The sequence below is a fragment of the Lissotriton vulgaris genome, chromosome 1_1 (assembly GCF_964263255.1).
Source record: "Lissotriton vulgaris chromosome 1_1, aLisVul1.2, whole genome shotgun sequence".
NCBI lineage: Eukaryota > Metazoa > Chordata > Amphibia > Caudata > Salamandridae > Lissotriton > Lissotriton vulgaris.
In genome coordinates, this window is record NC_141685.1 from 895084740 (window position 1) to 895156828 (window position 72089).

Genomic DNA, 72089 nt, shown 5'->3' on the forward strand with positions numbered 1-72089 from the left:
AAAGCTAAAGACCAGAAGTCTTCAACAGGGCCCCAAACTAATGCAGAGGGTGGGTCCCAAACTTCTGAGAAGAAGAAGAAAGAAGGTCAAAGAAAACCCTGGTGTAGTATTTGTAAAAACACCTCTCACTGGACAAGTGAGTGTAAAAAGGGTGGAGCCCCCAGCACTGCAGCCCCTAAGGCACCTGCACCCACTAGTACAGCTAGCAGTGCTGGTCCACAAACCAAGGGGGTAGTGGGTATCACCTTGGGAACTGAAGGAGGATCTGACCTAGTTAGAACCCTTACACAGGCTGTTCTGATTTGTGAAGGGGACATAGATTTGACCCCTGACATAAGTCCCAGTAACCTGGGCAAATACAGACAGACACCTTTGATTAATAACAAAGTGGCTCACGCTTACAGGGACACATGTGCCAGTGTCACTATGGTGACACCTAACTTTGTGGACCCCGGACAATACCTGCCAGGTGATAATTACCTGGGGACCAATGCCAGCAATGTCACTACTACACATAGTGTGGCAGTTGTTAACTTTTCCTGGGGAGGGATAACTGGCCTAAAAAGAGTTGTGGTTAGTGCTGATCTCCCAGTTGAATGTTTGTTGGGCAATGACCTGGAGAGCTCTCTATGGTCAGAAGTTGAGTACAGGACTCATGCAGAGATGTTAGGGATATCATCACATGTCCTTGCTGTGACCAGGTCACAGGCCAAAAAGTGCCTCTCTGAACCTCAGGTCTTGGATCCTGGAACAATGGACAAGTACCTTCCAAGAAGAAGAACAGGAGGGTTAAGGCTGTGCCTTCCCAACTGCCTGCACGTGAGGATCAAGCTTCACAGGAAGCTGGTATTGAGACCCCTGAAGGAACTGTCTCTGAAGAACTTGAACCTGACCAGGTTGCGTTTCTGGGGACAGGGGGACATTCTAGGGCGGACTTGGGGCAGGCTCAGTTAACCTGTCCTTCTCTTGAACCCCTCAGACAGCAGGCTGCTGCTGAGGCTGCTGGGAATGCTCAAGGTGCCCATAAAGTTTATTGGGATGAAGGACTCCTTTACACAGAGGGTAGAGACCCCAAGCCTGGTGCAACCAGGAGGTTGGTTATACCTCTGCAATTTAGGGGTTTCCTTCTCACCTTGGCCCATGATATTCCTTTAGCAGGACACTTAAGCCGGAATAAGACCTGGACAGGCTTGTCCCTCACTTTCACTGGCCTCACATGTCTGAAGACACCAAGGAGTTTTGTCGCTCCTGTGAAACCTGCCAAGCCAGTGGTAAAGCAGGTAGCACCACAAAGGCCCCCCTGATACCACTACCTGTGGTGGGGGTTCCCTTTGAAAGAGTGGGGATTGATATTGTAGGTCCAATGGATCCCCCTACAGCATCTGGGCACAGATTCATACTGGTGGTGGTGGACCATGCCACCAGGTACCCAGAGGCAATTCCACTTAGGGCCACAACAGCTCCTGTTGTGGCCAGGGCCTTACTTGGAGTTTTCTCCAGAGTGGGGTTTCCTAAGGAGGTAATATCTGACAGAGGTGCCAACTTCATGTCAGGATATTTGACAGCTATGTGGGAGGAATGTGGTGTCAACTACAAGTTCACCACTCCTTACCATCCACAGTGTAATGGGCTTGTTGAAAGGTTTAACAAGACCCTAAAGGGTATGATTAAAGAATTACCAGAAAAGTTCAGGCGCAGATGGGACATCCTTCTACCCTGCCTTTTGTTTGCTTACAGAGAGGTCCCTCAAAAGGGGGTTGGCTTCAGCCCCTTTGAATTGTTGTTTGGGCACCCTGTAAGAGGACCCCTATGTCTAGTGAAGGAAGGATGGGAGTTACCTCTCAAAAAGCCTAAACAGGACATAGTGGACTATGTACTTGGTCTCTGCTCCAGGATGGCTGAATACATGGAAAAGGCATCCAAAAACCTTGAGGCTAGCCAGGAATTACAGAAAGCTTGGCATGACCAAAAGGCTGTCTTGGTTGAGTTTCAGCCAGGACAGAAGGTATGGGTGTTGGAGCCAGTGGCCCCAGCAGCACTCCAAGAACAATGGTCTGGACCCCATACAATTCTGGAAAAGAAGGGAGAGGTTACCTACTTGGTGGACCTAGGAACTCCCAGGAGCCCCGACAGGGTGCTCCATGTCAACAGACTAAAGGCATATGTCAACAGGGAAGACATGGGCTTGCTCGTGGCTACAGATGAGGGACAGGAGGAAGAGAGTGACCCTCTCCCAGACCTGCTCACTCAGAACCCTGAGGAGGGCTTAGTTGATGGTGTGGCCTTAGATGGCAGCCTCACTGAACATCAGCAACATGACTGTAGACAGGTTTTGCAGGCATACAGGCATATGTTCTCATTGACACCCAGTCAGACTAACTGGTGTACCCATGTGGTGGACACTGGTGCAGTCTTCCTGTAAAGAGCAAGATTTACAGGCAACCTGATCATGTCAGGGACTGTATAAAGACTGAGGTGCAAAAGATGCTGGAATTAGGTGTCATTGAGCCTTCAGAGAGCCCCTGGGCTAGCCCAGTGGTTCTGGCCCCCAAACCTCACACCAAAGATGGCAAGAGAGAGATGAGGTTCTGTGTGGATTACAGAGGACTCAATGCTGTCACCAGGACAGATGCACACCCTATTCCAAGGGCAGATGAGCTCATTGACAAGTTGGCTTCTGCCAAATATTTGAGCACATTTGACTTGACAGCTGGCTACTGGCAAATCAGGTTAGCTGAGGAGTCTAAAGCCAAGACAGCATTTTCTACCCCTAGTGGGCATTATCAATTTGTGGTGATGCCCTTTGGTTTGAAAAATGCACCTGCCACCTTCCAAAGGTTGGTGAATCAAGTCCTTACTTGGTTGGATGACTTTTGCACAGCATATCTGGATGATATTGCTGTCTTTAGCTCCACCTGGGAGAATCACCTGGTCCACCTGAAGGAAGTGCTTGAGGCTCTGCAGAAGGCAGGCCTCACTATCAAGGCAACAACGTGCCAGATAGGGCAGAGTAAGGTTGTATACCTGGGCCACCTTGTAGGTGGAGGCCAAGTTCAACCACTGGAGAGTAAGATCTAGACCATAAAGGACTAGTTCCCTCCAACTACCCAGACTCAGGTCAGAGCTTCCTTGGGCCTGACTGGGTACTACAGGAATTGTGTTAAGAACTATGGGTCCATTGTGACTCCTCTTAATGATCTGACATCCAAGAAGATGCCCAGAAAGGTTCAGTGGACAGAAAACTGTCAAAAGGCATTTGATTACCTGAAGAAGGCCATGTGCTCTGCACCTATCCTGAAGAGTCCTGACTACTCAAGAGAGTTCATTGTCCAAACAGATGCTTCTGAGTTGGGAGTGGGAGCAGTGCTTTCACAGCTTAATGTAGATGGCCAGGACCAGCCCATTGCTTTTATTAGCAGAAGGCTGACCCCCAGAGAAAAACGTTGGTCAGCTATTGAGAGGGAGGCCTTTGCTGTGGTGTGGGCCCTGAAGAAGTTGAGACCATACTTGTTTGGCACTCACTTCAAGATTCAGACCGACCATAAGCCCCTCTTATGGCTTAATCAGATGAAGGGTGAAAACCCCAAACTACTCAGGTGGTCCATTTCCCTACAGGGGATGGACTTTACAGTGGAGCACCGCCCAGGGACTGACCATGGCAACGCAGATGGTCTCTCCAGGTACTTCCACTTAGAACATGAAGACACAACTGGTCAAGGTTAGTCTAATGTCCCTGCGTTTGGAGGGGGGTTGTGTAGGAGAGTAGGGTCTGCTATCCTATGGTCACCCCAAATTTTTGCTTTTTGCTTCACTGGTTTATGACTTAATGTGGCTGTGGGCCTGCTAATCAGACCCACAGCCTGCTGTTCTCTCTCTAAATTACAGCCAATGCACCATAGGTGCATTACGAATTGGAACTGATTCACCTTATTGGCCCCTGTAACAGTGTACCCTAGGTACCCAGGGCATAGGTGTTTCCAAGGCCTACCAGGGGCTGCAGCATGTATTGTGCCACCCCTGGCCTGGCCTCCACAAATGACACAACTGGCTGATCACTCAGCTGGGGTAAGTTGGTGTAATCACATCTTACTTAGATATAGTATCCCTATATCTAACCTTAACTGGACACATATGTTCCTATCAGCCACTCCTATGGAAGGCCTCTTCAATCCTGGAGGCAGAGTGCTTGGAAATATGCGAGATGGTGCTCTAGCATGAGCTGAGCCTGTCTGCAGCTGTCGGGAACCACTCCCTTAGCTGTTCCGGGATATTGCCATACCATATACTCTTAAGTGCATTATAATCCTCGCGGTTATTTGCTAACTTTGGTTTGGCTTTATCAAAACATGTCGAGTACGGTGTCATACGATTTGGAATACTATCCCCTCGACAGTTCTGTCGACGGGGATAGCATTCCACCCTTCTAGAGGGACACGACATGTGTGTAGCCGTAACCCCGGTTAAAGTTAACCAGAGCCTCAGCATCACAAAATGGATGCTGCCACCACAGACAGAAGTCTGACCTCCTGCTGCTGGGAGTCTTTCCAGCGAGGGAGGCTTGGACATAGGGTTTCCTGCCTTGGGAGGTGCGAGCACCACCCCAGACAGGATTTTGTGTATTGGGTAGGACAGGGCTGAATAGATTGAGACATGCCCGGGGCCCACAAGGTGTCCCCGTGCATAAGCCAGTCCAAACCGGTCCTGAGACTTTCCAGACCCAGGCCTGGCGAGGAGCTGGACAAAGGAAAGGGGGTGTAACCGCCCCCCTTCCTGGTTCCACCCAGAGGAGGGACCTAGTAGGTGATCCACCCCTCAGATTGGGAAGAAGAGTGGGAGCAGTGCCATTGCACAGCAGATCATCCTGAAATAAACTTTAAACGAAGAAGACGACCGGACTTCGACATTCTGCTGCACAGAAGACTGAAGAGAATCTCCCTTGTGGCCTAGGAGTGGCCACCCTGTGAACACAGGTACCAACCAGCGAATCGACGTCTGCTTTGCCGCCGCCTCCCGCCGGAGCCCGAGCCCAGAGCCTGACAAGACCCAGACTCCCAGACTTCTCACAGCCCGATCCACATTCCCTGCAAAGAAGGGACCGGTGGAGGCACCGAGAGACGTGGGACCAGACGTCTTGGAAGACACCCGAAGAGCTGACTGCGCAGCATCATAGGCATCCTCGACGTTGTGCTTTGGGGACTGAGAAACCCCACCACCGAGCAGCCCTTGCACCGAAGATCAGCCCCCCAGCATCTCCACGATATGCGTGGGGCCCTTTTGCAGTGTGCCACTCGACGCGCCACCCCGGCCACTAGCCACGTGGTCAGTGGCCATCTTGGCAACGAAACCGAAGAACTACACTGCGGGTCTGGTTGCTCCAGACTTGCCCTCGCTCCTGTAAAAAGGAGCACCCGCTCTGACCCTACTGGTCCGAGTAAGAAGCCTTTTTCAACTCCTGCGTGGCTTGCATTAGCCAAAGCCTGTTTGCTCCGATCAAGTTGCTGACACAGCCAACAGCGAGAAGCCTACGTGTGACAGCTCGTGACTGACTCCTGGACGTCCTCGATCCCCAGTGTCCACGTGGCTGCAGAGTGAAGCTACACCTCAACGCCTGTTTGCACCCGACATCGCCTGGTTCCAATCTGGTTCCACGGTAGTCACTGGATAGTGACTTTGAACATTGTCCCCTCTGCTTTCAGGTCTTCACATCTTCAGATCCACCCTTGGATTCACCGGAACTCTTCATATCGAGCCGCCTGCAGCATCTTCAGCTCCAGTGTGAAGATATCATCCCAGGCTATCTCAAACAAAGAACCATACTAGCTATGTACTCAAAATCAAGAATGACAAGCATAAACTATAACACAACAATAAAAATTGATATCAAAAAGGATATTTTTAATTTAAAAAGAGAAAGTAATTTCACATTTATATCTTATATACATAATAAATTGGTATAAAACGTATATTTTTTAAGCATAAAACATATTTGATTAAAAAAGCATTCAATAGGCAATATTGTTGTCTTATGTATTAATACTGCGGCTGTAGTCTGCCAACGCGTTTCGACACGACGTGGTGTCTTCCTCAGGACAAATTTTTTGCAGCCCAATACTCTAGAAAGAACAAGACATTTTCAGTTTTTGTTTTTATATAGAGCAGAAGTGTTATAGTGCATGATCACATTTTGTTTATTTAACACCTAAAGAGAAGAACTTGCTATTAAAATACTGATTTTTATTCATTTTTTTATAAGCAATATCTCTCTCTCTAAACATAGCATAGTATTGGATTTATATAGAAAAAGGATATTCCATTGGAGGTACTTAGGGACAAAGGGGGGATCCTAAAAGATTTGAATACATATTCATTTTGTTTAACACCAGATATACATAGAACGGTATCTTTCTTCTATATAGTTATTTTCTTATATTTTGATACGATGTCCACACTTAGTGGACTTTTTTGATGAAAGCATATGGATCACATTTTGGTCAAAATCTCATAATAAGTCACATCATTTTCTTATAACCCATTCGAAACCTATATTCTAAACCGTAGGGTATATCTTTTCCCCAAATTATTCAGGAAAGGGAAGTTCTAAGTGATGGATCAAGAAAAAATAGAAAAAGAATTCCGAAGACAGAAAGAGAGTATATTCATATTCTATCAGTGGCCAATATAGGACGTAAAGTAAAACTGACTAAAGTTTTAAACTTTTAAACTGTTTATTTATTTTTGTTCTGGTATCCTTAACATTTCATTTTCAACTATCTTCATTTATCGTGTAACAAGCTTACAGTTGTCTAGTTTTATATCTTTAGTGTTCCGTTTTTTTACCTTGTATAAACTTTATTTATTAATTAAAAAACTTCGAAATCTCCGTGTAATTGTAGCGAAGAGTGAGGCACCTTCGAATATTTATTTCATGGTATGTGAAATCTGAAAAGACAAGACAACACATCTAGGTCTTTCATTCTATTTGAATTTTATTTTAATAAATCTAAGCTCTTAGTTTGTATAAACGCGATCTTTTGTTCATATAGTATCGCATTACCTTTTAATCAAGATTTCACTGCTCCCATCTCACTCTTTGAGATTTAAAAATATATGGAACATCTATTTCTTTTTTAGGAAGACCTGTCTTCTCTGTTGAGAAATATAGTTACATATTAGGTTACCGATTGGTGTAACACTTTAAAAATCGGATTTCAAAAGGTTTTGTCAAATTTGAATTGCTACTAAGTTTCTTACCGCCTCGAGGTCTGCTTTTAGTATGAAGCGGGACAGTTAATGAAGCCGGTACACACTGGTTGATGATGATAGATGGATCGCTCAGGGCGTTGCGAACCAAAAGAATATTCCTGTTATGACCCTATAGAGATGAAAAAACTCTAATGAATATTCTTATTATTTTTAGACGATTATCGTCAGCGCTCTTCTCATTTTGTCGCAACACGTCTTCCTACCTTAACAAACACTTTTTTTCGGGAGAAAATCCAGAGTCTCGTGTATTTCAGGGACCTCTCGCGTTAATAAACAACCCGTCTTGTTGGGTGTTGCTCAACGTTGATTTGACGTCCACCAAGACGTAGTGTTCTTCTTAAAGGGATCTCTGAGAATATAACGGCAGGAAATTAATCTTATGTTGTCCAACTATTTTAAAAGGGCAACTATTTAAAACGCGAGGGCCCGGGGCAGAGTAACGCTTACCAGCAAAATGTTCTGTTCTCGTATTCTCACCAGGTACCGGTCATTCATTTCAAGGAAGGGATTTGTAAACCACCTTCCTATTGGTATTTATACTCTGGGTTTCTGATGGCCGGCATTCTAGGCCACGCCCCTATTTAAAGTTATACTCCTACCTGAGCCGATTGTTGTCAGAATACTGCTTAAATTCCGATGTAATCCTACGCTAATTATTCAGAGTCTCATTTCTTTTCATATAGGCTAATTGTTATCGGAAAGCTACTTATAGTCCGATATAATCCTACTATAATTATTCTGGGTCTCCTCTCTTTTTATATTCAAACGGAAATATAATTTTTCCTCAAATAGTTGTTATGTATTTGCATTAAGAGATTATTTTCTCGGAAGTATCTTTGGTGTCTAATTAAATTACAAGGGTTATGCTTTGGTTACAAGCACTCCCATGTTTTATTCCAGACAAGAAGCACAATCACCTTGTAAATACCAGAATTCACATTGATTCTTTGTATTTATAGATCAACTGTTTCATATTATGGCATTCTCCCAGGGGCACTCCTGGTTCAGGCCATGATTAAAGGTATTAAGAGTGAATATCCAGTATATTTCCCGTTTTTTTCTTATTTTGTCACCACCCATATTGTTGGGTATGTGAATCTTATCTAGGATTCGCCATTTTATTTCATCTGAAGAATGTCTGAAATCTACAAAATGGGTGACAAATGGAGCTGTAAGCTTTTTTGTTTTTATTGCTGATCTGTGTTCAGTCATACGGGTTTTCACAGATCTTGCTGTCTCCCCCACATATCCTAATTCACAAGGACATGTAATCAAATAGATGATATTTGGAGTATTACATGTCCACAATTCCTTAGCTTGTATGTTGACGTTGTTGAAGGTCATTGTTTCTCCAGTCAGAATACTATTGCATGACTTACATGAGCCACACCGGGAGGTTCCTTTTACTGCATTAGTTGTGTTGAATGATCTCTGCACAAAGGGTGGATTCTCTATTTTTTTGGGGAATCGAGAGCGGACAATTTGATCCTTCAAATTTTTGTTTCGCCTATGCGCATACATTGGTTTTGCTATTTTTTGGGTGTTATTTAGATTCAACAAATGCCAATTCGAGTTGATTATTTGCCTCACTGTAGAGTCTAAAGTTGAATGTTTAGTTATACAGACTAACTTTGGGTCTGTTCTAGGTTTTTCCGAATTTAGGAGTGCATCCCGGTCGTAAGACCTGGCTCTCTTATAAGCCTCTCTAACCAGGCGACGCGGGTACCCTCTTTGAAGGAATTTTGTCTTCATATTTTCAGATTGGGTGTCAAAATCTTTTAAGTTGGTGCAATTGCGCCTGACCCTTAGGATTTGGGAGAAAGGGATGCTGTCTTTCTGACATTTGGGATGGTAACTGTTAAAATGTAGGAGAGTATTTCTAGCGGTGGGCTTAGTATATAGATCCACCACTAGGGATCCCTCATTGTTCCTGATATAAATGTCAAGAAACTCTACTTCTTTTCTGTTGGTATGGGCAGTAAATTTAAGGTTTTCATCTGCTTCATTTAGCCATAGAAGAAATTCTTCCAAAGTCTGTTCCCCATTGGTCCACACAAAAAAGATGTCGTCTATGTATCGAAACCAATGGGAAACAGACTCAAAAAAGGGGCCATTTCGTTAAAAATATGTTTGGCTTCAAAAGCAGTCATGTATATATTTGCTATTGAGGGAGCCATAGAGGCTCCCATACTGACTCCCTTTGTCTGTAGGAATAGATATTCCCCAAATTCGAAAAAATTCTCTTTCAATACCAAGGAAAGGCATTCTTTTATGAAATTGCTAGAGCATGGAATTTGATGTTTTTCAATAAACCACATAGTTGTTTCTATGGCTCCTGCTTGCGGAATGTTACTGTATAGCGACTCAACATCAAGAGTCACTAAGATGTCTCTTTGCTGATTAAATGGGAGGTTTTCAACTTTCTTTATAAGATCACCCATATCCTTGATGTAGGATGGTGAAAGACAGATGTATGGACAAAGTATATTGTCTAAATATTTAGAGATGGCTTCCAAAGGGGTACCTATCGTTGATACAATTGGGCGATAGGGAGGATCTTCTTGTTTTTTTATGAATTTTTGGTAACCCATATATACATGATACCTTTCTTTCAGATTTATTTAAGAATTCGTATTCTTTCTTATTTATGGTTCCAACATCTAATGCCCTAGTTGTTATTCTATTAATGGTTTTCACTATCCTCTCTGTGGGGTTTAGTTTGATTTTTTTATAAAAAGTCTCATCATTTAGCATCTCTAACATTTTAATTTCATACAAAGCAGTGTCTATCAAAACTATCCCTCCTCCTTTGTCACTGCTCTTAACCGTGATTGTGTTGTCATTTTTAAATTTATTTATTGATTCATGTTCTTCTTTTGTGATGTTATATTTAGGTTTGGGAACAAATCTTAACTTCTGGTCTGGTTTGTTTAACACTGCTTTTTCAAAGACTGCTATTTCAGGACCTACCTGTTCTAAGGTTGGGGTAAATGTTGAGGGAAGGGACACTATATTTGAAGATATATTATCTAATTCCAAGGGGTCACTTTCTGAAAAAAAAAATGTTAGTCTTATTTTTCGGAAGAAAGCATGGATATCTCGATATAGTTCGAAGATGTTAACTTGAGCATGGGGGACAAATGACAGCCCTTTTGATAAAATGAACAAGTCAGAGGGAGCTAATTGTGTGAGGAAAGGTTGAATATTGGGATTACATCCCGTTCCTCCAATACTGTTTGCTCCTTGTTTCCAGAAAATGTTGGGGTTCCTGGGCATATTGATGGCTTTGATAATTGCCCCTTGTTGAATTCTGGAATCTTACTTTCCTCCGACCTCCTCTCCCCCCTCGGTATCCTAAAAAAGGTTGACGATTACCTCTTTGGTTATTCCTCGGTTCAAAAGGTCTTTCATCATGGAAACCCATACCGTTTTCTTCTTCTGATTCAGGGTCTGATGAGTCAGAGAATGTATTAATTCTACGTTGGGTATCATATTTAGGTGTCCCTTGTTGGTAGTCTGATTTAAAGAAACCTTCCACAATGTATGGGTAGGTGCATTCTAGAGTATAGAACCTTTTGTCTTTGACAAACTTTTCTTCTTTCCTTTTTTTGAGGTAGTCTGAGAAAGAGGTCATATCTTTTTTTATTATTTCAAATTGTTTCTCTGCCTCCTCCATTGTGGTAGATTTTTTAATTTTATCTTCTAAATCTTCTATTTCCTTTCTTATTTCTATTGCTAACTCCTTAGATGTAGAGATTATTAGGATCATTAAATCCCTGGAGCAGCGAGTGGCAATCATACTCCATTTTGTGAGGAAGGTTTTGATATCAACAAATAGACCTGGAATATTTCTGACTCTAAGTCCTAAGGGAATTATTCAATTTTTAAGATAATTCAACATAAATTCCCCGTGGGCTTCTATTCTTATTAATTTCTTCTGTAAGTTCAATAATTTATTGGTATCGCTGTTATTCAGTGGATTGCTCGTTTGGTCATTTCCAAACGCTGCACTAGTGCCTATTAATGTCGCAAAATCATCGTCCGAAAACCCAAAAGTTTGAAATTGGGCCATAATTATTAATTGTTACTTTACGAAATATGCAGCCACTTTTGTAGTTAGTCGAAAACCAGAGGAAAGAAAAAGTATAGAACAGGATATGTACGGAATCTCAAAATATAGGTTATCGTTTTTTTGTATATGTGTCTACCTCCTTGGAAGAACAAGAATCCTAGTTAAACTATAGCCCCACACGGATTAACCGTGGGTAGAAATTTTTGTAGTGTATCAAGGGCCCCCTGGTAAGGATAAAGATCCTGGGTCAGGGAAAAGGTACAGTGTGAAGATATCATCCCAGGCTATCTCAAACAAAGAACCATACTAGCTATGTACTCAAAATCAAGAATGACAAGCATGAACTATAACACAACAATAAAAATTGATATCAAAAAGGATATTTTTAATTTAAAAAGAGAAAGTAATTTCACATTTATATCTTATATACATAATAAATTGGTATAAAACGTATATTTTTTAAGCATAAAACATATTTGATTAAAAAAGCATTCAATAGGCAATATTGTTGTCTTGTGTATTAATACTGCGGCTGTAGTCTGCCAACGCGTTTCGACACAACGTGGTGTCTTCCTCAGGACAAATTTTTTGCAGCCCAATACTCTAGAAAGAACAAGACATTTTCAGTTTTTGTTTTTATATAGAGCAGAAGTGTTATAGTGCATGATCACATTTTGTTTATTTAACACCTAAAGAGAAGAACTTGCTATTGAAATACTGATTTTTATTCATTTCTTTATAAGCAATATCTCTCTCTCTAAACATAGCATAGTATTGGATTTATATAGAAAAAGGATATTCCATTGGAGGTACTTAGGGACAAAGGGGGGATCCTAAAAGATTTGAATACATATTCATTTTGTTTAACACCAGATATACATAGAACGGTATCTTTCTTCTATATAGTTATTTTCTTATATTTTGATACGATGTCCACACTTAGTGGACTTTTTTGATGAAATCATATGGTGTCCACGTGGCTGCAGAGAGAAGCCACGCCTGTTTGCACCAGACATCGCCTGGTTCTAATCTGGTTCCACTGTAGTCACTGGCTAGTGACTTTGAGCATTGTCACCTCTGCTTTCAGGTCTTCACATCTTCAGATCCACCCTTGGATCCACCGGAACTCTTCACATCGAGCCGCCTGCAGCATCTTCAGTTCCAAGCACCATCGACCAGCGTGACGAAACCCGACACTACTTCGACCCTATGCACCCGCTTCCTGTGGGTGAGGTAACTCAGCTCCGCCGGTGTTCCTACACTGGTACACATCTCTAGGGCCTGTGTCTCAAGTTTCAGCTTTCTAGGTCACTCGGAAGGTTCCGAACTAACTAACTTTGTACTTTTTACGCACCATAGACTTTGCATTGGTGAGTGCGTGCACTTTAAACACTGCACCCGAGTCCCGCGGGCCTTTCCCGACTTAGTCACTGCTAGTCCCGAACAGCTCCAGCGATTCCCAAGGCCCTAGGCCTGTTTCCTTTTAGATTGGTATCTCTTATACCACTTTCTTAGTATATGGTTTAGGTGGCCCCTAGGGCTCATCCATATTGTGCAACTTTTGTGTATTTTAAACTGTCTTGTGTTTAACGCTTGTGCTTCTGTGCTCATAAAGAGTCCAGGGGATATTTGTAGTTAATAAATCTATATATATTTTCAATATATATCTGTGTGGTGTCCTTTCATTTGGTATTCAAGGGGGTTGTGTATGGTAATACAGCTGGCTTCACATGCCTTTCAGAGTTTAGCCTAAGACTGCTTTGTCCACGTTGCCACTAGGATAACTGGTCTATAAGGTTGACTTACAACCAATCATCATAAGGGTTGTTTGGACTGATACAAGGTGGTTCCAGAATTGGAAACATCATATATCAGGCCAACTTCTCACACTGAGCACCAGAAACCACTGGCTCAAATTAAGCACTGGGCCAAGCTGTTTATGGCCAGAGCAATTAATGAATGCTGAGGACGTTGGAAGTCCAAAACCAAGGTCCAAGTCTCCATCACTACAGTCTTTGAAGTCTTACAGAAAAAACACAAATCTCGATACCATGCCCCCCGAAGTAAGTCGCCTCAACTTGCATTGGATCAAGAACATCTGAATGAAGATCCCTCTGAGGATCCCACCTCTGTGACTCCATTCAACCCCGTGCCAGCTCTGGACACTGTAACCACCCATGGTGTCGACTCCAAAGTCCCAGATTGGTCAACCATACCCAGAGGTTCCAACACTGGGAACGGATCTCTTTGTATTTCTGAATGCTATGTTCAGCATGTTCTCTTGTAACATGATCCCTGCTGGTGTGCTAGTTGGCTCAATGCGTTCTATGGACTATTTTCTGGGAGGACGTCCTTACAATCACCTCCCTGTACTATATTTCTTCTACCATAAGTATCTTGGGTGAATCAAAACTCAATTCTAGTGCTGGTGGTATTGATGTTGCCTCCATTGTCAGTTCCACGCCCGTTACCTTTGACTCCAGAACTCCATTTTTCCTCAGCGCCACAATTTACTCCTCCTGTGCCACAGATGCTCCTCATATCGCACTGTGATGAGAAAGGCAACAGTCATGCTTGACTTACAATTACCATCTACTGAGGTAAAGTCTAATATTCTCACTGAAGTCTTGCATGCCACATCTCACACGGGGAAGCCTACTTCTGTTCTTGATACACTAACAGAACCCATACTTGCCATATAGGAGAAGCTGACCACTTCTACAGCAGCCTCAAGAACAATTGCTAGGTGATAACGGTCAGCCCCAGGAAATCCTGATTTCATGACTTTATCTCTTCCATCTCCAGGGAGTTTAATGGTACAGGCTTCTTGTTCCTCGAAACTGACTCAATGTTCTTTTCCTTCCACTCCATCAGATCGGGAGTCAAAGAAACTGGAGCCCTTTGCCAAAAGTATGTTCTCAGTTGGGACCATAGCTCTTAAATCAAACATAGCCACTTGCCTGTTAGGCAGATATATGCATGCCATGCTGGACTCTGCACAGGCAGTCATCCCTACTTTGTCTGAAAAACGTAAAACCCATTTTACCGGGATAATTGCAGACAATCAGATGACAGCCAAACCAGTTAGTCAATCCGGCCTGGACGCGGCACACTCTGTTGCAAAAGCCACGGGGGCATCCGTCTCCCTTCAACATCATGCATGTTTGCAAAACTCTGGGTTTTCTCAAGATGTCCAAATAATGCTAATGGATCTTCCATTTGACAGATCCCGACTCTTTTTCACAAAAGAATTTAAAGACAGCAATTCTACAGCCATATTTCTGGGTCTTCAAAAGCAGCAGAGGGATTACAGACAACACAGGAAAGTTTGGTGGCTTCAGTCAAGGCTTTTCCTTTTGAGGCCACCAGCAATATGGTTAACAACAGCAACAACAACAGGTAAACCCTGTCTATAAGCAATAGAGAGAGTGTGACAAAAGAAGACAGCATCCCCTACCTCTTCATCCCACCTTTTCCTCTTCTCCTAACACAGCAGGGAAGCAGCCAAGTTCTGCCTTATCCTAACACACTGCCCTTTGCAGGATGCTTGTCCTACTTTCCACAAGTGTGGAGGATTATCACTTCAGACCTATTGGTCTTTCAAACCGTGGAGAGGGGGATACGCTACTCGTCTTACAATCACTAGCTTCCATCCCTTCCCGCCAGATGTACTGTCTCAAGACTTTCTGCAGGCCCTTTAATCGGAAGGTCAATCGTTACTCCTAAAGGTTGCAGTGGAGTTGGTTCCAGAACAGGAAAAGGTTCAAGTATGCTACTCCCAGTGCTTCTTGATCCCCAAAAAGACAGGCGGTCTTCGCTTGATCAAGTAGAAAAATTCAACAATTAAATCAATATGCAACAATTAAGCATGGAGAGCAACAATAACACAAACAATGTCATGGCTTATGCTGTATTTACAATGTATTCATTCCAAGTTGCCTAGCAGTGGGGTGGGGAGTCCACAATTTTGGGGTGGCGGCCTCCCTCCCCACTTACCTGCCGTCTTGGGGCATCAATCGCCAGAATACCCCCTGCTCTTCAGCCATCGCGGGGAAGCACTCGGAGGAATTTCGCCTCCCCCGCGTTCTCCAATGTGGCCAAGATAGCGACCGCCACGGGTGGCATAGGGCCAGCTACGCCACTGTTCATTCCTCTGGTAGAAAGAAGCATCAGGACATAAAACCTACCTTTTTCTAGTGAATACTGTATCTACCGGTAGATCCTCACCGGTTTAAACAATTGTTATTTGTTTTAAATGTCATTCTTCCCAGTTCGTTTCCTTTCCTGTTGTCTACACGCCGTTATTTATATATTTTCGCGCACACATCTGCAGTTGTGGCTTTTGTTCTCGATCCACCACCAAAGGAGCAAGAATAACATCTCACACCCATTGACCCCTCCCCCACAATCAATCAGCCTAATGTGTCAGAAAAGTTAGCTCAGTGATTTCTGAGCCCAGGACAACCGGTGCATACTTGCTGAACAGAGCAATTAAAATGTAAACTGCTCTGACATCCATTGGAACTATGTTCGCGCTATAGAAAAGCTGAATAAATAAAAATAAATACATTTTTAGGCCAGGAGATATTGGGTAGAGAGCACCCACGTCTTTGTACTGAGTTCTTGATACAGGCATCCGATCACCTGAGCCAGCCTGCAGGAGTTCCTCGCGACGCACCCGCCATCTTGGCTTCTCGTGCGGGGCTGTACAGGGGCAGCTTCAGTGCGTCCGACAGCTACTTACAGTCACCTCACGATGTGCCTAATCACCATTTTTCAAGATAAATATTGTCGACGTTGGCGTTTTTGTTCTCGGCTTGTTAAGAAGTTTGTGAGAGCCTCTTAAGAATGGAGGGAATGGATGCTCGTTTAAGCCAGCCAAGATTAGGAGTTTAAAGAGGGATTGTGTTCATTATGCAACACTGCATACCGCCACTTCATTAACTGTGAGACAGTAGCTTTTTTTTAATTTCTGCTTGGAATAATAATACCGTGCTCCAGGTTAGCGTGCGTCTTGTATTAAATTTATGACCAGGCTAAGGATGCTCTCTCTGCATCTTGACTGAAGCAAATCTCCCCGCATCATGGCCAGGGCCACTGAAATTATGCGGCAGGGGAGTGCCAAATTATGTGGCAGGGTTGAGTAAATTATGTGGCATAAAAAGGAAAATGATGCGACGTAATGTGGCACATTTTGTGATAATATTTCCTAATTATTTTGTCATTAGGTCTCACCTGAGACAGCGCATGCTGTCTCTTCGAGACATTTAGTAAGTGGCTTTTAAAAGTGCCACCAGAGGCTTTTGCTGGCCTATGTGCACGTGCACAGCTGCCATCTTTGTTTTTATTGCTGTAATCAGTCTCCTCTGCTTGCACTACCCCCTCCCTCCTGGTCAGCTTCATTTGTGTCTTCTAGCTGTGAATCATGCTCCTCTGCTCGCACATCCCCTCCCTTTTACCCTTCTCCCCCTCTTCTTCGTCAGTTTCATTTGTGTCTTCTATCACTGTGAATGCTCCTTCTTCCACCAGGCACACACACCATCAGTGGTCAGTGCACGCTTTCACCAGGCACACACACCACCAGCCGTCAGTGCACGCTTCCAACAGGCACACACACCACCAGCCGTCAGTGCACGCTTTCACCGGACACGCACGCCACCAGCCGTCAGTGCACGCTTTTACCAGGCACACACACTCCACCAGCCGTTGGTGCACTCTTTCACCGGGCACATACACCACCAGCCGTCAGTGCACGCTTTCACCAGGCACTCACACCACCAGCTGTCAGTGCACGCTTCCACCAGACACACACACCACCAGCTGTCAGGGCACGCTTCCACCAGGCATACACACCACCAGCCATCAGTGCACACTTTCACCAGGCACACACACTACCAGCCGTCACACACAAACAGCCATCGGTGCACGCTTTCACCAGGCACTCACACCACCAGCTGTCAGTGCACGCTTCCACCAGGCACACACACCTCCAGCTGTCAGTGCACACTTCCACCAGGCACACACACCACCAGCCATCAGTGCACACTTTCACTGGGCAAGCACACCACCAGCTGTCAGTGCACGCTTTTACCAGGCACACACACTCCACCAGCCGTCAGTGCACGCTTTCATCGGGCACACACACCACCAGCCGTCAGTGCAGGGTTTCACCAGGCACTCACAACACCAGCTGTCAGTGTACGCTTCCACCAGGCACACACACCATCAGCCGTCAGTGCACGCTTCCACCAGGCACACACACCTCCAGCCATCAGTGCACGCTTCCACCAGGCACACACACTACCAGCCGCCAGTGCACGCTTTCACCGGGCACACACACCACCAGCCGTCTGTGCACGCTTTTAGCAGGCACACACACTCCACCAGCCGTCAGTGCACGCTTTCACCGGGCACACACACCACCAGCCGTCAGTGCACGCTTTCACCGGGCACACACACCGCCAGTCATTGATGCACGCTTTCACCGGGCACACACACCACCAGCCGTCAGTGCACGCTTCCACCAGGCAAACACACCACCAGCCGGCAGTGCACACTTTCACCAGGCATACACACTACCAGCCATTACACACTACCAGCCGTTGGTGCATGCTTCCACCAGGCACACACACACCACCAGCCGCCGGTGCACGCTTTCACCGGACACACACACCACCAGCCGTCAGTGCAAGCTTCACCAGGCACACACACCACCAGCTGTCAATGCACGCTTCCACCAGGCACACACACCACCTGCCGTCAGTGCACGCTTCCACCAGGCACACACCACCAGCCGTCAGCGCACGCTTCCACCAGGCACACACACCACCAGTCATCAGTGCACGCTTTCACCGGGCACACACACCACCAGCCGTCATTGCACGCTTTCACCAGGCACACACACCACCAGCTGTCAGTACACACTTTCACCAGGCGCACACACCACCAGCCTTCAGTGCAGCAAGCAGGCTCTTCTCAGAGTTTCTTGGTAAATATGTGTTCAATGACTGGGAGGGAGTGGGTCGAGTTTCCTTAAACCATGCTGAGTATGCAGGTGCAGTGCATGAACTCCTGTGTGAGTGAGTCATGCTGCCTGGGGTTCACTCACTCCACACTTGTAAATTGCGCCTGCACCAGGCTTTTTTCTCATTTGCAAAGTTTGGCGCATGCGCACAGCTAGGCAGCCCCCACACCTCCAGGAATGACAGCTTCCTACAACCAGAATGGAAACAACATTCAAAGCAATGAAAACAAGTTCATTTGATGCAAAGAACTGTTAACAAAAACCATGTCCAGCTATTGTAGATCTGGCAGCTTAAACAAAACAGCAACAAATATCAAACAAGCATTGGCATAGCCAATAGGTCTCGCTTTTTGGACCCTATAAGTATTTAGGTATGCAGCAGAACATCTTTGGTGCAACAACACCAACTGTTGCATGGCTAAACACTTATAAGGTCCCAAATGCGAGACCTATTGGCTATGCCAATGCTTGTTTTTACATTTGTTAAGACTGTATGGGCACTGGTTGCACCTCATTAGTTCTAGTTTAACACCAAAATATAGCAATAAACAACAGAAAGGTGACTAGTCAAGCTTTGTAAAAGCCCTTGCAATGCGCAACAACATGTGTCACTGCGCTTTAGTTAACTTTTGAACTGTTTGGCTAGAAACATTTTTTTTGTTGTTAAAATCTGCAGATTATGCAGTAGCTAATGGATCATGTGACAAATCTATATTCATGCCAAAAATGCAGTGGCAGCAGAATCACATAATTCGAGTGGCACTGATCATGTCTAAGGCACCCTTCTTATTTCTTGGCTAAGGCAAATATCTCTGCATCTTGGCTATGGCAAACATCTATGGGCCCTATTACAATAGCGGTAGGACCGCCACCGGCATTCTGTCAGTGGCGGTCCAATCGCCATCGCAGTACAGAATACCGCCCGTCACATTAGGATGGCGGATGGACGGTCAGGGGGTGGAAAGACCATCTGACACAAATCTGACAGGCTCAAGGAGCCCGTTGGACCGTCTGTAATGCCTACAATAGTGATGATGCCTACCCGGCAACGCCGTAGGCATTATGATGTTCCTTTCTGCCGGCCCTTTCATGGAGGTAAACCCGCCATGAAAAGGATTATGGAAAGGGACATTGGGGGTCCCTAGCTTGCCCCACTTTCCCCCTTGCCCCCAGACACAGGACCTGGGGGGACCTATGGTGCCCGCTACATATCCCTGCACCATGTTGTAGTCACTGCCTGGTGCCTGCCAAGTAGTGCAGGCATATGTAAAGTGTCTCTTTTTTGCATTGCGGCGGGTGCTGCAGCCAGCAGCACCCGCCGCAATGCAAAATATAGGCATTGCGGCCGCTATAGTGGCGGTCGTATCAAAATGCCTACTGCGGGGCAGCCGACAGCCTGTTGGGTGGTACCAATCCTTGATATGGTGGCTGGCGGACTTAAGTCCGCCGGCCATCGTAATCGAGCCCTCAGTGTCTAGGCTACGGCAACCATCGTGTCTTGCCCAGAACAGATCTTCACTCAGCTTGCCTAGAGAAAACCTCTTTGCGTCAGAGCTGGGATCTTCCCATACCATGACTAGGAGACCGATTTTCCGGGTCTTCTATAGGGCAAATCCGCAGGTGTCTTGGCTTGGGAAGACCTGCTGCGTCTTGAATGGGGAAAACATTTCTGAAACTTGGTTGCAGCATTGTTTGCTAAACTAGACATATCACTTCATGCCTATGGTAAGGAACACCTCCCATGTCTTCATTAGGGGAACATCTGTAATCTTGACCATGAAAAGTGTTCCACATTTTGGAGACTTTAGGACTTTAGTTAGGTCAAACCTCTCTAGAAACAGAGCATGCACCCCTTTTATATTGCATGTACTGCCCTAGATAACACACGTATAAACCCCAAACATACCCCTCCTGTTATTCTTCCAGCTCATGTAGTGTACTCTTGGTCATATGTACACATCTCACATATGTACCACCTGTCGTATACTCCGCACTGGGGATCATGCAGAGGCACCACACACATGTGTTCTGATTCACCCAGCACTTCCGGCGCCTTACTGTGACACCCATACACACACCCTACATGCGCCTCGTGTTATGCATGTGAGCATCGCCATCTATTTCTCAGGGCTGGGTCTATTGAATTTTTCTCCCATGCACAGCCAGCACTGTGCACAGGCCATTAAAACCCCCCACCTCGGAGCTAGGCTTGTGCAGCAGCACGTTCAGATTTGGTGCAATCTGAAAGTGTGCTTGCTTTGATGCACACCAGTGCCTGGTCTTCAGGGTGGGGGAAGGGCAGCGTGTTGTGTCATGCGCAGTATAAACTGCACGCACAATGAACTGGAAGCATAATTTCAGCGGCGCCAGCCAGCGGACTGCACTTTCCAGTGTAGCTGAAGCTGTAAGGTTAAGTGAGTTGTGAATGCGTTAATTTACACACAACTGTTATCCTACAGGAAACAGAGTGACAGAGTATTGCTCCTTGGCCGTGGGACACCATTGATGAATTCTTGCACAGTGGCACCAGCAGAAAACTGCCCAGTAACTGCTTCCCTCAGTAGCACAGACAAGGCCTTGCAGCGTAACGAGCTGAGGGTGGTCCGAAAGTGAAAACTTTTTTTCCTGCCAGTCAGTGTATTAGTGCCTAGATTATACACTATTGATGGCATGTCAATAAGCATTAGAGTGAAACCTGGTTTCACTGAGATTTGTCTGATACCAAGAAGGCTTCATTTTAAATGAATCAGGATAGACGGGAAACTTGCAAACAGCACACTGCATGTTACTGAGTGATTAATAAAGCATTCTGATGAGAGGTTTTGCTGACACTGGCAGGGCGCATGCGGCTTCCGGAGCTTTAAAGACACAGGAACCACAGGCTTGTCGGAAAAGTGTTTGTATACTAATTCTCGTTCCTACCTGTCCAAGTACTGTCCTGTCCCTATCACATCCATCCTCTCCCTTCTGCAATTGGCACCGTTGGAGCCACAAGCGCCTTGAAGAATACCTCCCATCCCTGCCACTGGTACTGTGCCCCACTGCTACCTCTGACAGTGCCCCTCTCTCCACAGTGGCCTTCACCCACTATCACAGTGCTCCTCTCTCTACAGTGCCTTTCTCACCTGTATCTCAGTGCCCCTCTGCTTACAGTTCCCTTCCCCTCTGTATCACAATGCCCCTCCCTGACACAGCACTCGCTCACTCTTGTTACAGTGCCCCTTGGCTCCCACCCTCGCTTTCACAGCACCCCTCCCCACCATTGCTTTGTATTAAAGCCTGCACTGGGCCCTGAGCATCCATACTTTAGCCTCATCAGAGCTTCGAACGTTCAGCGCCCAGTGCTGAACGTTCGAAGAACGAATGCTGGCCCGATGGCCAACGGTCGTGCGCAGCACTGGGGAGTTAGTGCTTGTTACGACCGTTGGCCGTCGGCAGCAGTTAAGGGGTTTAGAGTTTGCACTTGAGACCGCAAAGCCCTTCTCAGTCTTTGCCACTCAAACCAGGTGGCTTTCCCAAATTCCCCCCAACCAGAGACATGATACACGGGGAATGTCTCGGCTTCGACCTGGAGAAAAATAGCATTGATGCAAAACGAACTATCAGAGGGGCAAGGCTGTGTTGGGTGCTTTGTACCCCTCACCACCACAAGCCTGCTGAGATCTTTCACCCCACTCCGTCTCTCCACCTCCAAAGACCCATGTCCTGTAAACCCCTACTGCATACTTACAGCCTTATGTCCCTGTTGGAAAGAGATCAGCGTTTTGTCTAGTTGTAATTTTAACTGTAGCGCAGAGGGGTTGTGTAGAACATGTACCATGCAGATGACACAACTTTATGTGGATAGCTCAGTGGGTTTCTGTTTTTTGTCATAGACGTCCTTTTGAGACTCGCTTATCATAAATTGCAATCATAATATAGCATAGGCGGCAAACTCAGTTGAATTCTGTGCTTTATTAGTTAAAAGGTATACGTGGACACCTCTCTGAATGTAGTTGAATATCTGACTTCATTTGAAAATAGGTGGCAGTGGGATTTCGCAACGTATAGCCTGATTATGTAATATAATTATTTGTTTGAAGCATGAGAGCGTGGTTCTCCATCAATGCGTAATCCCAATGGTATGGCTGACACTTTATTATGTTTTATCAGGAATACCTATTGCGATGGCACAAAAAATCTTTTGATGGCATAAAACCTAACATAGTTAACGAATCGCTATTGTGAGTCTTGGACAATACTGCTATGCATTCATGAGACAGGCCAAAAATGATACACTCCTGCCACCCCTCAACTTTACATAATTAATTACTGTATAGTTAATAAAGCAGCGGTGTACTCTTTTCTTGCTCTCCCTCAGTATCTGCTTTTCCTTCTCCCCTTCACACCTCACTACATCCGTGTTTTCTCTTAATTGCCACCTCCCCTCATTAAATGCTTTTCATTGTTCACCTTTCCATCTTCCCCTTCCACTCTACTCTTACACACTCCCTGCTGTCTGCTCTTCTTCCCTTGCCTTTCTCCTCTTTCACTCTTCCTTCTCATCATGTTTCACTCCAATATTTCAATCCCAATCTTTCTTTTCCACATTTCTCTTCACATTCTTTATCTTCCTTATCAATCTTTGCCTTCGGACCTCTTCTCCTCCCTCACTCTCCCTTTTAATTTTTTCCTTCTTGCACATATGTTTATATCCACTCCAGGAATCTGTGTTCTTTCTCGGGGTCATAAATTGAAATCTTGGTGTGGCCACTCAGTCTTTCATCTTTAGATAAAACTAGTGCAATTGAGCTGGATAACAACATTTTTAATTAAAGCCCCCCTATGATGAATATGTGCTTCACCAACATACATGGTGTGCTTCTCTCTCTATCCGTTAATTTCTTTTCTTATTTCCTCCTTCTTTCATCCATTACTTATTTGTTTCCTTACTCCAGTGCTCCTCTTCCTGCCTGCATGTGTTGCTGCCTTCTTTAATGTATTCCTTCCATCATCCTTTCCTTTCTTTTAAACAGCACAGTACCAGCACATTTTCTTTCGTTTGCAAAGCTGCCTCAAGTCCTCAATGACTTTTTGTAAAGCTGCATTTTGAGATTTAAACACATTCTCTAATTTCTGTTCACTGTTAAGTTGTCATAGGCTTCCTATATGTTATATTTTGTAATGTTATATTGATTTGTAAAGCGCACTCATCACCAGGGGGGTATCCAGGGGCATGGGCAGGTGTGTAGGTGTGAGGTGCCTGAGGTGCTTTTGTGAAGAGTCGGGCCTTCCACTTCTTGCAGAACTCAAGAATTGAAGAGGTGGCTCTGATGTGTTGATGCTTGTGGATGTGGGTGAAGCCAATAAAGGAAGTGGATGAAGCCACGGAAGTGGGTGGAGCTGGGGAAGTGGGTGTGGCCTCTTTAAAACCTGTGAGCACCTGCACTTCATATTATACAAATTAACCGCTGCAAATGCCAACCCAGGGATTTTACTGTCCAGTTGGAAACCTGCCAGAAATTTTCTGAATGATAGCCAGTAAGGGTCGAGCTGCTGAGTTCATTTTTAAACCATTAAAGAAATGGGGTGACCCAAAAGGTACTGGACCTGGGTGACGTATTAGTATAAACAAACAGTGGTCCGAGACCTATTATTTCAAATACGTAAAAAATCACAATTTAATAAATTAAAAGGCGTATGTTATTTTAACAGCCCTGATCAATCAATGAAGAAAGAGTAGAAAATAGGCAACAGCAACAAACTCAAAATATATATACAATATTTTTAATCTATTGTCAGGATTTTTGAAACGGAAGTACAATATACAATATTTTTAATCTATTGTCAGGATTTTGAAACGAAAGCACAATTCACAGTATTATGTACTTTTTCTTTATATGCATTGTCCCGTATTTAGAACGTGCAGTAGAGCAAAAAAGGGGGTGTCAAAAGAGAGTGAACGTGATAAAGTGAACGGAAAGGAATCACACAGATTTAAGAAATTATATTCCAAACAATTCAAAAGAAACACCAGCCAATGGCGGCCGGAACCATATATCCTGGCCACTTCAATTTTTAAGCATTCAATTGTAACACTGACATTTTAAAACATATAGCAAATGCAATTCCAGAATGGCAATTTTGGAATGCTTCTCCACCAGCTGTATATTTCAGCAACGCATGCTAACCTTACTTGACTTTTTTTTAATTGTGTCGCTGGTTAGTAAGGCTTCCTTGGTATGTGAGACAAATACATGTCCAAGCGGGGACACTGCCACATGAAAGAGAGCCCTTAATATCGTTTGGATTTGACTTGAGCTTTACTTCACTTGCTTTAAATAAAATAAAGCGCTGGGTTGAAAGTAGCCCCTCTGAACCAATCAATAAACTGTCAAAGCAAACTGCCTTTTCAGAAAGAGAAACCTATTGAGGGCAAGACGGGAAGACATGTGTAACGGTGTAGATAGATGAGTGAAGGATAGAAAGATTCCTTTTTTGGATATATCTGCCTGACTCCTGGTTCTCCTTATGCGAAGTCCACTGTATGACCACTGGGTGGCACTGCTGCACAATCAGTGGCTGTGCAAGGTGTGAAGAGTGGGAGAGACCAGATCAAACCTTTTCATGTGCCTGTTGGTCTGGTTGAGATACTGCCAGGCCTTTTAAGGCAAAGTACAAGGGTCACAAACTGCCTCGGGCTGCTGTCTGCAGTTCTGAACTTTTCACCTACAAATCATTGATTCCAGGTGTGTTTGTCTAATTAGTTCAATGTGGCCTAACGGTTAAAGAAGCCAACCTCGAATCTGGGGACCTAGTTTGTAATCTTGGAACAGATGCTCAAAAACCTGTGTTTCTGGACGAATCACTTATTCTCTCTGTGCCTAAAAAAATGAATGTGTCCGTCTGCGATGCAACTGGTGCTCATGTATAGGGCTCTGATACCTTTGTTCGAGTTCACACTATATGACCCCCCAAAAAACGATCACAATATCCAGAATGCATTAGGCTTGGACAAAGGTCCAGCACTGGAAACATTCTCTATAATTCCATAATAAACTGGAGGGAGATGTTCCCTCTACAAAGAACTATTGAACAGAAGTCTTGCATGTAGCAGTATATAAAGGGTGGTGAAGGCAGGTGTGATTAATGGGGTTTTTACTAAGACTGATGCAACACAAAGCAGTGTGCTGGAATGGACACGTTTCATGCTGCACCAAATGAAGGGGTAGATTTACTAAGATTTTGTGCCGTGTTGATGCAAATCAGCGCAAAATCGTATTTTCCCCATTTTACTTTTTAGCGCTGGAAATAACAGAAAAGTAATGCGAAGCAGCGCATAGTGCTGCTACGCATTACTTTGAGTCAAGGGGGCGTCCCAAGGGTGGTGCATGGGCGTTCTGATGAAACCACCAAATGTTTCTTACGCTAAACCCAATTTACTAAATGAAGTAGATTGAGTTTACCGTGAGAATACTGTGCCCTTTTTAAGTGGGCACAATTAAGGAGAAATGCTTTCATTTCTTCTTCTTTTTTCAATTTTGCACGTGTGCTGCACTTTACAGCACACATAAAAAGTGTGAAAATGGATAAAGTGAGTCTGTGCACAGTATTTTGTACTGGAAGGGTTCCTTCCAGTACAAAACCCATGCTAGACTCATGCAGATACCCTTGCACCATGGCGCAAATGTGACTCCATGGCGCACGGCAGCTGATTTCAGTGCCGGCGCTTCTGAGATGGGAGGACAGAGCCTTATTTTAGTAAATAGGGCGCTCTCCTCCTTTCCCCTTTTGAGGACGTGCAGCTTTTGCGGCTGCTGCAGTGCGCTACGTGAAAAATAGTAAATCTGCCCCTTCGAGTGTGTTGCGTGGTTCTGACAACCCTGCACACACTCAAATAATGCTGCACTAGGTGATGTTCACATGACGTACATGCACAACAGTGCTTCACAATAAAAAAAACTAAGTGCTGAAAACTGACTGGTGATAGAAAGAACACAGGGAACAGGGCATGGACCCCAAATTGCAGAATTTTGGAACCAGGCCAAGAAGGAGTTGCGAGAGACCCAGGAAGCGACTACAGTGATGGCAGAAAGAGGACAATTAAGTTGACTGAGGAGGAGGTGGAAATCCTCACCGGTGAAATAACCAAACATTAAAACAAACGTTGTTGCATGTGCAAAGAAAGCTGCATCTGCAAAAGTAAACTTGGAAAAAAAACAGTGTCGTGGCACCACAAAAAATCTTTAAATTATTATTTTTTTTAAAGTGATGACATGAAGTGCCACATGAAAGAAGAGCGTGGACAGAACCAGAAGGTAGCACAGGCTACAGGAGGTGACCCAGACCACTATGAAAACTTGACTGCAAAGGAAAAACAGAGGGCATCTGCTATTATGCTGGCATTATGCTGTAATTGGTCAGTCACCTCATTGACACACTTCACAAGGAAGATGACCTTACTCAAGGTAAGCACATCCAAGAACCCCAACCAGCTGTCATGGTCACATATATTTGCATATAATCTGCAGGTCTTGTCCCTTTCCATGCCCTCTCACCTGTAGGGCCTAGTCAACGGTAAGCAGATCCTAAAAAAATATGTGTGACTAACATCCGTCATTTCCACATGTATGTCTAATCTGCAGCTCTTGCCCCTGTCCATATCCTCTCGCATGCGGAACCTAATCACTGCAAATGTACCATGCAGCAACTGCACTGCACGCACATACCAGAGACAGGGAGGGGAGAAAGGACAGATTCCAGCCCCCTTCAACATTTCCTGTAGCCTTTTGCACAATCGGTGTGGAGTGTTGGACACGGTGACAGAAACGTGTCACTAAAATACAATGAATATAGAAGACAGTGCTTGGAATGTAAACATTACAAGGATACATCGTTGTAGAATGTGGGAGAACAGAAAGAATTCTCTGGAATACCAGCATGACCGAGTTATGCATAGCAACACAATGAGTACAAAGCCCATGCGTGTGCCATGTGACACTCCCTAGAAGTGCAGAGTGAGGTAGTGTGAGCCCAGCTGTGTGTCCCATCTAAACCCTGGCGTTTCATCAGTACAGTTACATTTGTATGTGCCTATGATATCTTACATAGTAAATCATTTACTCTCTTCATTTGCATCATGCAGATTTTGTTTTAATTTGCTATGTATGATCACTCTTTTCCCAAAGCTATGCTATTTTAGCAGAGACAGCAAATTCAGGTTTGTTTGACTCGTGCGTTTAATTGTTTTCTCATTGTTCATTTTGTTATATCTGAGCACGTGTTCCAATGTGGCAACATGGATATATAATGCTGCTCAGTGACACATGAAGTCACATTGTTACACTGTTTGTTGAACTTTTAAGTCAAGGAGTCAGGTGCTATTTTCTGGAGTCTGTGACATTGTTACGAGCTATCTTGGTGTTCTCTTCTTTAGGGTGCACATTGTGACATTCGAAATCACACAGGCAGGGTATGTAATGTGCAGCACACAACAATCATGTTACAGGCCAACTTCGGTGGTAAAGGAACCAAGCTATCCTCTAGTCTACACCGATCGAGGGCTAGGCCAAAGCAGCACTTTATGATGCCACCAGTGGTCCTGTGTGCCATCTTGTAGACTTCTGATGGAGTTGTTGAATTTGTGTATGGTGTCATCAGCCTTGTTCTCAAAGTGTAACACCCCGGTCGCCTTTGGGGATGAGGTTTGGGTACAAGTTACACGTGTGGTGTACATAGTTTTGCATGGCCATGTGTGTCATACACACTTAGTATTAAGTACCCACCACTTTCAGCGCATTGATTGATGGTTTAGTGAATAAGGGCCAGATGTAGGTCGGTCGGTAACGGCCGAAAATCGGTATTTTCGGTCGTTACCGATCGGTAAATAGGTGATAGGTATGTAGGGGGCATTATTTTACCGAATCTGTAAAATTACCGATTCGGTAATTTTACCGATTCGGTAAAATAAAAAATCGGTAAATTTACCGAATCTGAGCCACCCAGATGTAGGTGGGACTCTTCAGAGTCCCAGAGGCCTTACCGAATCGGTATTTTACCATCAAATCCAATTTGATGGTAAAATATTGATTCCGGTGTGCATGCACATGTGTACATGCACACCTATGCCATGTGACAGGCAGACCTGCCCTTAGGGCATGTATGCCTGCCACATGGCACCCAAGCCTGTTTTGGGGGTGCCAGAGGGTGTCAAAGTGACACCCCCTGCACCCTTGTGAAAATCGGTATTTACCGATTCGGTAAATACCGAATCGGTGGAATGAATGGGCATTACCGATTCGGTATTTACCGAATCGGTAAATACCGAAATCATCCGAATCGGTATTCCAGCACATCTGGAATACCTACATGTCCACCCCATAGATTTACCGATTTTTAATGACCGAATCGGTATAATTCGGTAATTAAAAATCGGTAAATCTATTTCACCTACATCTGGCCCCAAATGTGCATGAGTACTCCTTGGGTAGCTGGCTACTGGGCTAAACATAGGTGAAACAGTAGATGGTGTCACAGATTGCCTCTGCTCGAGTCTGTTTTCAGTTCTGTATTTACATATCCCGGGCTGATCTGGCTATTACACTGCTCTTACATGGTCCCGGTAGGCTACAGTCTATGGGGCTGATTACGAGTTTGGCGGTCTATCAGACAGCGGAACCCATGGGGGTGGTCCACCCGCTGTATTATGATTACAGTGGTGGGACCACCACAGGCCCACCGCAACTGCCGGGGATCATGGATCCCGCAGTGGTTGCATAGCGACGAGAGGCCCTAATATGGTTGTGGTGCCACTATGACCCCGCCGAGCATATTAGGAGTTTCCTCACTGCCATTGTTTTCATGGCGGTGAGCCCTCCATGAAAACTGTGGTGTTGAGGAAACAAAGGGTGCCCTTCAGGGCCCCCTGTTTCCTCAAGGGCATGGGTTGCATGCAGGGGGCACATGCTGTTCCCTCCTGTGTGCATTCATCCCCTTTCCTGCACAAAATGGACTGCACAGTCCATGCCATGCAGCAGGGGTCTCCAAACCGGTCCTGGAGGGCCGGATCCATGCCAGATTTTTAAAATAACTATATGTATCTCGATGGGGACATCCCAAAAATCTGGCATGGATCCGGCCCTCCAGGACCGGTTTGGGGACCCCTGCGGCATGCAGGAACAGTTTTTGGTGCTGCCATTGTGGTACCTTTTAAATGGGCACCTGTCTGGGGCCACCAAAGCACTGCCTGCCAGTCACAAGTAAACTTGTAATCTGGTGGGTGGTGTCAGTACGGCTTTGGCGGTGTGGGAGCAGGGCGCTGGCGTAAATAGGCCCTAAATGATGCCTTCAGAGCAGGATGGGCTGCCATGACCTAAGCATGTCCCTAACTCCCATGGTACTCAAAGCACCCTGCAATGAGGGGCTTACTTGCCAGGACTGATTTTGCTTCCAGATCGGCCTGAGTGTGTCATATGTGCAGCTGGTACTCATGTGACACGTTTGCTATCAGGGCACGGCATAGACGCCTCCCTTCACTTCCTGCTGATTGAGTCCTGATTTCACTAACTGGGGGTGCTGGTATGTGAGGGAAAGGATTAAATCCAACACACTTGGCAAGAATGTAAATACTGCCCTTTGTGACACCCCAACTGCTTTTGCACATGTGGCCTGGAATAGGCCTGATGCCAGCAGGTGCAGTATAGATGCAGTACAGAGAATAATTTAACATGAGCTGGTGTTGCATATGTCACAATAACATGCATTGTCTTGTATAAAGCTAGACTGTTGTAACTTGTAAGAGCCTAGTTTTCTTGCTCATACTAACCTGCAGCCGGAACTTCCCGTCTCCGACCTGAGACATGAAGTGCCCATGGCAAGAAGGCGAGGTTTTTATAAAATGGCGGCTTCATTAGAAACTGTGCTCCTAAGGTGATCCCTTTGAAGTATTGCTGCTTTCCCTCCCTTGAGCTCATTCCTGCCTCTGTTTGTTGTACTATTGAAACCCTAACACAGGTAACTCCTTCTGTGTTGGGGTACACATGTGTGCTTTGACTCGGGGAGCCTGACTCCTTAGCAGATGCTGGAAGATCCCCTTGATTGTAAGTCATAGTGTTTTTTTAATAAGTACTTTTCTGACTCGATTAATACTTGAAGGAGGCGTTCTCCTAAAAAAACACGACCTATTGGTTGATGGCTGAAAGGTGGGTGCAGTTTGGTCTAGATTCCTTACTGTTACGTCTTTGTATCTTTTTTCATTGCAGGGACTTCTGCTTTTGATAGTTCTGACCAACTGCAGCTTTCTCAGTGCTCATCAGCATATTGTAGCACACATTTTGTCTTTTCTGGGAAGGGGGAGGGGTAGTGTGTCAGTTGTTTTTTATTGGCTTCTAACTTGTTTCATATGTTCGCAGCTGCTCTTATTGTGCAATTGTTTCGTCTAATTCGTGCTGGTTTTATGCCAAAATGCATGATTCTGGAGGCTTTGGTTAACATTGATGCCAGTGGGTTTTTGCGAGGTTTTTGCCGCTTCACGCCTACTTGCATGCATTGCCAGGTGTTTCGTGCAAATTTGTGTGGCGTGGTACTGTAGAGCTCCTTTTGCACATTCAATGAACTGGTGAAGAAGTGTGCAGTAAGCTGCAAAACACATCCCCGGTCAAAAGACATCACAATTGGTCATAAAACTGGCTCATTTCGGAGATCCACACATTTTTCCATCTGCACCAGGCATATAGTACGCAGTGTGTAAAATGTACATTGTATATATATGTTGGTGTGTTATACAAAAAATAAGAATTTTATACACGGGGTCGGATGACTTTTTTACAAGTGAGAAAACCGTTAAATTCAGCCCACCCCTTACACAGTGTATAAGAATAGTAGAGGAAATGTTCCACTGTCGTGAACTATATACTATAAAAAAGTGAGCAGCATATTTACAAACCCCTATCGCAACAGGAAAGTCACTTTTAGTGACTTTCCTGTGGCGATAAACCCTTTGCCTTATTACAAGGAGACGTTAAGCCACTTAACATGACTTAACATCGCCTTGTAAATGAGGCCCCCTTTCATGCTACAGTTAGAGTGAAAGGGGTGGGCAATGGGTGTTGAGGTAGGCATTCTGCCGCAACATCCATTGATTTTGATGCTGCCCCATATTTACAAAGGTGGCGTACATATGGGTCAACGCCAAAATTGAGACCAGGGAAAACCTGGTCTTAACATGGCGAAACGAGTAGAAATGTTTAATTTCTCCTCGTTTTTGCGGCACACATAGAAAGAGCAAAACGCCATGAATTATTGTGTTTATGTGCAGGAAAGTGTCCCTTCCTGCATATAAACAATCATTTAAAAAATGACGATTTGCAACTTCTATGTGTGCTGCACAATGCAGCACACATAGGAGTTACAAATGGCCATTTGTGGTTGTTTATGTGCAGGAAGGGACACCTTCCTGCACATAAACAATAATCCCCCCTACGCAGGCACCATTGCACTGTGATGCAAGGGTGCCTGCGTTGGCGCTAGGCAGCTTAATTTAGCACCAGTGCTAGGGGAAACACAGGAGTGCGCCGTATCTTTGTAAATATGGCGCATCCCAGCGTTTTCAGAATGACAGAGCGTGGTGGTAGCAATTTTTGCTTAACTCCACGCTCCGTCATTCTGTTGAAAATATGCCCTTGATATCTTTAAGTTTACACCGTCCATTTTTCCATGGACAATGAGGTAGATCTAGAGTTCTCCCTTCTTCTCCATCCACATTTGCCACCCTTTAAAGGTCTGAACAAGTGTGTGTTATACACACGTAGCGGATGATACCTTTTTGTGTAGCTAAAAAAATGCAAATACAGCAGAGGTTGCAGTAAAGCATTTTTTTTGTAAATAACACGCGTTCTTAGATGCCTAAACATTTAACTGTACCCGATTTATAGAAATCAAAAATGTGAACATAATTTCTGAGTCAGAGCGATTCTGTTTAAATTAAGAAATATATTGAGATTTCACAGTATATTGTAAGTAGTGCGAATACAGCTGGCCCCAATTGCTATGGAAAATACATTTATACTAAATAATAAATGTACACTCTAAATAATATAATGTACTGAGCTGTGCAGTTATCGGTTTTAATATGACAGAGATGTTACATTAGGTGCCATGTACATTAGAGAGCTCTGCAGTTAAGTGCGTTACTAGGGTGAATCTTGGCGTACTATTTCACCCCCACTTAGGTCACTGAATTAAATGTCTAACTGATCTCTTTAGGCGTAATGTAGAAATTCTTGGGCAGGGATTACCCTGTTCACCAAACTGATGGTCTGCCTGCGGTAATATGAGTCAGGTGAAGAGCCATGTTTTCACTGGCTGAGCTCCAGCTGGCTCCCCCATCGGAAACCTTAGAACAGGGGTCTCCAAACCGGTCCTGGAGGGCCAGATCCATGCCAGATTTTTTAAATTGCTACATGTATCTCAATGAGGATATCCCAAAAATCTGTCATGGATCCGGCCCTCCAGGACCGGTTTGGAGACCCCTGTCTTAGAACGACCGCCCTACGGATGTTGAGCTGTTGGTCCGAGGGCCTAATTATGAGTTCCATCGAACCCGTTGTGGAGGTGTGGTGGCAGTCGGGGCCTGCCGCACCACTGGTCACACCGCAGTATTATGAGTATGGCGGTCAGACCGTTTTGGGACCCCCGCAACCCACGGGGAACAGCGATCCCAGGTGGTGGCGCAGTGGTCTTGAGGCCACAATATGCTTGGCGGTGCCATTGCAGCACCGCCAAGCATATTAGGAGTTTCCTCACCGTCAGCAGTTTCATGGCAGTGAGCTCGCCATTAAAATGCTGGCGGTGAGGAACAAAGGGGACCCCCTATAGCCTCAGGTCCCTGGGATGCATGCAGAGGGGCACATGGTGTTCCCCCTATCTGTACGCACCCCACTTCCTGCATGGCATGGACTGCACAGTCCATACCATGCAGGTACAGGTTTTGACATTCCCATTTCGGTCTCTTTTTGAAAGGCACCGCAGTGGAAACACCAAAGGACCGCCTGCCGTACACAAGGAAACTCGTAATCTAGCGGGCTGCCGATGGCCCTGTTTGATGGTGTGGGAGGTGGGCGGTGGCATGGCGGCCCTCTTCCATACCACCAAACTCGTAATCGGGCCTTAAGTACCTCAGACCATTACACAGTACATTATTTTCCTGTTCAGGACTGTCAGGAAAAGTCTAGCAGCTCCAAATAGACAAACTAAAATACCCCCACAACTCCCAGGTGGCAAGGCCATTCGTTTTCAGTCCCCTCCCCAAATTTTCACTTTCAAAAACAAGAAAGTTCTCTGAGCATGAAACATGGTGGTTGCCCAGCAAATGTACAGTGCATTCAGGGGTTCCGCCGTGGTAACGGCTTCTCCAAAAGCACAAAGATCTCAGTCAGGCAGGCAGAGATCTCTAAATATGGCAGCCTGACGGACAGCTCGCCATACCCCAATTAACTCTCTTTGTTGCTGGAGATCAGGGTGTCAGCATCCCTTTCAAAATTACACAAACCTTTGGACTTTTGAATTACTTTATCATTGCTCTGGGTAGCATTATGTGAAAATCAGAGTAGTAAATTACTGTGGCAGTCTTCCATTTCCTAGTTTCAGATCGACTCGCTTCTTTGCTTTTGAATATAATTAAGCCTAAAAATGTACAGTCTCTCCAAAATATTTTCAAAGTAATTTGCATTAAAACAAGTCAGTGGGGGTGTTCCTTACCCCAAGTTAATTCTCAAATTATTAATTTAGCACCAATTAGAAATCCTTTTCGAAAAGGGCTGTATTTCTTTTGTTTTCCCATTGATCCATGCTTTACCACTTTTGATTGGGCCTGCAGCTTGTATTCTATTCTCAGTTGTATCTATATGTATATGTATGTATATTTTGGCACTTTTGTAGTTCAAACTTAGCTTGAAGCAACAAAACACTGAAAAATGGACAGAACTCACGAGCATGATTCAGATTGTTAACAATAGGACAGATGGCAAGTAGTATTACTGTGTTGGGATTTGGGGGGGGGGCTTTATTGCTCTTTGAAGAGATATGTCCTCAGCTTATTTCAGAAATGCAAGATCATTGGAGCAGATCTGATGTGGATGTAGTTCAAGATTCTGGGTGCATTGATGGAAAAAGCAAAACGAAAGGGGATGATGGACGGAGTGTTAAACATTGCAAGCACTCACCCCCAGTCAACTTATCTGGGTTTAATCCATGATCATTCTTTAGCTCACTCCGCCACCCCTGTTCAGACATGGCCATATGCAAATCAGTCTGACCCTGTGCCTCATGGGAACAGTCCAGCCCGAACTGCCAAGCCATGTCTTCCCTGGACCGGAAACAAGCTTCCGAGGACCGGTTTCTGGCATTTCAGCCGCCTTCAACCCGGCTTGCTTGAATCCAGTGGCAAAGTGAGCAAAGGACTCACGTCTGAGCATACCCTGCCAACTTATGGTGAACAAAGCAAAACCATAGATGGAGAAGCCACGCTCTCTGTTTTTTCCTTGTGGCATCTCTTCGTCTCTAGTCCTGCAGTGTCTTCGGTCAGTGTGACGCGGTCTACTTCTGAAGGTTGTTACTTGGCTACATATGTTGGAGTATCATTCCTGTTGGCCTTGTAGGTGATGTTGCAGATCTTGAATATAATACTGATGTAACATTTGCCTTTCTTGCGTTTGTAGCTCCCATTGCTTTTAATTTAGTTCATGCATTCATTTATTTGAGCACACATTTCTTATTGACAGATGCCTGTCACGTTAAGCATTGCATACACATGTATGCTGTATAAAATGTGTTTTTATTATAGTTTGATAGTGCATCAGTTATTCATATATGTAGTCACACAATTTATAATATTTTATAGAATTAAGTGAAAGTTCTACAAGATTGTTGCGTTAAGTCTTGCATTTTACATCATTCGGTTTGAGCCAACGTTTTTCAAAATAGCCAGAAAAGTGTATTTAAGCTGGACACAGAAAAGTGTAAGGCAGATAAGAAATCTTTGACTTCCTGTGAGATCTGGTTTAAGCAAGCAGGAGCAGTAAACATCCTTCGTTCAGGTCATAGACACCCATCTCTGAACCAGCCTGGTCTTAACTGCTAGCTGGGTACGCCATAACTTTCTGAGCACAGAGAAAGAGAACGATCTTTTCAATACAGAACAAACACAGAGACTGGTTCCATCTTTCTATTCATGGACATTTTTAAACACTGTTAAAATGTTGAAATGCTTATTAATATTTTGGTTATTCGTCGCTTTCATTACCACTATTTGTTTTTTTTTCCCTTCATAGTCGCAACTATACATATTATTTGCACTACGATTGGGGGCTAATTCGAATAAAATCATAAAATATATTCCTAGTGTGTATTCTTGAGTGTGTTTATTGAGGACAAAAAGAGTTTTGCAACCCATTAGTAACAAATAGTGACTTGAGTCTCACAGGACTGATCTTTGCCCAGAAAACACCATTCTCATGTAATGCTCAGGTGGTTCTTGGGTTACAGTCCTCCAGGTTACTATCTCAAGTTGGTAAGTTGGCAACGAATTCCGAAGCATACCTTCCTTACACATACATAATACCACAATCAATGCAATGCCTAGTTTTTTTTACTGCTGGGGATCTCATGCGATTCGGAGATTTTTCAGAAAGTTTGGCTCACCACAAATTACTGTGGCATGCGTCATCATAGGCGATCTATCCACACCAATGCAGGTAAATACCACCTATTCGAACTCTACTAACAATGGGAGTTCCAAAGCCAGTTGTTACTATACTACAGCAAGGCCCCAGACTAATGGTAAAAATATTGTAAGGTATACACTGTGGAATTTCCTTTATTCATTGAGTACCGTGGATATGATTAAAAACCCAAGTGTTTTGGATTTTCTATGAAGAACAATGGTTCACTATCCAGAAATTGTAGCCAACTTGTTTCAGCTACATTATGAGCCCAGTCGGGTCAACAGCCTTCTTCAAACTTCTAAAATCTATACCTGTTTACACACTTGTTATACACACAATCATGAGACCTAGAGCTCTCATACCTGTGTTTTCACTTTATTGAAGCACCTGCGGGAATTTTATGTTACATCATTAATCTCTCGAATTAATCACACTAACCTCAACGCAGTGAACACTGTAAATCGCAAAGCACTGTGATCGTGTATTCGTGAACTGTGAGATGTATTTCACTGCAAAGAGACTATACAAATGTTCATGCGTTTGTTTGTTTCAACTGCCCTAAACAAGGGTAAGTTTAAAAAGATGTTAGAGTGAGCGATTGAAGGTGATCCTTCCAAAAAGCTCTGGATCCCAGGGGAATTAGAAAACAAAGACACAATAGGTCCCACTCAGTAAAAAACACAACCAAAAAAAACTATGCATTGGTTGTGTGAATAAGTTGCCATTGAATCTGCAATCTAATCTTGTGTTGTATTTTGTATGAAAACTACAACAATGTATCAATACTGCCTGGAAGGGAAGTCAGTGTCATTTCATGTGCATTGGGGTGGTGCGGTCGAACTTCTTTGAGGCTTGATGAGAGGTGTTGCAGTTTTTAAAATGCCTTTCAGGGGTGTGAAAATGTTGTCTGGCAGGCAATTGGCTGAGTTGCCTCTCTCCATGTGGGAAATGACCAGGGCTTGCACTACCGGTCTGAATTGAGCTTCTGGAAGAAAGTGTTTCACTTTTTGACCCCTGGCTCCATCTTTATCCCGTTTCAAATATGTTGTGCGGCATCGGAGCTGTCAGTGAAATTCTCAATGAACTTGGCATTTTGGTTAAGTAATGTTGCAGATTGTGTCAAAGTTAAAATCATTGACAGAGGGCCGTGGCCTGACAATATGGCTGACATCATGTGAGCTCCTGTACTAGCTCTCACCAAGCCAGAAGGCTTTCTTCCCTATATTCTGCATAATATAGGATGGAACAATGCATTTGACACTCCTGGCATTCCCTGAGTGGGGTGCAATGTCAGCCGCCCAATCGTCATCAGTGGATGTTGCATTGAGGACCCGAGCCCCGCATCTGAGATGATTGCGGACATGGCTATTATTGAGGGTGGGGGCAGGGAGGGTGTGCAGGCAACATTCTAAGGTGCTTTATTGATTGAGCTCTCGAAGGTCTATTCGGGTGGGAAATGGTATCTCAATCAAATGTTTGGTTCATCTAATTTCCACAAGTGATTCGTAATTCATATGCTGTGGCTGCATGTTGTTCTTACGGTTGGGGTATGCTGGATCCTGGATGGTCCTTTGCGCTACACTTGGGTGTCTTTTGTTTGAGATTTTAAATATGGAGATGATAGTAAGGATACCTGGCTGGGGAGGTGGCTGGTTCCTTGCTTCAGTTAGTAGGTCCCTGTTGGACCAACTGGGGTGTTGTGTTCATCCTGACACTACTGTGGGTGAGTTCCTGTAGTCATATGTTGGTACTATGGCAGCCCGTGGGAGGGTAGGGCATGTGAAGTTTATTTCCTAAGTTCTATATGAGAAAGGTTTTCTGGTTGTTATGAGGAGGTTGTAGCCATCTTAGCATGTGGGCATTTCAGCAAATGAGACATCAGAACTTATGATTCAATGACCGTCACTACTAACTATACATTTATTTCCTGGAATGTGAAAGGGCTCAGCACTTGTAATAAATGCAACTGAGTGCTATCACTTCTCGATTGTCATGGGGCTAGCATATCGTGTCTCCAGGAGATCCACTTAACTGATACTGTAGCTAAAAAGCTTGCAAAAATGGAGGGAGCAGACATATTATGCTACTTATTTGTCGTTCCCTTGGGGGGGGCTGGTTTGGATAGCATCCGGGGTGTGCTTTGCATTAACATGTTAATGCATACTGGTTCAGGGTACATTAGCTGATCAAGAAATGGTGATCATTAATTTATATTGTCCAAAAACTGATGACGACTCCTTTTACATTACACTGACAGACGTAATGTCGGCTATGAGTGGTATTGATACATTCTAGTGGGTGATTTTAATTGTATGAATTGCCACCCTCCCCGACAGAACCTAGGATGACAACCTTCATAAGGAGAAAGCCTTGGCAGCATTACAGAGGTGACCATGTGGGGAGGAGCGTGGACACGAAACTGAAACGGAGCTATTGAGGCAGGTGACAGAAACTAGGGATAGGCTAGAGCATTCCACATTGAAATCGTATCGACAACTGCTTCATTGGGAGTTAGGTAGATCGGAAAGGCTCTTGGCCTGAATCCTTCGCCACCAGCTGCCCCGTAGCCCTGTACTCCACGTTACTGATCCCCCAAGGGGTGAAGCGCAAATCCAGACTATTGGAGGTGTTTCGGGAGCACTTGGAGCTGGTGTACACCGGCCCAGGAAACCCGGAAAGGGAACAAAACATGAAATATGTGGCAGAGATGCAGATCCCACAGCTCGGTAAAGGGGCAGACCAGGAGCTTGACTCTGAACTCATTTTAGAGGAGGATCTGGCGGCCACAAAGTCTCTTCCAATGGGGAAACTGTTGGGAAATGATCACTTTACAGCCAAATTTGATCAGGCCTATAGTAAAGTGGTGGCTCCTCGTATACACCTGACATCAATGCGCGAAGGTACTATTGCAATGATATTGAAACCTGGTTCTGTGGCATCTGACCTGTCCTCCTATCGTCCAATCACAATGATAAATATAGACATGAAATTCCTATGTAAAGTTCTTGCATTATGATCGGAACCGGAGGTTCTCAGGTTGGTCCACCTGGACCAGTGTGAGTTCATGCCCAGACAGAGCACTACTATCAATATTAGTCAGTAAATGCATGTCATGCATGAAGTGGAGGTTAGGGAGGGGGAATTAGCCTCGGTATCCATTTATATTTCCAAGGCGTTTGACACCATGAACTGGCGGTACCTCCTGGCAGTCCTGGAGGCAATGGGCTTTGGACCTCGATTTAGAAACTGGGTGAGTTTGCTATACTTGGAACCCATAGCCAGGGTCAGGATGGGCAGACGATGTTGCGCCCTTCTGAAGGTCAGGAGGGGCATACGACACGGGTGCTAACTGTCGCCACTTTTGTGATGGCGCTGGAGCCTCTGGCCCAGAAGCTACGAAGGGACATGTAGAGGTGGGGAATCCGTGTGGGAGCGCTGGATCACCTAATATCGATCTAAGCGAATGATGCACTTATTTTCCTGACAGCTATAAGGAAATAACTGCCATTGCTTCTGGTCATTTAGATGCCGTTGGAGACATTTCAGGATTGCATATTAATATAAATACGTCTGTGATAGTCTCTTTGGGTCGATTGGCGGCACAGGACCCTACCACACTACAGGATTTGCCATTGCGTTGGGAAACTGACCAATTCCAATACTTAAGAATAATGGTGACCCACACGGTTCAGAAGCAGAAACAATATAATATTGATTGTTTGACCGGGGGCCTAACTAAGTCAGTATGATTCTGGGACATGCTACCTCTGTCCCTTATGGGATGAGTGGTAGTGGCGAGGATGGCTTTTTTTCCACGCTCCCCAAATATTATACAGCACTCTTTATACACACTACGAAGGATAGTCTTTAAGCGTCTACACTCCTTATTAACAACTTTAGTATAGGCAGGAGGTAGGAGCAAAGTGACTTGAGAGACTCTTCACCTACCTTTGGAGGATTAGCAATGCCCAATATCTAAATGTACCAAATAACATCTCAGTTGCAGCATGCGGCACACTGGTTGTCAGACGGGCACAACAGGGAATAGGATTTACTCGCAGATGACTTAAGGGAAGGGACATTGCTGCCATTGATTCACGGGGAGGGAAAGGTGACGTAGCTCTGCCATTGCAAATCAGACACACAGCATCATTGTGCAAGCAAGCAGTGAAAGTGGTGCTGAGACGTGCCCCCTTCGCACAAGAGTTCATTTTCTGGGACCTCCCAGCTCTCCACTTGATGACCTCAGTGGTGGACGCCAGTGCCTGGAGAGATGGGGCGGTATTTGACCATTGGTGTCCTTTACTCCAATGAAACGTTCATCACATTTAAAGTGGCACAGGAGACCTTCTGTCTGGGTCAGGCCAGTTCTTAACGTACGCAAGTATTGTGAACAGAGTGCGAGATGTCTGGCCAACATACCCGGAAGTCCTGACTTCCTCTGAACTGTTTACGACGCTTCTGGAGTTTGGCAGAGGTAGACACCTAATTTACCACTTATATAGAGCCATGATTGCAGATAAGCCTAGGACCACACTTTGGGCTTGGGCGGCCTGGAATGAAGAACTGGGTACACCACTAGAAGACGAACAGTGGCAAGGTATTTGCGCATTAGTCAAGCAGGGGATGTGCAATGTGCAGTTCAAGCTACTAAATGTTTATTACATACACCGCACATATATCACCCTGGTGTTCCTACATAGACTAGACCCTGTCAAAACAGATGCACCAGTGTCAAAGCAGATCCGCAATCTTCCTTCACCCAGCCTGGTACTGTACTCTAACATATGCTTATTGGACTAAGTGGTCCGGAGATTGGAGTGTATTGAGGGTGTAGCAGTGGAACTGGACCCGGCCACATGTCTATTGGGGTTTGGTAGGAAACAAAAGGGTAGGAAAATTGAGTTGAAATGTATGCAACTGGCCCTACTGCTAGCTAAACAGTGGGTTGCCATTTCTTGGATGAATCCGTTAGGACCCAAGGAACAAGCACGGATCAAAGATGTTAAGAAACGGGCAGTAGTAGAAGAGATTCGGCTCCATCAGTGTAGGGGGGGACGAACGTGTGAGGAGGATTTGCAAACATGGAGGGGTTCGAGGAGGTTGAGGAGCTGTCTGCAGATGATAAACAAGAATCTAAGGGTTAAGGACATACTAGCAGCCATGGAGAGTGGTACAGATATTTGGGAAGAAAGATTAATGGATGGTAATTCCTAATGTAATGCTTTGTAAACCCTTATCCCTTTGTATGGAATTATTGTTGTTTTGCAACATGTTTGTGATGATGGCTTAACTATTTGAATCTGTTACTGGTGCAGAGTTAATAATGTACTGAATGATCTAATAAAATAAGTACTTAAAAAAAAATCCTTGACAGAAATTGTTAAACATATAAGACACATTTCTTAAAACACAACATGAGTCTGGTCTGCTCAATGCCCTGGAAAGGTTTAGCTTAGCGTTTCATGCTGTGTCTGTACAAAATAGCAGTTATTTCACATTGTTGAAGAAGCATCTCATGAATGAGGGCTTAGCATATACTTGATAGGTGATATAGGATATAAGTAGGGCACCGGTTTTATGGTATTTGTTAGGTCTCGCGACCTATCGATGCGCGCAAGCGCATCGAGCGGAGCGAGAATTCAAGTGGCGAAAATCATCTTCAAACCAAGGGCTTTCAGCCCCACGGTTTTCATGCAGTTCACGTGAACCACGTGATTGAACATGCACGCGCATCGGCAGCATTTCTCCTGCAGGCTCGCAAAAGGCTCTCCTCCCTCCCCACATCAAAGTCATCAATCACCCTCCCACAGGCTTCCCCAGCGCTGCCCCGCCCCCTGCTTCACGGCCAGGCCATCTGTTCCCTGCCAGAGACCTCTCAAACCTCCGTCACAGCATGCCTGTGTACTTCAAAGGCTTTCAGTTTCGTCTCCTTTTAAAACTTGTTTAACTTGTTCCCTGCTTGCCTCTCCCCCGCCCCCCCATCCCCCACCCCAGCAAAGCCGAGGGCTGGTTTCACTTTCAGCACGGAAGACTTGCCTGCTTTGCCAACGCTTGTTTTTATTTTTTCGATGGTAAGTAAAACACTTCTCAGCTTCTTTGCAACATAGGCATGCCGGAAATTGTAGTTTCTTAATTTTGATACGCCCTGTTACACAACACTGCTGGAGCATGCATCCCGAGGGCTGGTTTCACTTTCAGCACGGAAGACTTGCCTGCTTTGCCAACGCTTGTTTTTATTTTTTCGATGGTAAGTAAAACACTTCTCAGCTTCTTTGCAACCGAGGCATGCCGGAAATTGTAGTTTCTTAATTTTGATACGCCCCGTTACACAACACTGCTGGAGCATGCATCAGCACTCTAGGTATTGTAGACTAACCACGAGCAGCACCGTAACATAAGACGGCGTGTAACCTCACTATACTCTAAGCGATGTATGCCATACGTTATCTCTGAAGAGAGACTCGCTACACAATGGCATACATCTATTGTGGCAAATGAATAGACAGTTTCTTCTCTAGCGGTGAACCTACCGCTTCGCAAGGCCCTCTGGGAAATGTATGCCGGACATTGGACATCGCCTCCAATCTGAAGGTGAAACTTTTTGAACACGAAATGGGATCGCTATGCCCTCTGTGGTCTGGAGGCATAAGTGTTCCTAGACACTCACATCGACGAGGTCTAAAGTGCCCGCTCTGTGGAAAAGTAACTCAGAAGAAGAGAACAGATCATTGTTTTCTCTTCCCTGAAGGTTAACTTTGGCACTAACAATCACTTGGGAACCGTAGTCCACTGTATCATTGCAATCCAATTGGGAGATGCAATCCAGACATGGGAGAGCACCTTTCTTAAAGTTAATGCGTCGCACTGGCCAGAATAAGGAAACTCATGTGTTGAAGGTGTATTATGAGAGCGCATGCAACTTGAATGTATTAGTTAATACTTGAAATTTTTTTTCCTCTCTTCAAACCTCAATCATCGGCTATGATGAGTTGCTGCCAAGCGTACCAAATTCCACGTGTAATACCTTCAACTAGTCCCGGTATTTTAAATAACTGCGTTGCGCATCATTGGCTTTTAGTTTGCCTTCAACCTTTTACATATGAACCACAAAATACAAGCATGCATGGTCCTTTTGTATAAAAGGTGTGACATGTTGCAGGGAAGTGTAGCGTCTTCCCAACCCAGGAGCTTTCAGATGATTTACGCCACACAATAACTGCTATCAAGCATTCTTTTATTCCTCAGGATACACGCACATAATGTGCATTACATCATCCCTGCCAGACCTCTCACACCTCCGTCACAGCATGCCTGTGTACTTCAAAGGCTTTCAGTTTCGTCTCCTTTAAAAACTTGTTTAACTTGTTCCCTGCTTGCCTCTCCAACTCACCCACGCAACGCCACTCACCCACGCAACGCCACTCAACAACGCAACGACACTCACACACGCAACGACACTCACACACGCAACGCCACTCACACACGCAACGCCACTCACACACGCAACGCCACTCACACACGCAACGCCACTCACACACGCAACGCCACTCACCCACGCAACAACACTCACACATGCAACGCCACTCATCCACGCAACGCCACTCACACAAAGCAACACCACTCACACACGCAACGCAACTCACTCACGCAACGCCACTCACACATGCAACGCCACTCACACATGCAATGCCACTCACACACGCAACTCCACTCACACGCAACCCCACTCACACACGCAACGCCACTCACACACGCAACACCACTCACACAAAGCAACACCACTCACACACGCAACGCAACTCACTCACGCAATGCCACTCACACATGCAACGCCACTCACACATGCTACGCCACTCACACATGCAACGCCACTCACACACGCAACCCCTCACACGCAACCCCACTCACACACGCAACACCACTCACACAAAGCAACGCCACTCACACACGCAACGCCACTCACCCATGCAACAACACTCACACATGCAACGCCACTCATCCACGCAACGCCACTCACACAAAGCAACACCACTCACACACGCAACGCAACTCACTCACGCAACGCCACTCACACATGCAACGCCACTCACACATGCAATGCCACTCACACACGTAACCCCACTCACACGCAACCCCACTCACACACGCAACGCCACTCACACACGCAACACCACTCACACAAAGCAACACCACTCACACACGCAACGCAACTCACTCACGCAATGCCACTCACACATGCAACGCCACTCACACATGCAACGCCACTCACACATGCAACGCCACTCACACACGCAACCCCACTCACACGCAACCCCACTCACACACGCAACATTACTCATACACGCAACGCCACTCACACACGCAACGCCACTCACCCACGCAATGCCACTCACCCATGCAACACCACTCACCCACGCAACGCCACTCACCCACGCAATGCCACTCACACACGCAACGCCACTCACACACGCAACGCCACTCACCCACGCAACGCCACTCACCCACGCAACGCCACTCACACCCTCACTGTGCAGTGCACAATAGGTCTCGCAGTAGGAAAGTTGGAGCTATTGGTTTTGTAAATGACAAAGCCCTTTATGTTTTTAAAATGAAAACAAAAATAAAAGGCATTGTTATTTGCAATTGTAATAGCTCCAACTTTCCTACTGCGAGACCTATTGGCAACGCCAGTGCTTGTTTTTTTAACATTTCTGTATGTATTTATCCATATTTATTTTTTGCCCATCCTATTGGTCTTTATCTATATTTATGTTGGGTTTTGCGAATATATCGAGTCATGAAAAGGTATATTTCAACATTTATTTAACTGATAAACATGCACTCATACTTTGCTGCCTGTCGCGTTTTAGCAAGTTAAGCAGCCATATATAGGAAAACACTACACCTTCAGGTAAATATGTGCATTATAATACAAATACATGTTACCATACGCCTGCATTTAGGGAAATCTCAACATATTTCTAACTTCCTATGCTGCCTATCTGCTCAGCTGTTATCAATGAATTCAGACAGGAAACACTTTGCTTTCTGTCTGTAATTATCTGGAAAAACAGTAAAAATGGAAAAACAGGAGTCTTAGATATAAATGAACACTGAGACATATAGGTTTATGTGTATTAACGTTGCTATGTATATTTCCAGTGCCGTTCGCAAATGAGTTTTATGTGCATGATGGGCAATGGAATTTATGGTGTGTGTTGTGTGCATTGCATAACATAAATGGCGAATTTACGTGGTTTTGCACATTTGAGCCAGAACCTTAACTCAATCTTTAGCTGTGTGTTCTGGTGAATTACCATGTTTTTTAATAAATCACTGTATTCTCATCAGTGTGCATCCATCCCCTGCGCTCAACCTGCTGCAGGCTTCCAGCACCTGCGTCCAACTTGCTGCGAGTAGCGAGCCGCTGCTGCGCTTGGCCTTCAGTACTCTCTTCAGCGTGCAGCCAGGCCCAATCTGCTGTGAGTGCCTAACATAGGCTGCACGTGGAATTCGGCTGTGCTTGGAAGATGTTGGTCCCAAAGCCTGGCCTGTGGCTGGTCTCTGTTTCCAACCTGCTGCGGGAGTCAAATCCTTGCTGCGCACAACACAGCTGCCAAACTTTTCCTGGTCTATTTCTCAAGTTTTCCAAGCCCCTGGAACGCCCTACAAGTGCCTTAAGGTTAAACAATTGTAGCGCCTCACAATTTTTGTGGATTTTTTTTCCATAGTTAAAAAGTTGCAAATCCAACTCAATTTGCAATTTGCAAGGTGACCCAAAAAAATCTACAATGCCCTTCAATGGTCAATCACATTTATTTAAAAATTAAAATTTGATTGAGAGGTGCTGGCAAATCAAGGAATCACAACTTTAAATGGTAGACATACTCAAAATGCTTATTTCTCAAAACCTACTGCACAGATTTTCACCAACCCAAAAAAGCATGCTTTCTGGGCAAAGTTCTAATTTGATGTCAAGTTTGCTGTAAACCTGTTTTTTTCCCGAAAGTGTGAGTAAAAATTCATATAGGAGGTAAAATGGAAAAAATATATCGTTTTTCACCCACCCCACAACAATTTTTCTCTTGCACTCAACTGCACAAAAGTTGGCATGCTGGACCATAACTGACTATACAGCTCACTTGTGAACTTTTATGGAAATCTGTCCAGGCAAGACAAAGTTATAGCCAAATCAAAAAATGCCTTTTCAATCTGAAGGATAATTACTAAGTAATGACTGCCACGCAGTCTGGGACTTGAGGAGGCCATCTGACACTGTAGCACCTGCACTGCATTAAGTGGCAATATATAGCGTAGAGACTCTCCCTACAGCGCGGGACGCATTTCTGTAGTTCAAGATTCCCAGATTTACCAGGATTCTCAGGGGCAGGAAGAGGCTCTTTGACACCGCTACACCTGCAGGGTGTTAACTGGTGCTATATAGTGCCAGTACCGGCTGCTACCGACCAAGGGTGGTAGGGCGGGAGGGAAGGGTGAATAAATAAAAAATGAAAAGCACTGACCTGTACCGCCGGCCAACGCCTCTTCTTTCTCAGTCCTCCTCGCATCAGGATGCACACAGCCTCCCAGACTCCCCTGACAAACCACAACGCTGCCTTAGCAGCGTTGTGATTGGTCTGAGCGCCATGGTTTGGCGCTCAAACAGGGGCTGGCAGACTGTGCATGTTCTCCACCCAGGCTGTAATACAGCATGGGTGGAGAAGATGCAGAGGGCGCTTGACTGTTCGGCCGGGCCAAGATGGTTGGCCAAAGTGTCATGCGCACTTTAGGTGCTGTCCCCACTCCTCCCCCTGTGACGTGGGAAATCCAGCCCTGCCCGCCTGGCTTCAGCTGCAAGCTGAATACAAAAAAACTAAATTATGATTAGGAATGTTATTATCATTTTATTTTTGTATTCAGCTTGCAGCTGTATAGTACAGAGACTCTCTTCCCGCAGTGTGGGATGCGCCCGGGCCAAGAGCAGGCCCGCCAGAACCCGGATGAGGCTGGGCTGGGCCAGGCCACCCCTCCTGGTTTCGCTTTCTCCAGGTGCTGTGTTGCTTTAATGTGACTGACCCTTAAGCTCATTCCCAGACTTTATTTTATTCCCCACTATCTCGAGTCAGTTCTTCCTCTCATTATTCGACTCCCTCTGTTGTCTTCCTCTGGCTTTGTGATTTTTCTCCAAATGGCTAAACGCAAGTTAGGTCCTAATTCTTGAGCGGCTGTTGCTAAAAATACAGGCACACTTGAGAGGTATATTGAGAAGGCTGTGGAGGCCCTAGACAAAGAAATCCTTCTTACTGAGAAGCAACTCCCCTTAGCCTCTTTACCATCTGATTGTGAAGCCCTCACATGTTCTGTCGGTCAGATGAGCACGGGTACACTCTATCCTGATAACAGTGTTTCTCTTGTCCATATCCAGTCTGTCAATCAATCCCTGTCATCACTCACTAAAGCGAGAAGAGGGCCTATACCTGAAAAGGCTGCTTACTCAGTTAGGCTGACATCATCAGAAACTGTAATGATGAATGATCATCCTAATTACAAAGAGTTTATTGGGGGCTTGTTAAACAATTTGGTAAGGAGATTGTTGACCTTATTGAGTCCAAGTTGTCAGGGCTGTGTGATTGTCTGGAGCGCATCAAGGCCGGCTAATACACCTATAGTCGGACACCGCCAAATGAATAATTATATTCCTCCGCATAACACCATGAGGCTAAGTTGTGGCTGTGCCTCTAGATGTGATATTTTGCCGTCAACATGTCCCTATGTCATTTTTATGGCAAATGTTTGGATGCTGCGCCCTGAAGTGAGCGAGTCAACCCTGGAACTTAATAATGTGGCATTCATTGGTTTAGGGTGAATTTAAGGGTCCAGGACAGTCTATTTCTTGAGGTCTTAATGACCAGAAGGGTGGGGTGGGTCATGAAGATGCATAAGGAACAACAAGGGGGATTGCAACTGTTACCTTCAGGAACCCCAGGTTGGCCTTGGACTTAATTCGGGCTGCCCAGCAAGGTCACCTCAAAATCGATGACATCAAGATCCTGCCCCTTTGGTTTTTCTATGGAGATCTGGTAAAAAGTCCATATCCCTGTGACTGCTCTCCCTGCACTACTCCACCCCTAGTACCTTCCTTCAACATTTGTGTTCAAAACCATTTCTCCTCTCTGGGTGATCTGACAGAAAAGGATTGACTTGGCACTTGTCATAAAATCAATTCTACCCCTGCCCAGGAGATTAGTCCTGGACTAGGTCTCTCAGTTGCTTACCCTAGTATACCTCATACTTTGGACCCCCACACAAATTGAATTTACTTTGAGTGTAAAGAGATATCAAATTCATGTATGAGGATAATTCAACTATCCCTACGAAATTCGCCCATGGTGTGAATATTCTCTCCTGGAAAATTGCGGGACTTGCCTGCAAAATAGACTGTGATGAATGGGGCCACTACATACACAAGCTTGATTTTATTTTATTTCCAGGAGACATGGGATACTGAGGACATTAGCACTTATGGTTATTACTATTACACAGTCCCTGCTGTCCCTTCTACGTTGCGCAGGGTCAGGGCAGGTTTAACAACCTGGATTCAAATCACATTGGATCGCAGTGTCACCCCCGTTCCCTCTGGTCGTTCTCTATTTCAAGATTTCTTTTCTGCGTGATTCAATGGATATATTGAATATATATAATATTGTTGTAATTAATTTTTAGAATGAGTACTTTGATTTGGATCATATCGCCATCGCCAATCTTAAAGTATTGTCCGATTGTTTTCTTGATCCAGAAGCACAACTAGTTTTTTTGCATAAAGGATTTCAAATTATCCTAGGTGGGGATTTTAATGTTAAATTAGGGCCTACTCACGTGGATAATGACCACACCATGTTTGACTGTGCCAGTATTCAGAGCGATAGGTACCCTAGTGACAAGGGGGGGGGGCAGGCTCTTATCCAATTTATCGAAATGTTTGACCTTTTTAATGTGACTCAATTTTGTGACTCTTCTTATCTGACTAGAGCCATTTTTGAGGGGGGTGCCATTCAGTCATAGACTATATTTTCTCTGTTCACGACTTGCTTGCTAGAGTTGCCAGGACTGCTATTAATGAAAGCCCCCATAGTGACCATAATCAGTGAAGCCTTGACCTACACATTTCCAGGAGGTGGAATGGCCTTAAGACTGTGACCTCCCAGTCCCTGGTGGTCAAGACCCAGGGACTGAGTCTGAAATGGAGAAATGTTGACTGAGTGCTCTCTTGGAAAAACTCTGTATGAATTACTTTCCTGTGGTATTTGACTGTCTTAATTTCACCAAGTGCCACCAGGCAGTGAATTCTTAATTAATTAGGCCTAGTGGTCAGCAGTCTGTTGATGAAACCCAGCAGACCAGGGCATAACGAGAATAAGTAGTTTGACCTATCCTGCAGGAAGACTTTAATGTGATTAAATGAGGCCCTGAAGGAAATACCTGGGCATACCCATAAAGTACACCAATGCAGAGCGGATTACAAGGTTGTCCAAAGGGTCAGATTCAAGAAACTACGGAATAACTCCTGGGCAGTGGAGGCCCCTCCGCTAAGGCGGAGGCACGTCGCCCACTGCTTTCAAGCAGTGTCACAGAAAAAAAAAATATATAATACCTCTAATAGCTCTTGGTTTGACCACTAATCAAACAAAAATTTTCATCATGGCATGTAATCTCAGAGAAACCAAGATGAGGGGAATATCGTTGCTAGGTCCTCCCATGGCCCTTACTCAGGATTTCTCAAACCTGGGTGTTGTTTTTGATACCAGGGGTAACTGGGGTCCTTTCACTGCTAATGGTTACCAGAAATCTGTATTTTTGGCTGGTTATGTCTTCAATCTTGCCAGCCATAATGATAAAGGAACGGTGGCTCCTCTGCTAGAGGCCTACAGAAGAAAGTGTTTACCCATCACACCCCTTCCAGAATGAGCAAAACAGAGTACTGAGGAGACTGCTGGGTGTTCCTCCTGCGTGTTCCACGTTTATCTTGCACCAGGAGCCTGGGGTAAATTATGTGGAAGATTCTACTGTGGTGCGTGATTTGGATTCATCCCCAGGCTCCTTTAACAGTGAAATTGTTCCGGATTGTTTGTCCTATGAAAGAGGCCTAAACATCTCCTGATCTGATCATATTAAGACCATGCTGATGGATCTGAGTAAGCCACAGTTGTTAATGAACCTGCTACTCTGACTAAACCTGGCATGGCCTGGGTAAAAACACCTTTTTAAGATGAACAAATACCACCTTAGAAAGGATTATGAACACACAAAAATTTCTGTTAGGGAGTATAACGTAACGTGCACTTATAAAGCACACGTTCACCCTAAGGGTCTCTTGGCAGGGAATAACAGATGTTTATTGTTACCCAACTCCATGGTACTCATTTTATTGACCTCAGAAGGACGAAAGGCTGAGTGGACCTGCCGGAATTTGAACCAGGACCCTACAGATGACGCATTTGTTTACTAAGCCTCCAGACCCGGCTTGTACCTTGCTCTGCAGTATATCTGCTTTGGAACCGTATCTGAGGCGGACCAGTTGCTCATGGGATAGAATGCTACTTACCCGTTTCAGACTGGGCCTTGTGAGATGGCATTTGGGCTTTCCCCTGGGGCAGTTTGATCACTCCAAAGAGTTGCTATGTGCATGCGACGAGTCCTCTCCCCAGAGTCTGTTACATTTTACTTTCTTTTGCAAATTTGATCTCGATCTCATGTTTTTTAATCCCAATAATCAGGACTCAGGGCATTAGAAGCCCAGAGATGGCATTGGCCTACCTGCATTCGTTGGACTCTCCGTTTTCTCTGTTTTAAAATGCACCATAAACAGAAGGAAATCAATGTTGTTTTAATCTGCCTGCCCCTCGGGTGTCTTGTTTAGCCCTTAAAATATTATACTAGCATTTTATCATTCTTTAATCTTACACTTTGTGGTTATTGTCATCTTGTAACCATGTTACCGTTTATAATTTGGTACTTGCATTTTAAATGAACACCCTTTAGTGGGGCAAAGGATTCTTTACAAATAGGTTAATGTGATCCTCTGGGGATATGTTGGTGACCTCTTGATGCTTTATTTGTCTTTTCTTGTACTGGTGTACTGCTTTTCCTGAGGTTTTCATCTTCATACATTGAGCTGTTTGAGCTATTTTATTGATGAATTATTCTTTTTTTCTTCTGTGGTGTACTTTTTTGGTTACCTTGGTAACTGAAATAAAGAGTGACTTGACATCCACTATATAGTATGAATACTTGCTTTTATTGCACAGAATGGAGGGGTATGAAAAGCCATTTCACAGAAAACCATGAAATATAGAAAATATATCACTACTCCATTTGAAAAATGGCCTTCGTCATCATAATGACACCTAAACCACTGTGGAGAGTTTGAAAATTGTCACGTCTACTAGGATTATGCATAACTATTATTTTAATTATACAGCAACGTACAAATGTTGCTGGCAGTGTTATTTTCATGTTTTTGAGGTGGAATCAACAATTATGTGAAATCTGCAAGTTAAGAACATTTAAGCAGCAAATGCTTTAAATCCATAACTATGCAGTAAACACTGCAGTCACAGAATTGTATAAATCCACTGGCCTTCAACATTGCCCATTCAAATCAGTGTCAAGTTGTTTGCTGTACTTAGAAGAAAACAGCTTTTATGAACAGCTCATATACAACAAAATTAGTCATGCTACATGTAATATGGTCTTTTAGTCTTCAGTCTCGAAGATTTGGTGACATTCAAATCATTTGACATTCATCTTTTTGTCACCAGAACCTCTCGATGGAAGTGTGAACAATATCACATGGTCCTCTTATGCATAATTCACTAACGGTTACAGTTGCTACTAGTAACCCAGAACTCACCAGGTGGTTTTAAAGTGTCTATATAGTCTCAATTTGTTAGATATCACCAGAAGAGTAACTTTTTCAGTTTTGATAAAGATACGTCAAAAAATGAGTTGTATTAAGTCCCAGAATCTGGGTGGACAGCCACAGATTAACAAAAATTCCAGTGCTTTTAAAGTTTGGGTATAAGCATGGCTTTACCTTGGGCAGTTGACTCAGGGTAATGTAGTGTTTTGTAATCATGAGTACAGAACACTACATTATCCTTTCCCTCTACAATTTCAAACAACAATATATCAAAGATAAGCACCCCAATATGGAAAACAAAAGAGGATGACCATAAAATGAAAAAAATCTGAAATAAACCTACATGTATGAAAACTAAAGACGTTACTACATGTATCCTAAAATGCCCTCAAATGTGGATAGATTCAAGGCAAATTATAACAATATCTGCACAATTCGGAATGTTAAAATCACTTGTTCCAACCATACGTAATCAACTAATTCTTAAATTAAAGATGTTTTAAACTCAAGTATTGCCCTAGGCCAGTCACAGGTTATGTTAGTCTCCCTTTCTTTGAGGACAAAATGGCTGACCTCAAGCACGATCTCCTTCTGACAGAAATGACCTGCAGACCCTCCTGCTCTTATCCTGGCAAACTGAGAATTTTTGCAAACTCTATCCCTACTGCAGATTTGATTGACCTTCTCTCCCAACCAATGTTGAACATTGCGGAGAGGATAGGTCCTCTCTCAATATCCCACACTGGATTACTAGGCCTCTTCCTAGCCACCCCTCCAGGCCCCTTAGGTTCTTACCTCAGCTGTTGGATGATGACAAGCTCGCTCGTCTTCTTTCGTACAATGGTTCTTGGCGAGGCTCCTCGGACGCACCAGTCAACATACCAACTATCTTTGCAGACCCTGGTAGAGAGCCGAGTGTTAACCCTAGATGTGTGAATAGTGATAACCTTCTCAGATCACCACTGCTCGCCCAGAATGGTCACTACCTTTTCTCACATCAAATTGATGCTTCTCAATTGCAGATCAGCTGTGAAACACGCTGCTGATGTCTCTAGACTCAGCATCTCTCAACAGTTGGACATCATGATCCTTACCATGACTTGGCTCAATGACTCCTCCTCCCCTATACTTGACATCTTAATCCCTCCTGATTATGACATCATCAGGCGCAATAGACTGGATAAAATGGGAGGGGGCATTGGCTGCATCCACCGCTTCAGCCTCACATTGAAACAGGCTCCAAAGACGCTGATGTCCTCCTGTGAGCACCTAATCACAGAAAACTGGAACGATTGCAAGATTGTTTGTGTGCTCCACATGATATATCATCCACCTGGTGACAATCTGCTCTTCTTAGAGCAAATTATGGAGTCCATTTCCTCTTGTACTGACCTTCACGCTAGCCATATCTTCCTCTGGGATTTTAAAGTTCATTGGAAGGATACAAATGATCCCCTAGTATGCTCTTTAAAGGCTTTTCTCTCTGACCTCAACCTCATCCAAGCCTTCAATGGTCCCACCCACAATAAAGGCGCCCCCCTGGACCTTATCATAGCTAGAGACAACATTATACATCTCAATGACAATATTCCTTGTGATTGGTCGGATCATCACCAAATCACCTTTCACATTTTGGAAAAAGTCCTGCTCAGACAAGTTCAGCCGCTTAAAACCAAACAGCTGGTTTGCAATCTGAGAGACATCGACCTCAATAATCTACCATTAGCAAGAACTTGCTTCAGCCCCCCCCTAACATGTCTAACATGGACGACTTAACAGATCCCTACATCAATTCCATGTCAAGTATAGTTGACTCTATCGCTCCCATGCAACTCAAAGGGATTCCGACCAAACAATGCAAACCTTGGTTTAATGAATCCCTAAACGAGGAATGTGGCACACTTAGGCTTTCTGAGAGATTTTGGAGAAACACTCCGTCCACTACAAACCTCCTGCAGTTAAGGAGGATGAGAAGCGCTTACAACATACACATCTGTAGTGCGAAATCAGATCACTTCAGGGTCCAGCTGGACAGCGCTATAAATAGACACAGAAAGCTGTTCGAAATCATCAAACAACAAGTCACTCATACCTTAAACTACATTTCGGCAACCATGACCTCCTTCCCCAGTGAGAAAGATTTCTCAGCTCACTTCTCAGAGAAGACAAGGTAAATTGAACTTCAACTGCAATGTGCCACAACTAACCAGCGGTCCTTGATTTTCCCTGCAGTGGGTGTACCTAAGGCAGAGATTGCTTTTTCACACCCCATTGTAGGCTCTCCTAAAAACATTGCTTCTTGGTACTCCTTCCTACTCCCGGATGATGCTGAGCTGGCCCTCTCCCTGGCGTTTCTTAAACCCTCTAACTTTCAATGATCCTCTTCCCGCTAAACTTCTCCAAGATCTCAATTCAGCCATTCTCCCACTTTGGACCCGGATTATTCAAGAATCCCTCATACAGGGGAGGATTCCTGACTGCCTCAAGATGGGGCAAGTCACACCCGTCCTAAGAAGCCTAATGTTGACTTAACGGATCCCCCTAACTTTCGTACGATCACTATCATCATCGCTTTAGCTAAATTACTCGAGAAATGCGTCCACACACAGATCCTTGACCTTTGCCAGTCTGATTTCAGAGTAGGGCACAACACGGAAACAGTACTAACCCACATAGTTGATGACGCCTTGAGATCCCTTGATCAAAATGTCCCTTGTCTTCTGATCCTGGTTGACTAGTCGTCAGCATTTGACACTATTAAACATGAAACCCTGGTTGCTATTCTTTAACACGGGATGGGGTTATCGGGCCCTGTCTTTAATTGGTTTGCTTCTTTCTTACATAACCATAACCAAAGAATCAAAGTTAACCAATCACTTACTGCCAGTATCCCGGTCACAATAAGAGTACCTCAAGGCTCTGTACTCTCTCCCAAACTCTTCAACCTTGTTATGGAACCTCTTTCCAATATTCTGAACAAATCCAACATTCAATACCATATGTATGCTGATGATACGCATCTTTATCTGAAGATCTCCTCTCCTGACGATATAAAAACTCTAATGATCGGCTTTGGAAAACACAACAGTGGCTAACCCATAATCATCTGTTGCTAAACTCCCTTAAAACAGAATTCCTTCTGATTTCCCCCAACAACCACTCGGCTCCTACCCATGACTGGATCAAACAACTCTCTGTACTCAACTACACCCCGCATGTTGTTGACTCTGCTAGATCTTTAGGCATCACCCTGGACAAATACCTAACATGCAAGCTCACATTAGTGCCACTAGTAAGGGTGCAAATCATCAGCTCAATACCCTAAGGAAAGTCAAGCCATTCTTGCCTCCTGAGGACATCCAGACAGCTGTCCAATCCCTAGTTATCTCACGCTTGGCATATGCTTTGGTGACCCTTGCAGGCCTTCCTAAAGCGAGTTTAGCTCCACTTAAAGCCACTCTTAGTGTGTCGGCCAGACTCATCACATGTTCCAGAAAACATGACTACATCACGCCAGACTTAATTCAGCTTAACTGGCTATCCATTGAAGCAAGGATTTGCTTCAAGGTGGCTTGCCTGACGCACAAAGCTATTCACTACAACACCCCCTTCTACCTAGCAAAAAAAACTTGAGCTATCTGGCTCGAGTCGGAACTTAAGAAGCTCTAATACTCTACTTTTGAAACCACCCATATTTGATAAGAAAAAGCGTACAACCGCGCCTTCTCGGGTCTTGCTCCCAGAATTTGGAACGCTCTTCCTCCTGAGATCAGATTGAATCCATCGACTATCTCTTTCAAAAAACATGTCAAGTGGCTAATACTGAACGACCATCTACTGCAACAGCCCTGATGCCATCTTTAATCTACTTCCATCACAAGCTTGACAATCTTTTTACCATTCACTCTAAATTTGGTATGTTTTCTTTTCACAGGTGCTTTTTGATGTACTACCTGCTGTAACTCTTTAGTTACTTCTTGTGTTCTATTTTGTACCACACCCTTGCTTTATAAAATTCCTCAAATAAATAAATTAATTTGAATACCAACTTTGACTGATCAGCGATACCTGACAGACAACTTCCATTGTCGACTGCTCCTGAGAACACTAATTTGACTGTCAGCAGGCTTTCCGGAGTTAGTCATGAAATTACTGTCATCCAACATTTTAGGGTCGATCATTAGATTTTCAGTGCAATCCAAACTGGTATTATTACCACCTTCTCAATATTTCACCAATTCTGCTTATTAACCGTAATTGCACTGCCACACAATTTAACAATTATCAGTGGATTGGTATATTTAATCTCCCCTTTTTTTCTGAAAGGGAACTTTGACACATATTCTATCACCTACTTACAGTTGATGTGGAAGAACTTTCTACTTTAAGTCAAAGTACTTCTTTTGGTTGATTTGTACTTCGTGCACATTTTGTCTGACAACTTTTTCCACATCTTCCAATGCATTATGCTTACCCCATTTTGACATCCACCCTAGATGGAGTTTGGAAGATGGCTTCTTGCCTGTCAATAATTCGAAAGGTGATACTTCTGAAGATGGATGGGGAGTGGTGCGATAGATCCATAGCATGTACTGTGCAGCATTTTGTATCACACATTAACTAGCAATCGCCCAGTGAACACAATTTTCCCACACATGATTCATACACTCAACTAAATCGTTGTTTTGTGGGTTATAAAGCAAGCTTTTGGGATGTTTGATAACACCCTGTCCGAGAAACAATTGAAACTCCTGACTGCCAAATTGTACACCGTTGTCAGAAACAATGGGAGCCCTTCCCTTAAAAATAAATCTTTCAAGAAGTCAAAACATTCTTCGATGTGAGATCTCCCTTAAACCAACTTCTGGCCATTTCGAATAATAGTCTAACAAGACAACAGCAAATCTAGAGGAAAAGGGTAATGAATTGAAAGGACCCACAAGGTCAATACCTACGTTGTCCCATGGTTTAGAGGGCAATTCAATAGGCTGCAAGGAAGGTCTTCTAGTTTTGAGACCTTTTCCACAATTATTGCAAAGTACACAATCACCCACATGCTCATCGATATGTTTGTCCATATTACGCCACCAAAATATTTCTCTCTTTCTGCGCTCAGTGAGTGTTCTGCCCAAGTAGCCTTCATGCGCACCGCACATCATTTTTTTCTTCAAACTATCCGGAGGTACAATCTTCTCCCCCCCCATAAGTATCCCATCCTCCACTGAAAGTTTTGTAGATACCTTTACAAACATTTGGAATTGATAGTTCATTACTTGCCTCAACGACACATATTTTTCCAAGTCTTCCCTCCATTCCATCTGACTAGTAGCACACATGTTTTCTACATCAATGGATGCTATGAAACACTTTTATTCCTCCTCATCCTCAGCTATTTCCATGTCCTCCACTTCATCCGGAAATCTAGATTAGTAATCACCTCTGATATTTCTGTTACCAGGAAGATAACGAAACTTCAATATCATATTGCAACAACTTTGTGGAAAGCCTAGATATGTGCGGTGTGTGGGCTTTAATACTGTCTCCTGAAAAAAATGAAGACAAGTGAACTGTGATCCATTCTGTGATCTATTCGCAAAATAAATGGATTACCTCAAATCGATGGATGAAATTTCCTAATAGCTCACCAATAGGCTAACAACTCTTTTTCAATTACTGAAAATGTTATTTAATATCCTCTCAAAACTCTGGAAACATAACCAAATGTGTTTTCAACACCATCTTTTACTTGAGTGAGAACAACTCCTAGTTCAAAACTGCTTGCATCAATCGTGATGATACATTGCGCTCTTGAATCAAACGGTTTCCAAATCCTTGACACTACCAATTGAGATTTAATCCATTCAAAAACCTCTTGACAAGACCAATACCAGACAAAGGTAACATTTTTCTTTAGCATACATGTCAAAGTCTTTACTTTTTACGTATAGCCAGATATGAACCTTTTTTTATTGCTTTTCAATTGAAATTACAGATATAACAATTAGCACATTAACAGTATATCACTTTGCTTAATAGTCGTGCATTACAATTCATATCACTGTATATGTCATACATAACCTGAGGACGTTTGTTGATCAGCCAAACTAAAAGAAAGAGTGAGATCATAGCCTTCTCCTGTCTCCCGTTCGCACCATAGTCTGAGTTTACTACCGTCACTGAAAATAGATAGTTGAGACGAAATCTGAGGTACTAGGTGTACCTTCGTTCGAGCTCTCGTTGAGGCATGTCCCTGTAGTCAATGCAGAATCTTTCATGTATCCATCCCGGTGCTTGTACCCCGCCTCCTCATCATGACAGGGTTGGTCAACAGGTAGGTGCGTAAGGGATCCCATACATCTTTCGGTCTAGAGGGTAAGGGGAGTAGTTCCGCATAGGTCAGTGTTTGTTCTTGCCAAAAGAGGAGGTCCTGTTTCCAATCCTCAAATGTAGGTACTCGTCTCCTGCCCCGCCTTGGCTAACAGCTGTCCCAGTGCCACATATTTCCTGCAAGTAAGTGGGATCTCTTCTGGGTAGCCCAGCAATGCTGTGATTGGTGTTGTCTGCAGCTGGGTCAGCACCATCTGTCCCAATGCCTTGAAAACCTGCTGCCAATATTGGTTGATGCGTGCGCATTCCCAAGCCAGGTGCAGAAAATCTGCTCCCTCCTGGACATAGCGATCACATTATAATTATCTCATAATTGAAATGTGTGCATCTTAACTGGCTTGTAGTATAACCTATGAACGAACTTATAGCATATGATGCGGAGGCGGCTACTGGCTAAGATATGTCCAGTCTGTTGGCAGCAGTATTCCCATTATTTGCCGGATAGAGATTTACCCAGGTCCACCTCCCAGTGTATGAGCAAATCAGGCTCTCGTGATGTGAGGTTTGTATGTTGCGGTACAGGAGGAAGATAACGTGGGGGGGGGTGGTGCATTGTAGCAGGCTGTGCAGGGGGGATAATGTAGGTGGTTCATCGGGAATGTAGGCCTAGCTGCCCTGACACTCTGTCTTAGCCTAATGTATATAAATAGGTCCACAGATGTGGATTCTACGTCTTGGAAGAAATGTTTGATTTCTTGAAAAACACCATTGGTATATAGGTCCCCCTATGCTTTAATATTAACCCTTCGTAATAATTGGCGACATCTCAGCTCCTGGGTCATCTCAAGATCTGGACGCTGGGGAAGTGAAAGCAGGGGTGAATACAGCATTGGTATATCTAGTCTTCTTGCAATTTTTAGCCAGGCGGTTGTGGTACTTGCTACTGTGGTGGGATTGGTGCCTCTTTCCCGGGTTTGCGTTGCTTTAAATCCTGCCAGCAGAATCAGATCAATGTATCCCTGCTCAACAGCAAGCTGTGACATGTATGGAGGAGGTTTAAACCAATATGCTCCAAAGTGCACCTGTGCACATACATAGTATAACTCTAGGTCTGGTGCTCAAAACCAGCCTGTGAAAAGGGTAGCGTCAATATCTCCCATTTCAGTCTGGGTTGCTTAACGCCCCAGGTGAGTCGTATCATTTGTGTTTTCAAGGCTTTAAGAAAGTTACAGCCAGGGTTGTAGGGTATATTAATGAATAGATAAAGTAGTTTAGAAAGAATGGCCATCTTCATCAGGGAGATCCTTCCGAAATGGACAGGGGCAAAACGATTCATCTAGTAATTGAGTCCATTAAGTTAAGGCCTCTAGAGCCTTTCCATAGTTGACTCATATTAGTTCTGTCCTGTCTCTAGGGATTGTTATTCCCAGGTACTTCACATCTGGCGTGCACCATATAATGGGGCAATCTTACATATAGGGGAGGACTGCCACTGTAAGTGGGAACATCTGGGATTGCCCCCAGTTGATATTAACTCCTAAAAGCTCACCAAAGGCTATACATTCTAGCAATATCAGGATGAGACTTATATGCGGTTTTTGGACCTATAGTGTAACATTATCTGCGTAAAGGGACACCAATACATGCCTAGTGGGGTAGGTAAGAGCCCATTCTTGGTGATGCTGACACAGTTTGGCCACCAGCAGTTCCATGGCCAACGCGAATAAAAGAGGGGAAAGCGGGCTGCCCTGCTGTGTACCATGTGAGATGCGAAAGGGGGGCGAACTCGCTCCATTTAATAAAACTCTCGCTTGTGGCTTCAAATACAACAATTCTATCCATGAGAGAAAGGCGCACAGCATTCCCATTCTTTGAAGCACCTCAAGAAGGCAATCCCACTCAACCGAATCAAACGCTTTAGAAGCGTCCAAGAAGATTGCTACTGCCGCAGTCTCCGGCTCGGCATCCTGCATCACTGAAAAAATCTTGCAAAGGTTGTGTGCTGTTGCACGGCCAGGAATAAAACCTGCCTGGTCGGGCAATACAAGTGAGTCCATGAGGAGGCTTAATCGATTGTACAATACTTTGGCTAAAATTTTGTTGTTGCAGTTATCAGGGAAAGCGGTCTATATGACTCACATTTATTTGCTGGCTTCCAAGGCTTCAGTAACGAGATAATTACTGCTTCCCGCATGGTCAGGGGGAGAACTCCAACATCTTTAGCTTCCTCATAGACCTTTTTAGGTTTCGCCTGAGCCAGAACATGCGCTGCTCTGGTGGGACATTTAGTAAGTAGGCTTTTAAAAGTCCGACCACGTGCTTTTGATGGCCTCAAGCTTGCAGTTAAGCGCGCGTGCACGCACACAGCTGCCATCTGCTTGTCATGGCTCATTAACTCTGTCGTCATACACACACACAACCCTATCCCCCCCTCTCTTCCTCATTGAGTATGAGATCACTTTCACTTTCGCGGGCGCGCGGCCGCGTCACTTTCCAAGCCGCGTGGCCAATGCTTGTTACTTTTAGCATAAGCGCTAACATAATTTCAAATTTTCTGTTTTCTTTCAACGGCAGACTAATGGCTTTGACCCGGATCATTCTTTAATAAATACAACGCTATTGTTCTGTTTCTGCTGCAACAGTACGGCTTCATCCTCATTTGAATTTAAATTGTCTTTGCCACATTTTGCTACTTCGAGTGAAATAATGTACATTTCTTTATTTTCCTTCTCCGACCTTCACAGTGTTTCTACCATGGTGTTTCCGATTTGTCGTGTCCTTTTTCCTTAGGTGGAACATAAAACAGATCATTTTGAAGGGCTTCTTTCATTTAAATCCCATTTCATCTGAAGGAGGGCCTCATTAAAATGTATTTATTTCCGGCTAATCGCCGGTTTCCTTCTGTGTGGAATTTCCATACGTTGCTCATCTCCTCTCGCTGCATTATCAATTCTGGTCATGCTGGCAACGTAATTGTCATGTACATCACCGCCCGCAGGCATGAGTAATCACATTACATTGCCAGGAGAGAATCAACCCACTCTGTTATCTACCTTTCTTAGAGGACAAATGATTAGCTGAGCCACTGAAAAGCTGATACTGAAGACAATAAAGCACGTGGCTTCTGCATCCGTGGTTCTGTCCGCTGTGGTCACTCATCATGTGTTTCAAAAGGGTCAATTCTAGTTGCATTAGAAATGTATACTCTTCTATGTGTCATAAATTTTGAAATGTAATTTAAGCTTGTTCGCATAAATTAAATTAGAATTTGCTGACAAAATGTGAGTCAATTCCTGCAGGTTGTAGAATAATGGAATAGTTCCCAACGTGTGTGAACTATAATCATCATTCAGGGAAATCTTTTTGATCTCTAAAACCAGTTTATCATCTGCTGTTTAATTAAAGAAATCAAATTAGAAATATATTTCAGGTTTTTTTTTCTGAAAATATCTGCATTTGGTGCAAATATGAATAATGGTTAATTTTTTAAGGTGATAAAGCAAATGTGGGATCTTATAAATATGTGGATTTCTTTTCATGTCATGCAAAGCTCAGGGGCTTTGGCATAGCCTTCCAGGTATCTTAAGGTTCAACAGTAACTTGCCATCTATTCGGAAAATCCTAAAGAGAATGCACTTTGTACTATAACCATTTCCAGATGAGCTAAATATAACCACCAGTGTGCTGCGCTTGTGCAAAGGCTTAGAAGCGCCTGTTCACAATGTACAGCCTGTTTCCCTCTCCCACCTTTCCTGTCTCTACATTAACAAGCATTGGCATAGCCAATAGGTCTCGCCTTTGGGACGTTATAAGTGTTTAGCTATGCAACACTTGATGTTGATGCACCAAGGATATTGTGCTGGATAACTAAACACTTATAAGGTCCCAAAGGCGAGACCTATTGGCTATGCCAATGCTTGTTCAATATAAAAGTGAGGTATTCTACATATGTTTTGTAGAATTTGGCTGTTAGGCCGTCAGGCCCTGGGGCTCAGCCCGATCTCAGCTGCACTACCACCGCCCTGGTCTCGTTGTCCTCTATTTCTGTGGAGATGAACTGTCTTTGCGCATCTCCTAGCCAGCCCAGAATCACTTGTTCCTGGTAAGGCGATAGTGCAATTGGTTGCTGTCTCTTCGTGGTGTAGGAGGAGGAATAATAGGTCGTGAACGCCTGGAGTATGACAGGTGTGTCCTTGCAGATCACCCCCTCTAGGTTCTTGGATTTCCAGAACATAGTTGGAGAAACGGGGCTTGCGGATTTGATCAGCTAACGCTTTCCCAGGTTTTTCTCCCTCACCATATCTGCGGGCTCTGAAATATTTGCTGCGAAACAGGCATTAGCGGTCTGTGGTGTCTCTGTATTTGGATATCTTATCTCTGAGTTTCATTCGTACTGTCTCGGTAGGAGGGTGGACGACCTCTTGCTCCAGTTGTTTAAGATCTATTTCTAATCAACTAAGTGTTAAGCTAGATCTTTCAAGACTTTCCCTCCCGTTAGCAATGCAGATCCCTCTTATTGTGACTTTGAATGCTTCCCATACTGTAGTCAGGTGAGGGACTGAACTTGTGTTACATTGGAAAAAGTCAATTTTTTTCCCTGTCTCCGTTCTGAATATAGTGTCTAGTAATAGTGTTGGGGTTAGCCGCCAGGCCGAGTGGGGAATGCTGTTGGTCGGAGGGGCCAGTCTCATTTCTACTGGGGAGTGATCCAAATATATACATGCAAGTTGTTCGACCCGGGACAGCCTGGGTCCTAGTCCTCTAGACACAATCCAGTAGTCTAGGCGTGACCATCTAGAATGCACTGTTCAGTAATAAGTACCTTCTTTCCGCATTGAATGTAAGTGTCTCCATGCGTCTCAGAGGCAGTTCGCTACAATAACGCTCTGTACCTGATGTTGGGTAGTAGTATAATGACGGGGATTGGGGATGCAATCTATCATGCGTGGGCACTAATTCTGTGTTGAAGTCTCCTCCCCAGATCATGTATGTAGACCCAGTAGCCATTCAACTCATAAGCTGGTGATGAAAACCGGGTCATCAGTATTACGCCCATATCAGCTGACTAAAGGGACAGAATATGAAGCCAGCCTGTCCGAACTAAGACTAGCCGCCCCCTCGATGTCTTGAAGAGATCCCATGGCCATGTACGGCATGTGTTTTTTAACCAGAATTGCTGTGCCCCTGGAATACGTAGAATAGGATGCAAAGCAACTATGCTCCTCCCATCGAGCAGCAAAAGTGGGGGGTGCTGTCCGATGGAGATGCGTCTCCAGTAGCATAGCTATTTGAATGTTGTGTCTATCTAGATAAGCTAGAAATTGCCCATGTTTATGTGGGTTTCCCAGGCCTCGGACATTCCAGGTAAAAAAACATATTTCCAGTCTCTTTTGATCTCCTGTCATAGTGTCAAGAAGGGGTGTATCGGTATGCCCTGGTAGCAGTAGTACATCCCCACATATACATAATCTAGGGATTGCAATGCATTCCTACCTACACCATGAGTTGGGCGCTGAAACAGATATGGTCCCCTACCTCCCACCTCTCACAGTGACAACCCAAACTTGTCAAAGTCAAAGTACCCATCCTTCCCAATAGAAATAACCAGTAACAGCAAGGTAAACAGAAATCTCGACTCACATTCCTCAGTCATGGATGTCCGCTTGAGCGAGCATAGATGAGAAACATGTATAAGGAGAGTTAGTTTAGAAAATAGGGACAGTTGGATGTAGGGTGAAGAAAAAGCACAGAAGTAGACATGGATATCCTTATGAGGTAACAACTGAAGGCACCACAAACCCTCTGAGTAGTGGGTAAGAGAAAAAAGAGGGGGGAGCACCCGGGCATTGTGAAGTGATACGCTCCATAAGCCACCATAGACAATCATGCTATAACAGAGAAGAGTCAGCCACAGTCTGCACATTACATACAGTTCACCTTCCAGTCGGGATATAGGAGCCCGAGCTATAACAAACCGATGACATCTGGGGCATTCTCCATCGGCCCCCGTGGAGTCCAGTTATTCCACCTCTGACATCGGTGATGGTGAGTAGTCATCTAGGAGGTCTGTGTCCTGCCTGGCCAAGCTTTGCTTGGTACATTTAAAAAAATCCTCTGCATGCTGCAGGTTAATGCAAAAATGTTGTTTCCTCTGATGGGTAACTCAGAGGTGTGCAGGGTACATCATTGCATAATCAATTTGCTCCTGTTGAAGTTTCTTTTTCACCAGCATGAATTTTCTTCCAGCCTCCTGTACTGTCATGGTGAAGTCAGGGTGCATTGCGATGGCGTGTCCTAAAAAGTAATTTGCTGTTTTCCCTTGGCTAGGCGGAGGGCCACATCGTGGTCATGAGACCTGGCGACTATGGGCCTGGGAATTGCTCCTGGAGGTGGTTGGGGCCCCAATGAGCGGTGCGCCCTCTCCACCACCAGCTTCGCAGAAAAGGCATCAGCTCTGAAGGTGGTCTGCCCGTGTTAGTGCTTTCCAGCACACCTAGGATACGTATGTTAATACATCTGGAACGCGCTTCCAAGTCTTCGTTCTTGGCGGCAATGACTTTTAACAAGCCTTCCATTTGACATAGTTGTTCCTTTCTGGTCGCTGATGTATCTTCCAAGTCAGAAATTCTGTATTCCGCTTCCTCGATGCGGCTATCATGTTTCTCTAATTTTTGGGCTATGAGGTCTATGCCGCTGCACATGGAGTCTATTTTGGTTTATATCGAGGTGAGGCTTTGCTTCATGGTCATCAAGAGAGATTTTAGGTCCTCTTCTTGAGGCCTGTTATGCATTGGAATATTGTTCTGCCATGTGTTGCTCAGTGGCCTCCTGCTGTATACAGGGTAACTGGCGGGGTTCAAAGGGTAACTTGGCTTGCTTTGTCTCCGTTCTGCCCATTACTCCCTCTGTCGATGGCTGCAGTGTTGGGGAATCTGCCCCGCTGCCGGCCTCATGTAGGCCGCTGCAGTCTATGCCACTGGGGTGGAGTGTAGGGTCCACATTCTCTTCTGCAGGATGTCAATGTATTTATCAAAAATCTCACACCTGCCAACACCACTGAGTCTCCTTATCCACCTAGCCTGGGCCGTTGAGTAACTGTTGTCACTAGTGCCTGACGGTGAGGGAGGGACCCTCACATGGGGAGTTCTTGCACTGGTATGTCCTCCTTGATCACTCCCTCGGCTCCACAGCATTCAGAAATCAGTGTGGATCATACCATCCATTCAGGTTGGCCCTAAGCGAGGTACGAGGTATTGGCTCCCGCGGGCCACATTGGCCCTCATGATGGGGCAGCGCTTTTAGGCCGCCCAGCATCAGGTCAACTCCTTCTGGGGTCTCTGCTGTCTGGAGTCAGGGCTGGGTGTCTATGCGCGGCTCCCCTCTGTATCTGGGCTTTGCCGCAGGGAACCAAAGCCCTCCCAAGACGCTCCTCACCTTCCTGTCAATGTGGGAAGCTCACGCCAGGCCTGGTCTGCCTCCGTTGTACCATGCAGGGATCCGTCTTGGCTTTGCTGCCTCGTGGTGGCCCAGCATGCTCCACTCACCGGGTTTCAGCGTAGGGAGGTTTCCGTCACCAGGCCAACTCTCGCTGGTGCCTCTGCTTTCTCGAGTCAGGGCAGGGCGACCCTCCTCTGTGTCTGAGCCGTGCTGCAGGAAGCCTCAGCCCTCCCAAGCAGCTCCTCGCCCTCCAGTCAATATTGGGAGTTCGCGCCGGCTCCAGTCCGCCCCTGCCACACCATGCAGGGGTCCGTTTCGGCTTTGCGGTCAGTGGCGGATCAGCAGGTCGTGCCCTCCCAGGTCAGCGCGGGGAGGTTTCTGGACTGCTGCATCATTATTTTTGACAATAGAGTCCGCCAAAAGAGCACCTGCAATTCGACAGCGATCGCTGACTCCGTAGTTACCATTGTGTTTGGTCACCATCTTACGTGTGCACCCTCTAGCACCCCCCAGCCAGATATGAACATTGAATACAACTCACAAAGACCAATGAAGGACTTGAATCGGGGCTTGTCAACTGGTGGAGAAGCGTTATGATAGCATTGACAAGCCCAGGTCTTGATTCTACCCCATGCTCAGGTACTATATGTCCCAAATAGTCTACCTTATCTCTCAAAAACTGGCACTTTTCAACTTTCAACACCAGACCCTTTTTCTGAATTATGCTTAATACTTCCGTTCAAGTATTATCATGTTCTTCTCTTGTTGCTCTATAGACCAAAACATTGTCTTGAAAAATGGCCACACTTTTGATATTCTTAAATATCAGAAACATTATCCTCTGAAATATTACAGCCACCGATGGCAACCCAAATGCTATCCTGCAGTATTGAAACGTGCCTAGGGGCAAGAAGAAAGTTGTAAGGTGTCTTGAAGAAAGATCATGAATAACCTGATGATAAGCTGTTGCCAGATCAAATTTTGAAAACCATTTGGAACCACCAATCATGATCAACAATTCAGTGATCTTTGGGAGAGGATGTGAATCTACCCAAATATGCTTATTCAAGCTTTGAAGATCAACACATACTTTTAACCCCTTAAGTGCTGCGTCGGTGCATTGGCCGACGGCAGCACTACCTCCCCAGTGCTGCGCACGACCATTGGACGTCCATTCAGCACTGGTTCCAATGGACAGTGCAGCACTGGGGAGGGATGTTTACTAGCATCTATGAGGTTAAATCCGCGTTCTTCTTACGTGACACAAAGAAAGGTGACAACCGTAAGGAGGACTCAATAGGCTTGATAATATTCCTTTCACACAATTCTGTAAGTTCCTTTTCCAATTTCCCTCTAATACTAAATGGCACACTTCTCAATTTATGTTTGATGGGAAAAGCCTCATCCTTGACTTTGTTCTGTTGAGTGAACCATTTGATAGTGCCCAACTGGATAATAATGACGGAGGGAACACATTTCACAAGTCCCTCAATACAATCATTTGACTCACCAACCGTCTCTTGATCCTTGGTGCCTGGTCTCAACACCATTTGGAACAATCCTTAGTGAAACCAGTGCTTAATTTGAGCCGGTGGTTTCCGGTGCTCAGTACCAGCACTTGATCATCAACGCCGGCGCTTTTCATAAACATCAGTTAAGGACACATTCATTTACGGGGAGATTAAGTGATTTGGCCAGAATGACAGAATGTTGAGCTGATGCAGAGACTCGAACCTGGTTCTCCAGCTCTGAAGTTGGAAGTTCTGGCCTTTATGCCACATCCTCTTCCCACTTTCATGGTTAGTAGTTGGTTCTGTTTTAGGCAGCACTAACCGGAGAAATGGGCTGGTGCAAGCTGCCTCCTGACGAGAGCCCCGGCATTTATGTTTTTTTTACAAAGTTACCACTGGGTGAAACCAACCCAATATGCACAAACCCTTGATTTCCACATAAATCTTTCCTAGAAATGTCCTCCCTCTGAACTCCAAAATGTCTTCAAATTACCCTGGTAAACTCAATTTTGTGTCCTTCATTGGGCACTGGCTATCTCTTTGGTGGTTCTAATGGTCTAATGTTCCAAGTTTCGTCAAACAATTCTTGGTTGATCATTGTGATTCTGGCCCCAGAATCAACCAGTAGATTAATTATCTTATCACCAATTCCTATTTCAATGTAAGGGTTTACACATGTGGAAGTATCACCACTTACCACCAAACCCTCCGTAACCGCCATTACCATGCCCCCAGGATGATCTTTGTTGGGTTCACGCTTGCTTTCCCGCTCGTGTTATCTTGCTGTGCATCACGAGGTGGAACGAGAGCGTGGTAGTGTTGCCCGACTCAAGTTTTCCTTGTGTGCACATTCTTCGTTAAGGTTTGAAATGTGGTGGGAGTGGGGATGATACCGTTGTTGTAATGCTTGCAGCATTCTCTACATGCCCTGGATTTAACAGTCCTTGTACATGATTAAACCAGAAGTTCACCAAGGATTACTGCCTACGACCTCTTATTTGTGTGACTCTTCATCTAAGGAGATCTTCCAACAATCTTGTATTTTGTCTACTTTGTTGCATTCAATTTCAGACACATTAGCCACACCAGCACCATTTACATTCATTCAATTGCTCTGAAAATGATTTCCACTGTGTTTACTACTTTTGCACACTCTGGCAAAATAACCAACCTTACTACACAACATGCATGTTACATTTTTTTGCAGGACACACTTTGTAATCTTTTGTATGAGTTGTGTTCCCACACCTAAAGCAGGTGTTTGTTGTTTGATAATGGCCTACTGTCTCTTTGTGTTATTTTGACTGACTTGTCCTCTTTCATTTTCACTGCCCCTATAGCTTCTGTCGGCTTGTCTTTGAGTTCCTTTACAGACAATTTAGATGTTTCTATGCTTTTTGCCGTTCTATTGGTTTCCTCAAGAGTGAAGCTTCTGTTGTATAGACTTGTCTGTGCACTTGCAGATGTATTGATCCCTGACTAGTTGGTCAGTAAATGCCTCAAATTGACAGTCAGCAACCAGCCTTCAGAGTGCTGAAATGTATCCCTTTTAAAAAATGTGTGTCTGATAACCACCAGACTGGGTTGAATGTCAAATATGAACTCCAGTTTTTTAACTGTTTCCATATATTAATTCGGTTCATCGCCTTCATTAATTGGAAGTGGTGTTAGATGTTTCTATACAGAGCTTCCTTAGAAAACAAATGAATGAAGGAGTACAATTTTTAAAGTGATACCGTGATGCTCCAATCACTCCTAAGTAAGCATGGGCGAATTTTGCGAATCTCGCGTTCGCGAATTTTGCGGATTTGCGAACTCGCAATCCGCAAAATCCGCGAATTCTCGCGAATTTGCGGATTTTTTTTTTGTGTGTTTGCGCGGGTTTCTGCCAGTTCGCGAGGGTTTTGTACACTTTCGCAAATTGCGAACTTACCTGTCGGGTCGCAAGTTTCGCGAACTTGTTGTTTCTACGTGTCCAGCCTGTTTGGGACACTCTTCTTCATCACTGCCACTCTCTGTCACCACTGCCACTCTCTGACTACTCATGCCACCCTCTGGCCCACCCATGCCACCCTCTGTTTCATCACAGCACCCTCTGGTTGTCCAGTCAGTGTACATTATTGTGGCAACGCAAGCACACCTTCCCTGCCTCAAGTGACCTGAATTAATTTGGGGCTGATTAATGTGTCACAGAATATTTTTTTAGCTGGCACCTGCTTCCTTAGTGCTTCCTGATTAGTGATCTTTCGCACTTGCTAAGTGCTTTCATTGTTGCAAAATTAGTTACAACACCTGCCCTGCCCCAACTGACAATAATGAATTAGGGGCTGATTAATGGATTTGAACTTCCAGCCTGGCTCCTGCTTGTCTCCCTTAGCTGTAATTCAGGACCTTTGTGGCATATGTGTAACTATTCTGAGGTTCAGAGCAGGGTCACATAATAGTTGCAACTGGCAACTGAACTCTGGAGGGGCCCCTCAGGAAGCACTACAGGAAATGGCTACTAATGATGAGCCTGAACTTTTGAACCTGGTAAGTAGTTTCAGTTTTGCTAAGATCGTATTTCTGCAATTTTGCACTTATTCGCGGGGCGCGAAGTTGTACTGGGAAGCCGCGAACTCACGCGAACAGTGCGAGCAGTGCGAGCAAAATCCGCTGCTCGCGGATTTGCGGATTTTGCGGGAGATTCGCGAATCTCGCGGATTGCGAATTTACCGAAAATCCGCAAAATCCGCGAGCGAAACGGATTTTCCGCCCATGCTTACTCCTAAGTACATCACAAAAGCATAATACCAGTTTTTCCATGCAATTGGCGGATTCCCAGGTACTTCTAAAAATGGTGGGGTAACCAACTACATAAAGGGGGTCATTAGGATCGCGGACGGACTTGAGTCCGTCCGCGACCCCTGAGCATGAGGGAACGTCCGCATGGGCTGCGGCGTTCCCTCTGTGCAGATTAGGATGTGACCGCCTGGGTGGCGGTCACATCCTCTATTTTAACATTGCGGCGGGTGGAGCTTCAAGCTGCACCCGCAGCAATGTTAAAAAAGCATGCACAGCATTTGCGTGCACAAAGTGGCAGGCACCGCGCGGTGCCTGCTGCATTGTGCACGCAAATGCAGGGGGGTACCATAGGTACCCCCCATGTGCACCCCCCACCCCCACTACACCTAGGGGGCCCGCAACGGGCCCCCGCAGTGCAGTTACACATGCTTTTCCACGGCGGAAAAGCCGCCGCGGAAAAGCATGTTCCCAAGCACATCCTAATCTGGCTGACGGTGTCTGAGAGACACCGTCACCATTTTAGTGCTTTTCCGCCGCGGTTGTAAGCCAGCCGCGGCGGAAAAGCTGCGGACCTAAACCATGACCCACCAGCCATCCTAATGTGGCGGTGGGTCCTGGTGGGTCCGCAGAGGATTTTCCGCATCCTCCGAGCCGGCGGTGGCTTCCGCCGGCCCGGAGGATGCGGAAAATCCTCCATCGTAATGACCCCCTATGTGTGTAGGTGTAGTAACCACTCTGGAGTACTCTTGAAGTAAAATAGTGATTTATTGGTAACCTCGTCCAGCTGTAAGGTAGAGCTGTGAACACATCCTCCCCTACACCTCATCTGGTCCTAACATTCTCTTAGATCTAGCAGAAAACAGAATACAAGTAACGCTCTAAATTCTACACATGCTACATCTACATTCTACACATTACTACAGTAGGCTAGTTGCAAATATAGGTAGTTAACATATTATATATATTTTTTTAAATATCAATAGTGAAAGTACCCTGTAACCTCTTACTATAATAGTGCCTTGGGTGTAGTGTTATGACCATGACAACTGGTAAAAGTATTTTGAAAATAGCTATAAGGGTGTAGTGTTAAATCTTTAACATCTAACTTGTCAGCACTGTGTTTTAAAAAAAGTATAACCCCACAGATATGCTTTACAACCCATATTTCAAATAATATAAGCAAATCACTTCATCAAACAGGTGTGCACATCACTGCAACGCATAATTTACCAAGCAACTTCAAGAATTACTTCCACATCATCGTAACTCGCAAATATTCTGTATACTTAAAATATAACCTTCCACCACATTGATGTGCTATATTAGCCTCAGTTGTTGTATTCACCAGGTGTGTGCATCAATGCAGTGTACACAACATTGAGGTTAATCCAAAGTACAGCGCTACTGCGTGGGTAACCTTTCCACAGCCGCTCTCCTGAAAACATCCACTGTTTTCAAAATGGTGGCACGTCGTCTCCTGCAGTGCGTGCTGCGTTATACATCAACTAGAATGGGTTGAAATGGTTGCAGAAAGTGACTCCAATGTGGCAGCACGCCGACGCTTGTGTCAGTGCATGCTGCGTCACACATAAGGTAGACTGTCACTCTGTAATTGGTGTGTTTAAAAAAGAATCTGCATCCATTATGGCGGCCATTGTGTCAGTGCATAGGATGGCACCACAACAGTCTCTGTCAGTATGCTGATACAGCGGCCCTATAGAAAATCTGTCTCAACAACACTACCCTACACCATGATACTCACCATTAATCATAAACTCTTCACTAGGCCCATAAATGACTGAGACAAATATTAGCCAACTGAATCATGTGACTTAATTAATCAAACTATTCACTAGCTATTTACATTTATATACAACTGCAGTTTGTCATTATCATATTTATAAAAATGAAAACATTTAATTAAGTCACCTATGTAATGGATCAACTGATGGTAACTAGACTCAGAATAAACAAGGCCAGCTTGTCATTTCAAAATCAATTTTATTAAATTTTATTTTCAAATAAAGCACATCTTTGTAATGAAATATTT